The sequence below is a fragment of the Hyposmocoma kahamanoa genome, unplaced genomic scaffold (assembly GCF_003589595.1).
Source record: "Hyposmocoma kahamanoa isolate Upper Pololo Valley unplaced genomic scaffold, ASM358959v1 65, whole genome shotgun sequence".
Taxonomy (NCBI): Eukaryota; Metazoa; Arthropoda; class Insecta; order Lepidoptera; family Cosmopterigidae; genus Hyposmocoma; species Hyposmocoma kahamanoa.
The window spans coordinates 7,935,874-8,004,587 of record NW_020653853.1 but is presented as its reverse complement, the minus strand read 5'-3'; the positions used below and the strand labels follow the sequence as shown (position 1 = coordinate 8,004,587).

Here is a 68,714-nt window from a genome sequence, read left to right as displayed (position 1 = left end):
TCACAAACAGGGATAAGGTTCTCGAAAACTTCCTAAAAAGTTATCACGAGGGTTTCTTTACTACACTTAACATTTATATATATACATATATAACAACCAGTTTGCCTGCAGACAATATTTGCCTGCATTCAGGCTACCGATGGTGCTGCCGTGGTCGTATAGAGCGTCAGTGATCTTTGCGGAGACAAGTGTTGATTAGGTAAATCTACACCACCGCGCCGGGTTCGGGCCAGCACCAACATCATTCTGAGCATGATAGCGAACCGGCTCGACTGTCCGTACGTGAATCAATGTTCTATGATCCACATACATAAAAATAAGTAGTAGTGTAGTGTTTTTGTCTTCTCTGTTGTTTTTGTGTACATATACTAACGTTAATATTTAAATGTAACCGCACTGAACGGGTCCATGTTACCTTAATAAACGAAATTTTATTATTAGTACCGCGTCTAACAAATATTTGTTACGTAATACCTTTCGTACGATTTAAATTTGACGGAAGACTGTTAAAATAGTCCTTCGCTTTTTACTATATAAGTTATTTGTTTTAAAAGATGCGTAACTTTACACTTAAATTTCCTAAATTATATGTGTGAAAATGTTTAGTATCAATCAATACTTCTCCCTAACGGTGGAAGAAAATACTCATGGAAAACTAAAAGTTGTCCATGAGTGTGGAAAACTTTTAATTTTGTGAAGCCGCTAATACGCTTTCTACCTGTATGGTGGACTATAATCTACTACTTTTTTTTAACTCATCTGTTGGAAAGTGACTAAGGGTGAATGATGGAGCATGCACACTTAAATTATACCTATTCACTCTCGCATCTCGCTTGTAGAGACCCAAGTTATAACGTTCAGGGAAAATGTCAGCAGGCAAGAAATTTCACTCCATAGCCGTTCGCCTTCTTTTTAGAAGAGGCCTTTATGATGACGCTCAAAAATAATCGCTTGAACCTGTTAAGAAACTATAGTTTTTACTTATCCGAAAATCAAAGCGTACAAAACTGTTAACATTTCGAAGTAAGTTTTTATGAAAGAAGTTGTGTATTTATGCGAAGAAAAGCTATGACGATTTTCGTTAGTCAACTTCTTTGAGTTTTTTATTCAATCTTCAAATACTTTTGGTAATTAACGTATATTTATATCTACCACAATTACTCTACGAGTGTCTATGGTAACAAAACTTCTGCTTATATATGTATATAGGTACCTCTAAAGCAGAGATACATGGACCTAAATAAAAGTCAACAGCAATACACTCATTGTTCAAGAGATCTCCACCTACACCAATCATATATCATTGTGTTTAGGAAGCAATCAATAACAGCCTGCGAATCTGTCATCAGGTAGCGAAAACTACGCTTCGAATAGCCAACCACCCACCGGTAGCATCATAGTTTGGTCGCGAACAATGCACTCTACTTAAAACTATTTTCAATGAAAACAATAAAACAAAATTCCTAAGACCTCCTCCTCTCAATAGCCGTGTTTGTGGTTTTGATTCAACAGCCAACGTCATGGGGGTCGGCTACTGAACAGTAGTGGCCTTTCCTTTTGTTCTTAAATCGACATGAGGTCCAAATTGTGTGGTTACCCGTACATGAACGAGAGATTCTTCACGCTTACAAATTAAGACGTTGAATGCCACAATCGCTTTGAAAAATAAGTTTCTTGTTGACGCACTTCTTATTCTTCGAAATGCAAAATATCGTTGAAACAAATGAATAACGGCCATTGTTTGAAATTTAAATTTGGAAATGGAATTTTCAGTGTTATTTGAAGTATCAACGCTATGTTAGATTATGAAAATGTTTCGACTGTCTGCGTAAAACATAATGCTGGTTTATAAAGTACGTGTATTACCTATATTTATCGATAAGAAGACCTTTGATATTAAGGCCATGATATTCATCAGGCGTCAATACGTAAGTGTAGAGGCGATAAAATTAGTTAGTTTAAGAGAACCTCGAATGCCGGACGTCAACAAAATCTAAAGAACTTCATCAATCTAGGAAATGAGAACTACGATTTATTAGTGTTTTTACGACGCTGTAGAACAGTAAATCTTAGTATATTGACTTGAAACTTGTATCATGGCTCTTACTTACTAAGATACGACGGTGAATTAATAAATAAAATTACTTATTCAATTGGGAAACGAACACACATTCGGTAAAAAAAAATGAGAATCATAAACTCCAGTATCGTTTATAAAAATATAAATACGTAATTCGTGGTAAATATTTACTGTTTTTTGTATACAAACTGAAATTGTGTACAGGGATTTTGAACTCAAATGACCCTTTTAATAAGTATTCATAAAGTTGCAAATGCGTTGCCTACTCTATGGGATTTTACGTTTCTTTTTTATTTAAAATAGAAAGCAATTTGAGAAGCCAATAGTAATCATTTTTGTACTTCGCTCGAGTAAAAAATGTAAATACAAAACATAATCATTGATAAATATTTACTTGTTTTTTGATACAAACGAAAATTGCCAATACAGCATGACGGCGTCTTTAGATTTTTTTAACTCAAATGTAATTAAGTAGAAGTAAAAGCTCCTTGTGAAAGAATTTGTTCAGGAAAGTGTCTTACTACTACCACTATTTCTGCCGTGTTCCGATTTTAAAGAGTAAGGAAGCTGGTGAAATTGGAGGCAATTGGGACTTGTCAACTTATGTCTCAGGTTGACGGGCGCGGTGACAGTGTCCCTCAGGTCTGAGCGATTTAAAGCTCTGAGTGGCACTGCAAATGCTATGGAAAGGCATGTCACTTAACACCAGACTTGTTCATCCCGTCACTTGGTATCGTAAAAAATATATATAATTATTATTAATATTGGTTTCAATAAATATTATGATGTTTTACTTCCATAATATTCAATTGTTTTTTTTTTGTAAAATTAATCCACTAGATTGTTATAATTAATAATACAAAAATCGAACACAGAAAATTCCACCGATCTGACAAATATCATTAATGTTGCAAATGTGTTGCCAGTCATGAAATATAACATTCTTTAAACTTTAAAGTAGGGGACTAATGTACAGACAAACCACTTGCTGAGAGGTGGTCATCGTTGCCCATAGACATTTGCAACACCAGAGAAACTATTTATGTGTTGCCAACCTTTCAAAGCCCTGTTAATTTGCTTTTTGAAGAAGCCCACGTCATAGCGCAAAAGCTTGATAGTATCACTATCATCATTAAAATCCTCTATAACTCTGTCTCTGTCAAGTAAATTGACAAGAATTTTTCATATCAATTATTTTTCATTCCATTCTCTAGTCAAACGTATGTACAAGCATTTCACATTAAACATAAATATGTTGAGTCGAATTTCAGGTCTGCTAAAATCATTTCCCACAGTCTACAAGCCCAGGGCGCAGTAATTTCGCTTCTCTACTTGCATGTCGTGAACAGATGATTTACTCCCTAAAAGGACAACGGAATTAGATCGTAGGATCTGTTACTATTGTATCAAAACAATATTATGTTTCCACAATTACCACATTTTAGTTTTTACGATTTGTTCATGTGTCACAAACAGTTTTTATCAGAGATCAGAATAGTGTACGTTTATGTCAACTTCAAGAACAGAGTGTAATTAGAGTGGATAATAATAAAATGAAGTCTCCGATTTTATTGTGTCATACTTTGACTATAATATTCTTTATCTTCTTAGTCTTATCGTATCGATAGCACATACAGTAATGCGTGCCATCGTAAGGTACTCGTAAGGCTCAATTTACATTGCGGCGGAAGGGAATGGAAGCGAATTTTTGTAACGATATTGTATTTATCTATTGTAAAAAACCGCGAAAGATTTTGGCTCGTATCTAGTTTGTACGTTACACGATTGACCATAAAGTTTATTATGCTATGTACAACATCGTTACAAAAATTCGCTTCCATTCCATTCCGGCTCAATATAAATTGAGCCTAAAGCGCGAGTCTTTTTTTATAAAAACTAAGTGACGGGACGAACTGGTCGTGCATCTGATGGTAAGCGACACGCCTCATAACAGTACAGGTACTCGCCGATTGTTGCTCAGGGTACGCCAGACGTACATGAAAGGAATGGTACGTCGTGCCGCCGCACGAGGCTCCTTTCGTGCATCCTCTTGCGTGCACTATATTTTTAAAGTTTTGATTAACTAGTAATTACTTTGCTACGGTAACGTATTGAGTTTTGTTGATTATAAGTTAAAATATAATTTTTGTTTTAATCTTTTTTATTTTTAATCATTCTGATATTTCAGTAGGTCGATATATCTACTGTATGTGTGTAACTTGCAGTTGTCAAAAGATATGAGATATCAAAAATAAATCTAAGCGGAAATAGAAGCGGATGCGAAAGCAGAAGTGTAAATACTATCTCAAAACAAAATCGTTCCAAACAGTGCTTGTTTTTGGCTTCATAATTATAGTTGACACGAACTGCTAAAAACGCTCGTCTCGCCGCCAAGCAATCCGCGATCGTCCCAAATCCGTCGCGAACATTGTAAACTTCCGGTTAAAGTTCCGTTTAAAAATTGTAGAAGCCGAAAGGAAAGCAGATGTGAAAAAGCTTGCAGAAGCAAAAGTAGAGGTCTGTTGCCTTTAATATTTCTATGTTTTCATTGGTTTAATTTATTTCATTTAATTTATTACACAGACCGCAGGGAAAGTCAAATTTTGCTCATGGATATGTTTATACCAAATTTAAAAAAATATTTCACAAATTTTAATAGACGTAAAAAACAAGTTCTGAATTTTAGCGAAAGGGACATACAAATTTAAAACTGGAACTTACTGAAAAGGAAAAATCTCTCCCGTACTAAACCAACTGCTGTTGAAATGACAAACTAATACTGGACGTGGTAATTTTGCGTCACAAACAACGATATCGCAAAATTTAAGATTTTAATAAATGCAGCTAAGCAGCACAAGACTGGTCGTTGTGGCTTTCTTAGGGGGAGATCCCTGTTCAGCGGTGTGTGGAGTAGCCTTAGCGAAAGTAAAGAAAGGGCTCGATCCACAAAATTATATTTACAAGTACCAGAGATAAGGACCAAGAAGGACTGTATATGTACATCTAATGATTTAAAAACAGCAAATAAAAAAAGTAAAAAAGAGAGTGATCTATGAGCACGTCTTCTCGTTTTGATAATTTTTATGGGAGTGATGAAGGAACGAACTAACGTAAAAATACTGGAGGGAAAAAGGAATTCGAGAACGATAGAAAATTTTAAAAGTCAGTCGCCAGGAACCAGCAAAGAGGGTGATAAAAAGGTGGGATGACGATGATGCATCGTAACGAATGGTCGTCATTCGACAGAACTTATAATGATGAAATACACCGCAGTTATAGTTATAAATACTGAGTACAATATTTAGGTCATAAAAAAAGTAACTTTTTCACAATAACATCGAAAAAGATGCCTGAATATATCCATCGCATTCCGTAACAAAAAAAGAGTGTACTGTTTTTATTGCCCCATTTTATCTCACTGCTAAATGATATTTACCTCAAAGTAATAGAAAAGCGAAGTGGCCTGCGCAGCTAATACTTCCACGTAGCATCAGAAATAAAGCGGTACGTGAATATTTTCAATGTAAGCCCATCACATCTCTCTAGTAATGTAAATTCTTGCAGGTATGCAGAACGGAAGTGGTTAGGGTGATTATTGTATCAGAAATGCTGTAGATTCCTTCACGTTTGGATACCACGTTACATTTAACGTCAAGTCATCTGCCTGTTTCGTATAAAAGAAAGTGTTTTATTACGTTATTGTTTTTATTGAATGTCATTTTCTCCATGATTATAAGTGAAGGGATGAACAAGTCGTGCGCCTGGTGGTAAGCGACACGCCTATCTATAACAGTTGCAGTGCCCAGAGCTTTAAATCGCACAGGCCTGAGGGACTGTACCATTGAGCTCGTCACGCTGAGACAAAAAAATTTACAATTATTCTCATGTGCCTAAAGTTTTACCAGCACCCGTGCTGTTCAAAACCGGAATGTAGTAATACTCACATTACTGCTTGGCGGCAGAAATAGGTAATGTAACAGTACTTCCCTGGATGAACTCATTTACAAGGAGCTCTACTGCTGCTTTTTCTTTGTGTTTGAACTTTGCATTAATAATTAACCGACTTCATAAAATTATAAATTTATTTATTATAAATTTTATTTTTATTTATAAATGGAGGAGTTCTCAATTCAACTGTATGTGTTTGTTTTGTTTGTATGTTACTCGATAACTCTAAAAAAAAACACAAAAATGTTTCTTCATTAACAAAAAATACAATGCAGATTAGTGGCAAGGATACTCCTTTTAAGTATATAAATACCTGTGTCAGGAGACCCCGCTCTTCCCAAGTAGACTTTACAAGAATGTTAAAGATTTTTTGATTATTTGAAGAAAATGTATGAAATATGTAAGTGTGTATACACACATACATATTTCATATATATATATTGTGAGCGTGCGTGCGCGCGCGCGCGTGTGTGTGTGTGTGTGTGTGTGTGTGTGTGTGTGTGTGTGTGTGTGTATGTGTGTGTATGTGTGTGTGTGTGTGTGTGTGTGTGTGTGTGTGCGTGTGCGTGCGTGTGTCTATGTGCCCGTGTGCACGTACACGTATGCGTGTGACTGTGTGTGTATCTACTATAACTCATCCGTAACATATGTCAGGTGTAAGTTTCAAGTGTCACGTCATAGTTTGTAACAGACCTTCCACATCACTGTATTTTTGTGTTTTAAGCCTTGCGGTCAGGATTGTCTTTTAGCAAAACTTGTTTTCACAGCCATGGCGGAGGCAACAGCACGATTTCTTCTTTTGTTGAATATTTTATAGTCAAATGTTAAAGTTTTGTGTAAACTCAGAATGCAACATAAAACATATAGTTTTCTAACAGACAAGAGATCACCATGTTTATACAATTCCTCAGTGGAGAATCTATACGGTAGAAAATACATCACTTTAATTAGGGACCTTTGCGCTCTTTCCAACTCCAGGAACTTCGTCTTAGCAGTGCCACCCCAAACAGGAATGCAGTAACATAGAACCGACTGAGCTAGTACAATGTACGCTTTATTTAAAAGGTATTCTCCTGCTACATGTCTAAGCATTTTAAAAACCCAGTTTAGTTTTCTTAGTCTACTCATAACTTGTTCCAAGTGTTCATACCAAGATAGCCGTTGATCAACCAGAACTCCCAAGTATTAAGTATGAGTAACTCTATTGATATATAAACAGGAGCACGTTGACACCAGATCATTTACATTACACTTATGAATCCTAACCCGAAGGCCATTACTCGGGAGGGTTCTTTTATTACTAGTGTTCAATGTTAGTAAGTTGGAATCTAACCAATTAGCCACTCTAGTTAGACCTGCCTCAGTCCTCCCGTGCACGTCCATCCACGAGTCCCCAGAAAAAACGATTGCAGTCTCATCTGCGTATGAGAAGATTTTTGCATGCGGGATGTTTAGTTTGCAGAGCTCGATGATATACACAAGAGATAGAGTGGGCCCAAGCATATTACCCTTAGGAAAACCAAATGATACATTTTCTTCACAACTAATATGATTACCCACCTTTACGCACTGTTTTCGTTCATTTAAAAAGTTTCAGTGGGATGCCTCGAATCCCAATACTTTCAAGCCTGTGCACAATAATGGCAACGGATACGGTGTCAATGGCTTTTTTCAAGTCTAAAAATACTGCTAAAGACTTTTTACCATTTTCTAATTATTTTGTTATTTCAGAGGTACTCGCAGTTATTGCATCTTCAGTCGAAAGCCCATGTCTAAAGCCAAACTGAGTTGGCAATAACTTTAAATTTATTAAAATAATTTATAAGTCCAGCATTTTATATTTTTTCTAAAATTTTGAAAATTAACGTTAGAACAGAAATGGGTCGATAATTGCAAGCATCGTCTCCTTCTCCACCCGTGTACACCGGTGTAATGATTGAACGTTTTAGGGCAACAGGAAAGACGCCCTGTTGGAAACATTAGTTCGCCAACTCTGTGATAATTAGAGTTACCTCGACATGTGCCAATTTTAAAAACCTTGTAGTAATATTGTCCCATCCCAGATTACTATCAAACTTCAGATTCATAAGAACAGAGTAAACTTCTTCGGGATCAGTTTCTAGCAGAACAAACGACGTCAGCGGGACCATTCTACAATTAGTAGCATTGGAATTCGAGCCAGAATTTCCCGAGTACTCTTCATGCGCTATTTTGTCTATGTTATCAACATTAGTAGTCTTCTGAGAATTTGGTGTGCGAATTTTCTCAGCCAGTTCTTTACCTGCATTCACAAAGTAATTATTCACAAAATTAGCAGACTCAGAAGAAGATTGTTTTAATTTAAGTAATTGTACGTTTGACTTTTCCTCCGGCTTATAATTAGCTATATTATTTATACACTTCCATAACAGTCTTGGATTTTTGTTAGTTTTAGCAAGCTGCTCTCTCTCGTATTTCCATTTTAACTTCTTGATAAGATTATTGATATAATTACGGTATCGTATATATGTATATTTAAAATTTGGTCATCAGGATCAGCGCACAACCTTCTTAGCATCTTATTACTGTTCCTGATATATCGTAATATACCTGGAGTAACCCATGACTTAATAATTCGCCTGGATTTAGGATGTTTACAATAGTAGTATTTTCTTTCAACGATTCCTGTAACATGCTTATTAATTTATTTGTGAGTATATTGGGGTCATTGCATTGCAGTAATGCAGTTAATTGTTTTTTGGTTAGACTTTCAAGAGCTTTATCATAGTCAATTTTTATTTTATGTTTATTTTGGTTGCAAATTGTCGAATTATTGGAAATATTAAGAAGCACCATTAAATGATCCGTAATTGTTGTGTTCAAAACTCCGATCCAGGCTCTATTGTTGTTATTATTCAGTTTTAGAAAGCAATGATCTAGACAGTTGTGTTTTCTAGTAGGACGGGAGAGTCCAGGAATGAGTCCATGCGTTGACGTCATGTTTAAGTAACTTAATCTAGTTTTGCTTTCTTGGGTTTGTTCCTGTACTTTAGTAATAATATTAATGTTTATATCACCCACAACAACAATATTTTTGTGCGTTTAAATAGTCTCAAGATCTTTACATAAAGAATTTATAAAGGTCTCAGCATTTTTATTTGATGGAGACCTGTAAACACCAAGTATGACCAGATTATATATAGTAATTTGTAAACATGAGGCGTGTTCTAGATTAATTTCCTGCACATTAGCGTCGAAATGTTTTTTTATATAGGCAACAACTCCGTCATTTTTATTAAGATGATTTGTAGTCTCAAACATGTTGAAGTGTGTAATATTAGGCACTTGTTTATTTATGTTTAGCCAACATTCAGTAATAATGATAATATCAATATTTAATTCAAGTTGTAGCAGATTAAGTTGAAAGTCATTCATGTTACTATAAATACTTCAAATATTTTGGGTGACTAGTCTAAGATATTTGTTGTTTTCTTGTACAAATTTTGAAATATCGCATGTAACAGATTGTGCTATCTCCATATCGTCTATCTAACTCTAACGGCATTTGTGAACCGATTTTGATGATTCTTTTTTGTTGGAAAGAGTACCTTACTTAGTACCTTAGTATTGGTTCCATTTAAATTTGATAAAAATATACCATCTCTAAAGATGGCAAACTAGGGGATGAATCCGGTTACGCGCACTGTCCGTTAACCGATTTCAATAAAACTTGGCTAATAGATCCAGGTAATTCCACGAACTTTTGAGGTCACTTTTGTTTTTATAAAAATGTCAGAATTATTATTACAGTATTTATCGTTCTTATCACTGCATAAACAAATTAGAAACCCATATTGCGTCGCGATCATAGAACTTACTCAATTATGATAACCAGTAATTATCCTAGAAAGTTGATTTTTAACAAGCTAATTTGCGAAAACGCACTTATCGAAGCCAAAACTTGTTAAGTCAGGCGATAGTAATTACGTATAGTCTAAGACCAAATTCTAACGAATATCCAATTAAGAAGTGTGCTTTGCTATCGACGTATTAATTAAACAACAATTGCCTAATTCAAACCAAGGTGGCGCGAGTGTTGTGGTAAACGGAATTCTGCTTTTATTTCAATAATAGAATGCTTACGATCAGGACAAACGGTCTTGCATATAAAAAGAAATGTAAGAAATAAATGCAACGTAATATAAATCCGCAGACTTTTAATACGAGACGAAAATAATATTACTTTTTTTTAACTCACTTCAAAAAAGGAGGAGGTTCTCAATTCAACTGCATTTTTTTTATGTACGTAGCGCGCCGTAGTTATGTGCATTTGTGATTCCGATTTTGATGATTCCTTTTTTGTTGGAAAGAGGGTACCTTAGTATTGGTCCCATTTAAATTTGAAGAAAATATTCCACCTGTAAGAGTGGCAAACTAGGGCATGAATCCGGTTTCGCGCACTTTTCGGTAACCGATTGCAATAAAAATTGGCAAATAGATATCATTCCACGAACTTTTGAGGCCGGTTTTTCAGTACTCTGTACTGAAATTATTTTATGATACCAAGTTACGGGACGAACAGGCCGTGCGCCTGGTAATAAGCGTCACGCCTGTCCATAACAGTGTGAAAAGTCTCATGTGCCTGTAATTTTACCAGCAACCTTACCCTCAAATCCGGAACGCAGTATAGCTCGCATAATTGATTTGCGACAGAAATAGTTAAGATGGCAGTACTTCCCTGGACGAACTCTTTCTCAAGGAGCTCTACTACTAATTCTGGTGAATATTTGAAAAAAAGATAAAATTTTAACTCATTTCTCATTTAACAGAAGAATTTACCTCCTATTTAGTGTGACATATATCAATCAATTACTTCAAATTCAAAACCGTCATAAAAAATATAAAAACTAACGTCATGTTATGTCTGAATATATAATAATGTAATGTAATAATACCAGACAACCACACCAATTGCCCTGTCTCAAACTAGGGAATTTCCTGTACTATGAATACCAGAGCAACGGCATTTACTCCAGGGCACTACCTAGAACACTCCCACTAGAACCAATTCAGAAAAGTTCAATCTGCCTCCGTGGCCGAACGGTTACCATACCGGACTGCCACGCAGAGGTCCCCGGGTTCGATTCCCGGACCGGGAGAAATATTTGTATGGCCTACATTTATTTCTCTCGTGAGTTTGGGTGTAATTTGTGGTTGTCTATGTGTGTGTCCCTGGCACCCGCGACACAGGGTTTCCCTAATGCGGGGCTATGTTGAGTGTGTGCGTTATTATCATTATTATTATTATTTCCTAAATTGGTCCTACCGGGAATCGAACCCGGGGTCTCCTCATCCAGCGCCGACAGTATTAACAGTTGGGTCACCGAGGTCATCATAATATATAGTACATATTATTGATGAGTTCGGTGACCCAATTGCTTGTACTGTAGGCGTTGGATGTGGATTTGCGGGTTCGATTCACGGTAGAACTAATTTAATAAGTGAACTTTTCTAAATTAGTTCAAGTCGAAGTTATCTGGGTATCCGGAAGAATTAATTATATTGGTAAAATACTAATAATTACAGTGAATGTCTTAATTAGAAGCCAAGTAATCTATGTGGTTGTACCTATTATTATATTTAACACGAACAGAAAGAACGTAAATTTAAATTTTTTTACAAATTTAAAAAATGGGCCGCTTTTTGTTAAATTACGCCCTTGGTCTTATAAGGCCACATCTGCGAAATGACAAGGTTTTAAAGACCCTACGAACGAAATTAGTCGATAACATTTTTCACACATAAATACGATGGACAAAATTGCGCACATACATCATTTGTTTCATGTAGTTCGTATTATTTTTATCACTCACATTTGATAAAAGCAATTTTGACGTAAGATTACACATGACATTATTAAGGGTACGAAATAGTATCAAATGCTGAGTCATTAATAGAAATCCAACATTTCTCTTGGATTTTGAATGCCAATCGCATGCAGAAACTTTTAGGGAAATGAGCGTAATTAAGCAGTCAAATACAAGCGTTTCATTATACCCTGTCTCTGCCGTGAGACGTAATAGCACCAATTCTATTGCGCATTTGGCAAACAGTATACAAACTTTTATACAAATACTAGATATTGAAGAAAATGTTCACACAAACGCGAAGAAGCATCATTGGGAAAATTATTTGGTTTGTGACTTTTTCAGATTTGAATTTGGCCCGTTTGGATATCTCTCTTATACAAACAAGACACAAATATTAACAATCTTTATGCTATGCGTTAGTTTTATTGTTAAAATTAATGTAGATATATATTTATATATATCTCTAAATTATATATATTATATATTATACATACATATACATACATATACATAGATATTTTGTATATATATGTATAATACATAGTAGAAGTAAGAGCTAAGATATATGCTCTTACCGACAATAATTGTTTTTAATTATGTGGCAGATACCTACATTAATTATTATCTGATCTCATACTAGAATTCCCTGTATTTTCAGTACCAGAGCAGCAAAATTCACTCCAGCCGTCGAGTATATAACCAGAAATTGAGATGAAATGTCATTTCATTTATTTGATAACTATTCTGCCAAATCATTACGGTGACAACTGCGCCCCGATTGGCCAGCCCAAATTCAAAACAATTGACGGGTGTCCTCAATTGTTTCACTTCAAATCGACCAGTTTAACTTGATCTTTGTCATAATGGGCTAAAATTGAAAAATTACATATTTCATATGTAATTTTAAAAATATATCATCGGTACCTTAAAACCGATGAAATGTGATTTCTTTTGTTTTGTAATTAGATGTTTTGCTGTTTTTCCCACACCACCGAATGCAACAGCCCCACATAGTTAGAGATTTATTATCTTTATTACAATAAATACGGAATGTTTTTGGAATATGCGGAGACGTATGCACAAGTCAATCATTGGCACTGTACTATTTGAGCTTTCTAATTTGTGATTTCAGCGCAAACGAGAGTTGATATTTAAAAGTGATATTTGGCCCAATTGCGTGATGAGTTGCCAGGGATGGATGGCCCTTATTTCGTCTCTATTTCTTGTTATATACTCGATGAACCCAGCGCACTAAACACCGCCTCTACCGCGAGTTTACTGTGACAGTTGTCGCTAGCAACCGCGTAAAATGTTTATACACAAAGTGTTGTTTCTTTTAGTGACTGCTAGGGGCGCTGTATAATTTGCCATAGAAAATTGTAAAGTAAGAAAATTGTAAACTCGTGGTAGAGGCACGGCACACTCTGACCTGAACCAATTTAAAAAAGTTCATTTAAGAAATTGATCTTACCGGGAATCGAACTCGGGATCGCCTCATACAGTGCCCAAAGTGCAAACCATTAAACCACCGAGTCATATAATATGTTTTTTTTTAATTAATAGTCCTAAGTGTTAAAATTAACATTTTATATAATTAATTAGTAGCCAGTTTGTTGCATTATATCTCTCTAAATGAAAAATTATTCCTCTCTAGCCTCTATATTTTTACAATAAATCGTAGAAGCTTCACTGCTGAGCACGAACCAACCCTATCTACTACAAGCGTATATAGTGCTTGCTAAGTGATTCATATTACAACTAAATATAGATCAAAGTTAACACAATTATACGCAAATGTTAAAAGCACTCTAAGAATATACTAAAGTAAATAAATTAATTTTGCTTTCAGACACAGAACGATGAAAGGGGTCGTTATCAGAGTTGTCGTTACGTGAAAATTTGCTCATCAGACATACAAATATGAACAAACATTACAACATTTAGTAGCAGTAGAACTCCTTGTGCAAGAGTCCATCCAGGGATGTACTACTGCTAACTTACCTATTTCTGCCACCAAGCAGTAATGTGAGCATTACTGAGTTCCGATTTTGAAGGGTAAAGGTGCTGGTTAAATTACATGGGATATGGCAACTTATGTCTCAGAGTGACGAGCGCAGTGACAGCTCCCAACAGATCTTTGGGATTTAAAGCTCTTCTCACCACTTGGTATCATAACAAAAACCTTTGCCAGTCCTTGCCCACTTTCCCGCTCACACTCACCTTCTTTCATTTATCCACTCGAATTGTCCCAATATTGTAAGGCGAATATGTTACCCACTTTTTCTAAAAATTAAATCTCCTGTCACACATTGCCCTAAGGAATGTAATATAAATATTTATAACATAAATTTCAATAAGTTTTTCCATAAACCGCACACCAGAACCAAGGTAGAAAAGTTACTTTCCCAAATGTGTCCTACCAGGAATTGGACCCGAAACCTCCACATCCAACGCCTACCTACAAATTCAAATTCAAAATAATCTTTATTTCATAGGTAAGTATTATTACACTTGGAATCGTCACAATGGTTAAACTCTCCCCTGAGAAAATTGAGCAAGAAACTCTAGGGGTTCCACTTTGTAAATAACATTTGTACATATCCAACATTATATATATTTTTTTAACATCAGAGATCGAGACTGGGCATGAGCATGAACATGAGCTAAACGAATTACTACCACGGATTTTTGTCATCCAAGTACGCAGAAGTTGTATGAACCTTTAGTGTAAAGTTTTTGTTTCACTATAGTTTTAATCCTCGTGAAGGGCAAATTTTGTATATCAACCGGAATCTTTTTATAGAAACGTATAGATTGCCCTTAAAAGAATTTGTGACTTTGTGAAGACGACTATCAAGAACAGCTAGTTTATTGTTATTCCTCACATTAATGTTACGTCTATCACTATTTGTCATAAAAAAATTACTATTCCTCTTAACATAAATTACATTTTCATAAGTGTACTGTGATGCTAGTGTAAGAATGTTAATTTCCTTAAACAATACAAACCGTTGTGACACCAAAGTCCTTTTTAATGTGATTATTGAGATGAGTGATGAATCACATAAATATGGATATAATTTTTTTAGATATACATAATACTTAAGCATACGAATTATTTTATACAAAAACATGTACATTTAAACGAATTCCTTAAATCAATTCGATGGCTTTCTAGAATAGTGGCCTATTTCAAAAGTATTTAATTCATTAGGAAGATTCTTTAAGAAAACTGAGACGTGCCTGTCTCGAAAAATTGTGACATATCGTGTACCATCCCATTATTGTCATATGATTATTTTAACCAACGAATAGCTCAGTGTCCCATTCACAATAAAATTTTGTATTTTTTGAAAAAAATTATCTTTTCACACACTCACAGCCCCGCATTAGGGAAACCCTGTATCGCGGGTGCCATGAATACACACATAGAGAACCCCAAATTACAAATTCCCAAACCCCAAACTCACGAGATATATAAATGTAGGTCATACAAAATGTTTCTCCCGGCACGGGAATCGAACCCGAGACCTCTGCATGGCAGTCCGGCATGGTAACCGTTCGGTTACGGAGGCAGTTGAAAACCTCAGTAATAAATTAAAAAAAGGAACTATTTTGGATTGTGCCAATATTCTTGAAAAGCAGTTGTACCCGACCATGGTAGTGTCATATTTGTGGATAACTCTTACATATAAATAAATAAATAAAAAGGACAGAATTTTAAAAACAATCAAGAATCAAAACGGGAAGATTCATTATTCGATTACGTTTATTACACAATAGTTGGATGCCGTCACACCGGAGCACAACCGGAGCCGCAGGCGCACCGCCAGGTTTGAATGGAAAACGTGATTGAAGTCAGGTTTTTTCCTCAAAAACTTAGTGTCGAGCGCAAAAAGTTTTCGGTAAGGCACACGCGTGGGAACCGCCTGTCGCCTGCAGTCATCTCCTTGTTTTTACAAGGAATAGATAATACTGGAATGCAATATAAATTTAATTAAAAGCATTTTAATCTTGCTGGCAATTATTCACGATGTCATTGAAATTGGTGTCCTAAATTACAATCAAAGTGCCCTTTCAAATGACTTTGTTAAGAAGATATAATTTACGTGTCTACAACAGCGTCATGACTGCAATAAACTATCCATTTAGGAAATGAAACTATTTTTCCGGATTTAAATCGCGTATATTTGTTTTTTCAAACAAACCGACGTTTCGGGCCATTTACAGGTCCCATGGTCAACCGTGACCATGGTAAAAAATAGTTTCATTTCCTATGTGTAACAATCGCGAAAACCTAAGAACTCGATAAACTATCCATTGTTTTCAATAATTGTTCTAAACTTGAAAATGTTTCTATTACATTAATATTTAATGGCTCATCCAGTATCTATCACCTCCAATCCAACTTGTCGCACAGTGAGAAAAGTCGTGCCTCAAATTTAATTGGACATGACGAATCAAGTTTGTTGGAAAAACTGGGCGGGGACACGGCAAACTGTTTGTGGAGGCGGATATGGGGCCCGAGATTACACTTTTTGTCGTGCCAGCCATAACTTTAGGCCTCTAGGAGCATCTACTGGAGCATGGAAACTATTATTTTCATCTGCCTAGCTACGTTGACGTTACTAGCAAGATTTTTGTATATTTTCGTATGAAGTGTTATTATAAATCATAAAACATTTAATTTCAAAGAAGTAATCTAAGTGGGTAAATATATTAAAATTCTTGAACATCATGTAATGGTAATTACGCTACACAAAAAATTACGTACCACGGGTATATCCAGGGTATACGATAGTCCCATGACTATGCGACAAGGAAAGAAAGCACTATAAACATTATAGATATGATATTATTATTCCTGGAGACATTATTTTATTTCTAAAAGTATGTAATACTGCATTCAAATTTTTTTTAAAGTTGTTAACCTCACCTGGAAATCGAGCCGCCCAAATGTAAAAAAGAAAACCTTAAGCGCGTTTGAGCACAGCATTCTGTTTGTATTCGTGCCGAATTCGAGACTTGGAAAACTCGGACCCACTTCGGATGTCGCTTGTGCACTAAGTCCGATTCAAATACGAGAAAATATGAATATCGCTTGTACACCAAGAGATAAAATGATCCTTGTGACATTTCGGACCGTCATTTCTCGGATACAGAACGGATACGAATCAAAAGTGATTATAAGGATTAATTCTTTTTAAGTAAGTATTTATAGGTGATATGTCATTATAATTGTACGTCAATGATTCACATAGACAATATTTGTACAAATTATTTATTTGCGTAACAGATGATCGTATCTAACCGACTTTTTGCTTGTAAAAATCTCGAGTGTTTTCACACGGGAACGCGTGAGAACGAAAAACAGCTAAAATTGAATTACGGCTAACTGTCCGACAATTAAAACATTGATAGCAGCGACAGTTATAATAGTGGGTGTGTACTGGCAGGTGGATCGTGGTTCTCGGATTCAAATTTGGGGGCGTCGAAAATCGGCGGTAATCGGTCGACGACACGACTTTTTCGGTTTTCGGAAAAGTCCGCCCGCCGGTGCGTGATCGATTATCATAGCAGATAGTGCACGCACGTGTCTTGATCCGACACGATACGGATTCGACACACTGTCGCCGTGATTGAGCTGTGTTCTCTTAATAAAGCCTATGACAAATTAGCTAGAACTCCCAAGCGCAAGTTTTGATTGAATACAATTAATTTTTTGTTGACACATTCTTTTTTCTATTGATAGCACCTGGAAAAGTACGGTCCAACATTTGCCTTCTCGTCTAGGAATAATAAACCTATTGACGCACTACATGATGAAAACATTTGTTTAAATATTTAGCAAATGATTCGTTGATTCATGCGTGTAAATTCATTATTTAACCCATTTTTTCACATTCTTAAAAGTGACGAGTAGAGTAAAAGGCATTGCGAAAGAACAGTTATGAAAATAAAAATCTGACACAATTCTCAGGACCTCAGATTGACTTTCATATTCTAGACCGTTTCACAAAAATTACTACCAGAAAGTCATTTAGTGGCGTGACGAAAGCATTTGTTTAGCAAAATCTACAATCGAGCACCGAGGCGCGCAGCGACGACGGCACTTGCCACCGAGGTGTAACTTTTCTCACGAGAAATGATTCGGCGGCATTCCGATCGAATGTCCACAAAATTCTCGATGAAACGTGAAAGTCGTGCATGTCCACTGATCGCTCGACCAAAAAAGTTCAACATTTTGACATCTACTTTTTATAATTCAACGGACAATCCAGATTACTTCAATAGTAAAAACTTCAATTAGTAAAACGTTCATTTATTTTATAATAGAACAATGTTAATTTAAAATATAAATACATTTTCGCTGAATTATAATAAAAGAATTTGTATAAAAAGAACGTTTAATTTAAAAATAACGACTGCCATTATCGCTGTCAGCGAGCTTTTCAATATGCTAAGCATTCGTTCCGAGCTTTTGTTTAAAATTGTCAGTTTGCGAGGAATTGTTAATTTTTGTTTCAAAATAAAAGAAACGAGGGTGTCGACACGCTGTTTTGTTTTCTAATCAACAATGGCCGTGGATACTTTCAGTATTTGGGACCTCATACTGCGACCCTTTAAATGAAAGCAGATCGTAGCTTGTTTTGGACAAATTATTAGTCTGGTTTAGTATAGTAGAGACAACAATCGCTCGTGATTCTTGTAAGTACCGTAGTAAGCTTTGATGGGAGAATGATTTATTTATAGTGAGTCATCGGTAGCCATTAGTCGTGGGCATTGTCTCTAACGTCGTCGCCTGCGCACGCTGCGCGTCCTCGCAGCTGGAAGGCTTTACTTGTTTACAAACATTTTATTGAGGTGTTATGTTTAATGGCTTCCATAGAATGTTCGTTTTACTGTTCAATTGACAGTGATTGAGCGTATCAAAGATTCAAATACTACAACTTCATGTAAATTACGATACGTAGATAATGCCCTAAACTAAAATGACTTTGCCATTGTAGAAACTCGTTATTTTTATAAGTGCAATTTGTAGGAAATTAGCAAGTAGTATGACACACACACGTCACATGAAAATCATAAAATAATACGAACTACATGAAACAAATTATGTGTATGTGAAAGTTTACGCTTCAACATTTGTCGAAAAATCGTTAACCTCTCTTATAAAAAACTTGTAATTTTGCAATTATAGCCTTATTACACCGAGGGTGCGAAGATAAATAGTGCATCTTTTTTTATTATGAAATAAGTGCACATTTGATTTCCATCTCACCCGAAGGAAAGTGACGATGAGGTCGACCCAAATTAATGCTTATTCATTCTCGCCCTGAAAAGGCTCGATTATACCGTTAAAGGAACAAGTCTCCGTGTATGTATATGTGTACTCATGTTAACTATAGAGTATGCAAAAGAGGTACGTAAAGAGCGGGGCGGATGAAGGTTCACAATATCTGCCAGTAGGACACATGCGTTGTTGTATGTTGTTTATATTGTAAAGATACTTTAATTTCTAAGAGTGGTATACTCATACTTAACTATATATATTATCATAATTCATAACGTATACTTTTACACTTTTAAAGTAAATTATGATAATTATTTTGTAAATCTTTAGTAGCGGTGGAGCTCCTTGTGGAAGATTTCGTCCAGGGTAGTACTGCCACCTTACCTATTTCTGCCGCCAATACATATACATGCAGCATTACTGGGTTCCGGTTTTGAAGGATACGGGTGCTGGTGAAATTACAGGCATATGGGACTTGTCAACTTATGTCTCAGCGTGACGGACGCATTGATAGTGCTCCTCGGATCTTTGCGATTTAAAACTATGAGTGGCACTGCAACTGTTATGGACAGGCGTGTAGCTTACCATCAGTCGCACGACTTGTTCGTCCTGTTACTTGATGTTACAAAAAAGTACTAAGTAAAATAATAATTAAAAAAATATTACATATAAGTGGGTTAAAAATTTACGTCTTTGAGTGTTTCCGATATCTATTAACCATTAAAGTCATCTCGGCACGTTGGCTTTAGAAAACTATTACATTTCAAAGTTAAAGAGGAGTTAAGAATTTCCTCTGGACTCTATCGAAGTATAATAATATTATCTCTAACAATACCTCAATCAGAGCGAGCTATAAAATAACGTACCGACACTTCCATGCAAGGTAATTGACACCCAATATGAGGTTTGCACAAGCTGTAATGACGTATTATTACATATGAAGGACGTTTGTAGTCTGTACAAGAATATGCCTCTACATTGTCCAACGATTTCATTTGTCATAGGCAAACAAAGGCCGGCAGTAAGGCCAATGCCATCGATTGTCAGCCCTCACAAAGGGAGTAACAGTACAACAGGGTACTTTTATTGTTTTACAACCCGGCTCCCGTAGCCGCAGGAGGCAGCAACCTAAAATATTCACTTAAAACTATAGAACTGCCAATTAAATAGATTTACAACCGTTAAACTACGTTCTGGGAACAAGTGAATGAGCCGTCATTTGTATTTCGATAGTTTGAATTTTGTAAATGACATTTTGTAGTCATTATTTATTTTCGACTACGCCTTACGAAATTTTAAATAAAAATTTAAAATTTTAATCCTCTACGAATAAAACTAAAAGCAAAACTTTGTATGACATTTGTTAAGGTACTTACTAAATCTTTTTTCGTAAATACAAGAACCTGGAATGTGTATGGTATGAGCAACAGTCCGACAGCGTTGATGAGAGACATGCGGATTATCCATTGACTTACAAATAAATGGACGACGGGTCTAATACAAAAACCACGAAAAAAATGTCCCAAGTCACCCTATTTAAACGTAGTGACATGTAAAGGAATATGAAAAAGCTAAAACGTTGAATTTAAATTGTAATGTCATCGCAGTACTGTCTAATTTTGCTTGCTTCGCTGTCAGTCGAACAAACGAAGACTAAAGCGTGAATGACGCTCTGCATACGATTTTAACGCCCTATAAGTTCGGACACTTTTTAGCGCGGACCCGACGTCCATATAATTGTAAGTCTATGGGATTACCCGAAAATCCCTAGATGCTATAAATTGTACACTGGGCACCCCTATACGAAAAGAGTAAAAAGACTGTTACTATTTGTTGCATCGACTCTTCAGCAACGTCGTTCAGATGTAAGCTATAGTTTAGGTTACGATGGAACTGACATATACATTGTATAAAAATGCCTGAATAAGTAAAGATTTTAAAAAATACAGGGACTCTCGTTCCTTCAGGGCAGTGAACTATGGCCTACATTACTACAATAGGCACTAATGTATTACCTTGTGATAATGTTCGTGTATAGGCTCTAACACACTGCCCTGCCTAAATGTGTATTCAAAACACATGTGTACGGAGAGTTACCGATTTAAGGTGGTTTTCCGCGGGCGAATCGAAACGAGGATTGAAATTTGTATGACAACATTTCAATTTTCTTCTCGCCCATCTTAGTGGAAATGGTCTGGATTGACGAGGATGGGCGAAAATTGAAATATTTGTTGATGTAGTATTGAACTGTATCGCTGCTATATTGAAGATACTCTGCAATCGCGCGTGCTCGTGATGGGTATTAATATCAATCGCGAGATTGTGGGGTACGTACGATCTGAGATTTAAAAAAAGATGGGTTCATCTGATTCTTCTTCCGTCAACATATTCAATAATAGGTAATAATTTACGGGACATGTTACTTCAGCCGCGTATTTATCGCTAGATGTTCAGTTCGAACAGCACTGAATCTTCACTATCCACAATCACAGCGATCAAGATGGCGATGGCTCGCGCGAGTTATTCATGACAATTTTTGGTGAAAATAAGCCGGCGAGATTTCAATTCTCGTCTCTCCTCTTCTCGTCTCGCCGGTGGAAAACCACGTTTACCGTAATAGCAAATGATAATTTAAAATACCAATCTACGCATAAATGCAATAAGATAACAAATCGCTCGCCTTTGATAGATATCAAGACCGTTGTTGCTCTAAATGTAAATTGTAAGTTAATTTTGACTAAATATCGTTACCAAAAAATACCGAAAACATCACAACTGGGACTGCAGTTCCGTAGCTAATTTATATTATTTGGACCTTAAGATCCATTTTGCTTTAATTCCATCTTGTAATTGGGAATAGTAACTGATCACAGTCTTAGATTCTATACTCACCTTTACGCTCTAAATAGCAGATTGCGTAACTAATTTATGTCATTTGACCGTAAAGCATACGTGATGTGAGATTGAGAAAAACGGTCTAGTTTGCTCTAGTTTCAACTCCACTTAAAATTACTTACCTCCTTAGGTGGTACAGCAAAAAACGAATCTCGTCGAGTTGGACCCAGAGACTAATTCTTAAAGTGTCCTAATTTGGACCTTATCAGCATACCACAACTTGAATATACAGGTCAGCTGGAGTGTGAACGGGGCGCCGCTTCATTCTGCACACAATCCATGTATCACTTATTTATTATCATATCAGTGATTTGAATCTTGTTACTTACATATCTATTTGCGCTTTACATGTTTTCCATACAAATATAATTTGGTCCTAAAATTTATGTACCGGACTTTTGTAATGCCGCAAATGAAACCTTACGATCGGTAGCTAACATTTTAGAAAAAAAACTCTGAGGATTGGACACGAATGTGCAACAAATTTTGTACAAAAATAGAACACGTTGTAATCTTGTTGTACACGCACACACGCACACACTCAACATAGCCCTGTACTAGGGAAATCCAGTGTCGCGGGTGCCATGGACACACACATAGACAACCACAAGTTACACAAAATACACATATTTCTCCCGGCCTGGGAATCGAACCCAGGACCTCTGCATGGCAGTCCGGCATGGTAACCGTTTGACCACGGAGGCAGTTACACATTTTAATTGCTTGCTATACAATTTTAAGTCTTGCATCTTTTAGATTAGCCATTTATTCACATCCCTTACTGTCATGCTTGTAAGCTTCAATGTGAAAATTCCAAGAGTTAAAGGAAAAATTCACAATAAAAGTTGATCCGCCCAATATGCATCAACAGGTTTCTCCTATGGACTGGTTTATCTAAAGACTGTTGTTCCAAACTTGAGAATAATAAAGTTTGCGGGGTAAGTCGTCGTTTCCGAGTTCCATAACACAAGTGCTTTAGTTACTTTTTTTTTATAATACCAAGTGACGAGACGACCACGTGTCGTACGCCTGGTGGTAAACGACACGACACGCCATAACAGTTACTTTGGGATCAGAGCAACGTAAGTGATGTTGTCTAATGTTTATTTATATTTGATTATTATTACGTGAAAAGAGTTTTGCACATTTTAATTTATGTAATTGGACCGTAAGGCATACTTGATGTGAGATTGAGAGAAACTGTCTACTTTGTTCTAGTTTCATCTCTACTTAAAATATTTGGGAATATTAATTGATCACAATCTTAGATTCCATACTTACCCTTAACGCTGGACAACAAACTGCAAACTGACACATTATACATCTAAAATGCCAATGGATCGCTCAGAATAAGCGTCCATAAAGTATTGTAAACGTATGTAAATATTTTTACATTCCGCCTTGTCCATTACGATAGATACGGATACGGAAGCTGCGAGAATTCCCGCGACTACGCGAGAAGTCTTCGGAAGACGCGCGACCTTTTTTTGGCTGGTAGATAAAGTTCATTATACTGTGTATTATTTCGTTACAAAATATTCGCTTCCATGCACTGTAAATTGAGCCCTATTTTTATAAAAATGTGTGTAAATTTAACGATCTCGGTGTGACCCAACGGCTTGTACTGTGGCCACAGGATAAGGAGGTCCAACATTGGATTCTCGATAGGACCAATTTGGGAAATGAATTTTTCGGATCGGGAGTTCTGGATAGTGTTCCGAAGTGAATTCCTCTGGTGCTCTTAGTAGGTACAGGAAATTTCCAAGAGTTTGAAACCAGATAGTTGGTGTGGTTGTCTAACACATTATAATAAATAATATATACGTAATATTGACCAAATTATTAAAAAGTGACTTGTGTTTAACTTCTTGGCAGTCGCAATTAAAAACATAGAGTTCCCCTTTCGTGAAACCTTAATCTTTGTAATTAGTCAAAAGTTTGCTTTTCGTTTTCGATGTGTTTTATTTCCATTGGATAGATGTGATCATCATTTCAGTAGATGAAATCATCTGTGTGCCAAATTTTATTGAAATCAGTTCACGGAAAGGAGGTGAAATTCTACAAACCGAATTCGTCTCCTAATTTGCCACCCTTAGAGGAGGAATATTTCAAATTTGAATGAGATCACTGTTGAGGTACCCCCTCTTCGTCAAACAAGAATCATCGAAATCGGTTCTCCAATATCGGAGTAATCGCGTAACATTCACATGAAGACTTCTCCTTTTATGAAGTAGGTTAACAAGTCTAAAAATTATTTAAGAAAAACAAAAACCCGACTGCAAAAATATTTCGCAGGAAAGTTTAAAAATCCCCCCCCCCCCTTCCTATTTTGATTATTTTTATAGCCTATTACACTCCCACAATCACGACGAATCTACCGACCTCATATATCAAAATCCGTAGAGCTGTTTAGGCTGTACAGCGTGAAAAAAAAATAGCCATAGCTCCCGCAGTCATGCAAAAAATCAAATGAAATTCGTCGTTCATGGTATGGTGATATAACTAATTTAGTGCCGGAATCTCGCTGCTTTACTACTTAACGATACGAAAAACAGATGTGCGATTTCGAAAAAGAGGACAGGTTCAGTCAATAAAGACAATATGAAATATGCATTAGAATTCATTTATTTTCATACGGTTATTTTACAAAGTAGGTGCTCGCTTACACTATACAATTATTCTAAGTTATAATACCAGTATAAAATAAATACAATTTTAATTTTAAATCACAATTCTTAGAAGGCAAATTCATGGACCGACAGTTTTCTTCAGAATTATAAAAACTGTACAATCAACACCAAAAGTCACTGATCATACTTTTCTTGAATAATTAAAAGAGTTTTGTATATACTATATAAAAATGAACGCGTTCGATTATTATTCATCCCAATGCGATAAAATTCCGTGAGTCGTCGAGCTCACGCTCGCAAAAGTTTTTGACGTGTCAAATCCCACTACTGAACGCGGAATACATAAGCAGAGATTTAAGGCCAGGGCTAAAAACAAACAGCTTTTTCTTCTTTTTGTGCCATTGCCACACACGGATACAGCTAATAGTAAAAATGTTTTAAGGTAAAACTAAGAGCGGTTACACACGGCGATTTTTAGCAGCGATATAAACGCGTGATTGCAACGCGACAGTAGCGATTACAGGCGATGGCATCGATGCAAACACACGCCAGTACCGATGCCGTCGCTTATGTTATTTCATTAAAAACGTATATCGCGTTTGCATCGCGTTTGTATCACTGTAGAAGTAAAATAAGTCACCATGTGGAACCCCTCTAAGGTAAGGTAAATTGAATTTAAATTTGTAGAATTACCTTGTGATTGCGGGCGAATACAAAATCTATCATAAAAAAGAAGATGTCTGTATATGCTCTGATTTTCTTTAATTTGGGTATACGTCACGCGTGTGTGTAAAAGTAGATTAGCGACTACATCGCTACTGAAGACGCGCTGCTATATTTCTCCGTAACCGTAACCGCTCTCAGGTAAGATAAATTGAATTTAAATGCGCAGAATAAACTTGAGATTGTGCCGAATATGAATGTATCAGACGAAAGGAGATGTATCTGCTCTGATTTTCTCTAATTTGGTTATAAAAGTTATCCAGCAGCTTTTGATGTTGAAGTGTCTACGTTAAAAGTAAAGATAATAAACATGAATAAGTATACTTATATATTGAATTTTCACTCTTTAAAAATGTATTCACTAGTTCAACAACGTTTTATAAAATACACTTAAAATAAAAGCCTACATCAATCAGTTAAAAGTGCAATTTAACTTCAGGAACAATTAATTTATTATATTAAAACTGCACTCTAATAAAGCTCTATAATACATTAAAATAAGGACTAATTTAGTCTTTCGAGAACACTAGGCACTTATTTACTTAGGAATTTATTTACAACAATTTTTACGAGTTTTTCTAAAGTTACACAAAAGTTATTTTTGTAGAAATATGTATATATTCTGAATTATGAAGGCACGGCGTGATATGTTCTTCAAATATTATTAAACGATATTATAAGGCTGATTAAATTATTTTGAATTTGGTTCCTTTGATTAGAAGGTACATGAAAACACCCATATTAATTACATAATTGCAAAATAGTAAATAGTTGTAGGTACTATTTACGTACAAATGTTTATGCACTATCTTTTAAAACAAGTGATTTTATATTGCAACAGAATTAGACACAAACAATAATTTTGCATTACGTTCAATGCACTCGACCCATGTCCATGCCTCCCAGTTGGCCTAAGTAGGGATATCCCGATTTTGCTTCCGTAGGCGAATGCGATGCGTAGTGCGATGCGTTTGCGCCAAAAAATGAACTGTAACAAAGAAATATTTTACTATTGTTTGCCGAATGTTATTTATTAACATACATAAACTTGTATTTCATAGTTCATGTTAAAATAAAGCATAGTTTAATTTGTGTGTAAATCTTGTAAAGCCATGTTTACGAGTAAAGATCATACATTTTTCGATGTCGACTGTACCTGAGTTTAGTAATAGCTGTAAGAAAAATCAAAGAGAACGCTTGACTAACATTCTAGATACAAGTATCTACATAAAAAGGTAACTCGAACGAAGGTCGCATTCAATGCGAATAAAAGGTACAAAACTCAAGTGATACATAAAATATACCTAGAATGACTTAATAAACAATAACGGGCCAATGCGTAATTCAAAGTGAAACCCTTATCGGTATACACATTACAGGCTATTTTGTAGACTAACTTAAAACTTAAATATAAATCGTCCCCTCGGTATTACAAAGCCACATGTGATCATACATCAAAACGGCTATTATCACGTGAAAGTCATTAATATAATACGAACTACATGAAACAAAGTACGTATATGTGAAATATAATAACTAAACTAATTAAAAAAGTACGTATACGTAGCAGTAGAGCTACTTGTGAAAGAGTTCGTCTAGAGAAGTACTGCCACTTTACCTGTTTCTGCTGCCAAGCAGTAATGTGAGCATTACGAAGGGTAAGGGCGCGTTCCCATTATGTCGTAAAGTTTTATTTATCGTTGGACGGCTGCCGCGTGTAGCCTGTTCCCACATCACGACTATTTGTCGTAACTGTGTCGTGGTTGTTTATTTTATCGTTGAACGATAATCGTGTCTAGGTGTTCCCACTAGATCGTGACGGCAATTTATCGGTTCACGGCAGCCGCGTTGTCGTTTGCACAATAGAATCGTTTGAAGCTGAGATTATCTGTCGTCATATTTTTATCATGACGTTTTATTTATGGTCCGACGACTGTCGTTCTAACTCTTCCCATTCACACGACACACGACACGAAAAAGTCGTGAACGACAGTTAATCGTATTGTATTATATGTGAACAACGTCATTTGAATATACAAGGCACGTATCGAATAATATGGTAAACTGCACGACTATCTGTCGTCACGACATAATGGGAACGCGCCCTAATGGTGCTGTGCTGGTGAAATTACAGGCACATAGGACTTGTCAACTTATGGCTCAAGGTAACAGGCGCAGTGGCAGTGCCAGTGAGATTTTTGCGATTTAAAGCTCTGATTGGCACTGCAACTGTTATGGATAGGCGTATCGCTTATCACCAGGTGCACGAATTGTTCATCCCGTCACTTGGGAACAACAAGAATGAAGTATAGAAAAGTTATCGACTAATTTCGTTAGTAGAATATTTAAGCCGCTCTCCTGAAAAGTTGTCGTTTTGCAGATGTGAGCTTATTATATCAAGGATATGAAATTAGAAAATTATGTCAAAATGTATTCCTTTTTCAAAATCAAAAAGTTTTTGCGTTTCATTATCAGTATGTCGTAACAACACGTTGAAGTGAAATATTAGTTTACTTGTAATAAATCACCGTCATATCTCAATACCGGCACCGTGGGAGCTTAAAAAGCAACAGTAGCCTGAGAGTGAATGAATGAATTGACGTTATAAGTACACATATCGATGAATGGTGCTCGGATGAGAACCTATCGGTGGTAATAATATGATCATAATAATCACAGAGCAGGGCTTCTATACCCCATTGTAATTATGACTTATTTTTGGCCTACCAGAGTGCGTAATTTGTGAGTAAGGTCGGAATGATATGCAAGATATATCTGACTATTAAGCGGCATTTTCGGAAGCAGTTCGTGACTTGAGCAAGCAATAAAAATGTAATTCAAATTTAATTCAGTGGCTAATACGTAATTAGAGTTCATTTGCGTTCTGCACTGCATTGAAATTATGTAAGAAGGTCATGAGTAATATTTAATAGGTGAATTGGTATTTACACGCGTCCACAAAACGAATGTTCCGTGTTTTTGCAGATTATTTGATGTCAGAGATGTATTTCGTATAAAAGCATCGATATTGATATACTTTTTTTAATTGGTTTTTAATTATGCTTCATTCCAAAAATTTGTTTTGTTTCTTTAAACCTTCTATTGTTTTTTTATATGTATAAGACAGAAAAATATTGAAAACTTATTTTGTAGTAAGTATGAGTTTACAAAAAGGCGTGATAGCCTAATTGCTTAACCTAATGCCAGAGGGTTGTGGGCTCGAATCTGGCCTTGCACCTCAGAGTTTTTGGGAATTACATGCGAAATTTAATTTGAAATTTACCATGAGCTTTTCGTTGAAGGAAAACGACGTGATAACACTAGCACACATCTGCAAATCAATGTGTGTGAAGTTCCCAATCCGCAGTGGACTCGCGTGGGGACTACACAGCCCAAGCCCTCTCATTGTGAGAGAAGGCTTGTGCCCAGCAGTGGGACTATATATATAGGCTAACTAATATGTGTTCACATATCTGTGAGAACACAAAATGTTCAATAAATTGAAGAAGATTCCAACTAATATATAAGAAGAAGAAGACTCCAACTAATATATAAATATAATAATTATTGTAATAAACTACCAAAAACTCTAGTTCCTGTGTTATGAAATAACTGTCAATAAACGTTCAAGAGTTAGTTTACTTTTGCTTTTTGAAGATTGCAAAACTTGATATTCAATAATTTGCCGGAATATACTTTAAGTAAAAAGTTACAACGTAAACTATAAATTAACAAGGCTTTATATAAAATGATTACAATTTTTTTTTCATTAATAAACTGCCTGGGAAACCCAAGAGTCGGCTACTTAGCCCAACTTATTAGCATAGCTATAGATACAATGGGGGAACCCTGCCAGCATCTTGGGCACCTTGCTGCGGGGACCTAATTTTATTCATCTAATTTAATCCTAGTTTTAGTTTCTAGTATTTAAGCTTTTATTGTATTTTTCAACCTTATCTGTCCACAAAACGTTTACTAACTCAAAAAATTGTGAACAATCTGAAGTAGTCAACCTTATGAATTTCATTTGTTTTGCAGCTACTAGGGTTTTGATAACTGTCAAGGTCATAATTTCATAAGTCCTCAAAGGTGGCACAACGGCGAAAAAAATCGTTTTAACGCAATACAAGGATCCGCAACAAAGCATATAGAGAATTTTTTAAGGCTGGCTCGATCTGTAACTCAGTCGGTAGAGCGGTAGCCACTTGAAGCGACAGACGCTGGTTCGAGTTTTTTTTTTATGGTATGAAATGACGGGACGGACAAGTCGTGCGCCTGGTCGTAAACGACATGCCTGCCCATACTAGTTGCAAAGCAACTCAGAGCTTTAAATCGCAAAGATCTGGGGAGGACTGCCACAGCGCCTGTTACCCTGAGACATAGTTGATAAGTTCCGTTTGCCACAGAACGCCACTACCACAGTAGAATTGTACGTGAAGCTGTTGGAATGAAAAATATCGTAATAACAACGGAGAAGACGATTGTAAGCTTTTATCGTCGTGGAATCCAGTCATCAGCAAATATAAGTGTTATGTGTCGTTCTAGTGACAACCTTAGCGCATATATAAACAATGAAGACCAAGTGCAATAGTAAGAAAAACTCGCACGGCTAGAAGATGTTGACACCCGCCTCTGCTGGCAACGTCCATGATCTCGAAGGGACTCGAGATCATGGACGTTGCCAATATGTCCGAAACGTCGAGGTAAATAGAATATGTTTTTATACACGATTAAGTCCCGAATTCACCCTTCAAAAACGGAACTCATAAATGCGCATATTACCGCTTGGCGGCATAAATAAGTAAGATGGTACTACTTCTCTGGAGGAACTCTTTTACAAGGAGCTCTACTGCTACCTAACTTCAGGCGGATCGAAGGAATTTTTCTTTGTGTTCATTCGATCTTTGTATTAATAATAATAACAAAGTATTGGAGTATTTTCCACAAAAAAAAATAGATGATGGCAGTAAAAACATCATGATCTTCAATAAAAATTAAAAGTTTTCGGAATTTATGTGCGAAATCTAATTTGATATTTACCCTGAGCTTTCGGTGAAGGAAAATATCATGAAGTCCCCAACCCTCATTGGGCCAGCGTGAGGGACTATTGCCTAAAACCCTCGCCTGAGATGAGACCCATACCCAGCAGTATGAAGTATAAATGTGAAAGGGTTGTAACCCTAACAAGCCGTGACCAGGTTCACGGCAATAAAACAGAAAACTTCAGGTCCACAAATTTATTTAAAGTCAGTTATAGAGGTTATAGAGAAGAAAATGTAACGAAGAGGCCCAAAAGGGCAGAAATATACTGAATTACAGATACGTATTCATAGGTACATGATAAGGCTGTGGCGGTTATAAACTTATTGAAATTGGCACATGATTTAGATTACTAATGATAATAAACTTAGTGAAGGAATCAAAATTAGACGCGATTGAATTTTAACCAGCTCCATATGCTGTCGCGATCGAGCAGGGAGTGACGGTGGAACGAAACAAAATCAGAATGCGAGGCAAAAGAGCTATGGAACAATTCAAAATTTAAATTTAAATACGAGTGGCCAGGAACCGGAGAAAGGCGATAAAAAGGTGAGATGACGATGTAAAGAGGTCACACGGTCACAAATGGGTTGATGAATACATATATTGATGATAAGTAAAGAAAAAATAATAATGTATGCAAGCGTCAATAATCTTAATCTCAAGTGGCAGATACGGAATCAATGCTAAGCAATTTACCGATGTTGATCAAGTGGAGATATCATTACCAAATGCTGCCATCGTTGCCACTATTAATGTTGGACTGACACGCAATGCACACGGTGTACCGGTCAGTTTTCCAACGGTATCTGTTGCCAATTAACAATCAACTACTCGCAATCGAATCGATTTGATGACGGCATAAATGTCGATTTACTCTGCGAAATTCGTAACGCATGAAGCATGTATGTGGCAGATACTACTTTGTCTTTATATTCTGTGATTTATCTGTATAGGTAATATGATATTTAATACGCGCACACATTTTAACGAAGTAGTAGTAGAGCTCCTTGAGAAAGAGTTCCTCCAAGGAAGTATTGCACCTTACCCATTTCTGCCGCCAAGCAGTAATATGAGCATTACTGCGTTTTGGTTTTGGTGAAATTACAGACACGTGGGATTTGTTAACTTATGTCTTAGGGTGACGAGCATAGTGGTTCAAAGCTCCGAGTGACACTGCAACTGTTATGGACAAGCTTGTCGCTTACCGACTTGTTCATCCTATCACTTGGTATCATAAAAATGAAACAAAGTATCTTTTCAACATTAGAAATATTATTTGTCTGTCTCTGTATGGAGGCATCTGCCTTTTCTTTGCATAGATGGCTGGATTACTGCTAGAGATCTCGGTACATTAGAGAATTCTTATTCAAATCAGCATATTTATTCCCCGTCAGTACCGGGACAACAAGAGAAGAAAAAGTGTTGCCGCAGGGCAAATTAAAATTATTTTTTCAAGTTTAATTACATAATGTTGCGTCTTAGATGGCGTCGAATCTTTGTTAAACTTTATTATAAATAAAGAGTTTCGTGATCGATTGTATATAATTTCAATTTAATTCAATATATTGTACTAGATGAGAAAATTCACATACACAAATTGACTAACGAAAGGCGCACGGGAAGCTTGCATTTTAGGAAGTCGAATGCAAATAACTGCAGATAAGTTTAATACAGGGTTTGCGTTGGCTTTAATGCTCGGGTTCAGTGCACTAATGTCACGTTTGGCCTCTCATTAATTGCCTTTACGCTTACTTACACAGGAACGCGCGTTTATCTGTTTTGTACTATGTATTGTTCTGTCCTCGACGGCAGATGAAAGACGATAAACGGGCCTTGGATTTATGAACCGCGCTGACGTGAATCCAGAAAATGTTGCCTGTCTAATACTTTGAATTGTATCAAATCACAACAAAAGGAGACAGCAAAAAATGCACCGTGTTGAATGGAAAAACAGTTTATAATCATATTCAGGCTGATAAGACATTATCCTTAAAATATACTTTTTTGACTGTGGAAATTACACGGAAAATACGTCCTAGCAGCCGTCTATTTAATGTGGTAATCACAATCACTCTTTGCAGACAATGCCTGTTACGTTAATTGCGAGGTACAAATATGTATTCCCCCATAACTACTCGCAGGCTACTGAATTATTATGAATTCTGGACATGCAATACAAAATTACCTAATTGCTCCATTTGAAATACAGCTTTAGAATTGCGAAGAATCATTTATAAATCGATACGTCAGTTAAAATTTTAAGTGATACTCGCGGCCGACGTGTGGATGCAGAGTAATGTTGCCCATATTTTGTGGCTCACAATTTTGGCAGACATAGTAACAAATAGAGTCGACGACCAGCGTCAATCAACTCGCCAGGATAGATAAGACCGCCGCAAACGTGGCCAACCCATATGTTATTAGTTCGTCTGTCATTGTGCAACAAGAGATATTGTGTGTGGTCCAATGAGAGGTTTATAGACGTGCTTTGTCTCGATAACACAGATAAATGTCGTCGCCGTATACAGTACAAAGCAACAATGACTTTGTCACATTCTCTTTCGTGAAATTCACTGTTGTAGTTACGCTTTACGCTCTACGTACAAGTTGTCGTATACTGACCCGCCTTATTTTTTTCACATACCAAACTTCAACTAAAACCCGTAAAGGATTCTGCATGAGAAAGAAAATAAGTTACTAAAAGTTTAATTAAAAGTGATCGAAAAATCTCTATAAAATTCGCAACCCTATGCATTCACGATCGGATCGGCGTATTACGAGGCGCGGGCTGTAATAACCACCGTGCGGCGGATAATGGCCGACTTCTTACACTCTTAATTGATTAGCGGCCGCTCCGGCTAATGATAAAGGAAGGTGAAAAGAAATAAAACGAACGCACCCCGATTTGCGATCGATCCCGACGCCTTTCCGATAGCCACCGGACGTTACGCGTTGCACGCAAAGCCCTCTATCTCCGTCCGTCTTAGAAAACAGCACATCAATGACTGGGTAAAATAAAATGATGTCATTGCGAATATCCACGGATCCGAAACAATACCATTAGAGAAATAACAGGCATGTCTTACAGAATTACGCTAATAGATTGTTATTTAAATAGTCGGCGGCAAAGGTCAGTTTATTGTAATTGCATATTCATCCATACAATTGGAGTCTAAATATGAGTAGCTGAGCATCAATAATTCATAAAGCTACTTGCTCGCCGCCGGGGATTATTGAGACGTTGTACTCTTGTTTGTTTATGATTCATATAGTTGTTTTGTTACCTGTACTATTAAGTCACTTAATGGGTATTTATGCATCATAGAGTGAGGTGATATTGATTGACTCACCTATAGTTTTCCGGCCATGCTCCGACTTCAGCCAATTTGTGCTGGGGATGTCCGCTTAGTTGTCTTGAGGTCCAGTGGTTGTGCGCGGACATGGCACTTACTCCCTCTTGTTTGGGATAGTCGCCGTATGCGTATGGATGCACAGATTCACTTGGGTCGTAAGTAGGATGCTGATAAGTGATTGCACTTTGGTTTGCTCCAGGGCTTGTAGCCGTTGGACTCGTGCTTGGAGGGGTGGTATCGGCGGACGCTTGTAATGGAGTAGCAATCTCGGAAGAATGGGACAGAGGTGTTAAATTTCCTGATGAGAACGAACTTGACGTTGGGGGATGTAGAGAAGACGCCGCAAGAGCTGATTGACACACTGAAGGCGCAGTCAAAGCTGACTGGTGGAGGGAAGGACCCAAAGCAGAGTTCAGTACTGAACTAGAACCCAATGCAGATGAATAAGATTGTTGCCAAGACGCACACTGAGCGTTAAAAGTTGAAGGAGGTTCGTATTGCTGATGGACGGATGGGAAAGCAGATTGTAAAGACATTGTGTTGAAGGCACTCAATTGTTGTGAATTAAGTTGTTTGCGGAGACGTGCTCTTCGGTTAGAAAACCAAACCTAGACAGAAATACAAATACACTTATAAATTTCTTTGTTACCAAAAGGGGCAACTAAAAGATAATAGTATGCACAGATAAAACCACTTAGGTGATTGATCTGAGGGGACTATGCAAGAACGCTCATGGTAGCAATTTCTTAATAGGTTTACTTAGAATCTAAATAATTAATCTACCTCAACATCGCTCAATATCACCGCATCGGTATCTATCGCATTAGATAAACTCTCGTTGAGAATATTGTTACATGTAATTACGATGCAAGCTACACTCAATTAAATTTAATATTGAAACCTACAATTAAGCACTAGTGGTTATTAATCTAACAAAAAATGTAAAGAAACGGTAGCGAAGCGCAACATATGGTAGCTTGCTCGACGAATGTTACAATTAATTATAAAGGTAATTACTTATTTTTTTACGTCACGGTTTTTGTAAAGGGCGGAAAGCGATCGTGTTCCAACAATGAGTTTGTTTGATTGTATTCATCTATCATGTCTGTGTTTATCCTATGCGTTTGTTATAGCTATAGTATTACCTGAACTCTGGCTTCGGTCAACTTGGTCTTCTGCGCTAACTCTTCTCTTGTGTACACATCAGGATACTGAGTTCTAGTGAAAGCCCTCTCTAAAGTTTCCAGTTGATCGCCAGAGAACGTGGTTCTAGACCGCCGTTGCTTCCTTTTCAACGTAATTCCTGGCTCTGATTCGGTATCTGAGTCTTCACAAGATGATGGACCTTTTGAAACATGAAACAAACTTGTTGTATAAGGAGTTACTGCTGTGAACCTAATGTGCAATGAAATTAGAGCTATAAATCAATGTGACTTAAAGCGATTTCAGTTTGTTGTATTACCACGTTAATGATGGTGAAGCTCATTCTGATTCATTATATCACACATTTGTCGTTCTACCAAATTGTTACTTTCTAACGGTGTTTGATTTTGTTTTGTTTTATGACGACTTTAGTGTACGTGCTACCGCGCGGACCACACGCGGTCCCGATTAAATTAAATGTAACCACATTACATTGTATTACATTTGTAGAAGTCTCTAATGACTTTTGGAGCCTCTGTGTTTGGTAAGTCGATAATGAAATGAGATTTGATTACCTTTATTTTCATTTGAGTCAACATTCGACTAATTTTGAGGCACAAAGAATCAAAAGCCTCTATTTAATGATAATAATAATAGAGTACCTATGTACATTGAAAGTTGAAAAAACATATTACAAATATTAAATTAAAATGCCTGTAAGTACCTAAGTTTATTAAATTAAATATAATTTTGTTGAAAATGTTGCATGTGCATTTTTAACTTTCTACTTTGCAGGTAACTAACTTTATGCAAACGATTTCCCGAAGTAGAGTAGCTAAAACAGTTATGCAGCATCAGAGGAAAGACACAACAGAGAAATTTTCAATCCGGGCCGATTGGCAAAGGGGCCGCTTTTCCAGTGTAGATATTACTTTAGCCGCGCACAACTTAATATGCATAATCTTATCGCGACGCAGAATCTCTCCGGCAAAACCGCACCATCGCTGAACCGGGATATTAGGAGCGCCATTTTATATTGGATAGCTATACAGCACAAGACGTGCAGTACGGACAGATTGTCGTAATGCAAGCCCCGCGGCCAAACGCGATGGGATAATAACACCTTTGGATACTAATTTCATTTTTATAACCTACAATTTCGACGCCGACACAAGGGGCGCTGCTGTGGCGTGCGCGCGTCTTGTCCGCTACACTTTACGTGGATTATTAACTTTATACGCCATTTTGTGAAGTTTGCAAACGTTCCGACAGTCTCATTATTGGAATAAATTTATAATAATAGTGTGCTTTGAACTAAATTAAGTGATTATGGGCTCGAATCAGCGTTAAGGACTACGATGACACGCTGAGTTATTTACGCATCATTATGTCGAAGGTTTATTTTTAAATTGAAATTTATTTGCCAAGGCTTAGTTCATTATTGCCAAATATATTGTTAACATTTAAAAGCCAGCTTTGTAGGTAGATAATAATGCATTCAGAATAAACCACAATACTTTATCAAGATAGCACAGTAGCGAACTGGGGTAATATAAAGTTTAATGCAAACGTACTTTGCGGAATCCCTCTTCAAGCGATTTAGTGCACAACAAACTACGAGCACCCCGTCTTTTTATTTATGCAAAGGAATATTTTGCTTTTAAAGCTTTAATATAAGTACATACTTATAAAAGTAACGTTAATATCCAGGAAATCAAATCATAGATAAATCACAATCGTATAAGGCAAGTTTTTAAAGGCCAACATTTTAAATCTAAGGTAAGTACGACTTACCTAGAATACCGTCAATGCTGTGATTTCTTCTAGGATCTGATTCGTCCCTTTTGCCGCCTCTTATAAGCCTCGATATGGAACTGACTGAAGGGGCAGTGTTTTTATCACAGATGCCTTCCTTTATTAGTTTATCTCTAATTTCCCAGGAGAATATACCTGGGTTTTGTCTCTTGAGTTCTTCAATCCTGTTTTCTACTTCAGGCGTCGCCACTCTCGGCTTTGAACCCCCGATCACACCGGGGCGGATGGAACCAGTTTCCTAAGAAGACAAACAACTCGTCAGTAACGTAGTATATTACCATACGTATAAAAGATCCGCACTAATTTTGAATTACTGCTTACCTGGTACCGATTGAGGATCTTGGAGACGCAACCGTGGGAGACGCGCAGTTGCCTCGAGATGACGCAGGGCCGCACCCCCGCCGCCGCCATCTCTACGATCTTCAGTCTTATGTGGTTCGGCAGGGGCCGCCCGTTGATGAACACCCCTCCCAGTTGGTTCATACGACCCTGGCCTGTTGACAAATATACCAGTAAATATATGGTAATTCAAACGGTTCTTCAAATATTTTTTCCCATCATGACTAAGAATAGATACTATAATTAAATCAGCATTGTGCATATACTTAACCGTATATTTATCTATAATTTATTTATCATGTTTATTTATAAAACTGAGCGTAATAAAGCAACATAAAAGATATATAAAATTGTACAGTGTTTCCTACCATATCGTGCGGACTAAATTTAAAAGTCATATTCGAAATTAACGCCTAATATTATGCATTTTCGAAATACTGCAACAAAAGCTACATAATAGACAGTGTATCAATGAGCTGCTAGGCTAAATCACAGAAGAACATCTAAACTCAAGCTTCAATCACCCGTATGAACCAGACCTCGAGAGGTAGGCTTCGATCACCATTCAATTTTCCGTCCCATTGCAAGTGTTCCCAAGCAAGAGTATCCAATTTCTTTAACACGAATGTTCTCGGCCAGAAACCATAACACTTAGCTATTTTCGCCTATTGTTGTATCTGACAGACTCCGTTACTGTAGTCGCAAAAAGAAAAAGTTACTACGCATATTATTATAATTATTATATAATTATTAATATAAAGAAAAGAACGCTAAGAAAAATTCCTTTAATCCGGCCGGATTCGAACCAGCGCGCTCAAGCATACCGTGTCAGATCGGATCGAAGGAATTTTTCTTAGTGTTCGATCCTTGTGATAATGAATTTGATTGTGCTATTTTTATTGATGACTCGTCTTTTATTTCTTAAAATGTAATAGAATGTCATTAGAGATTTAATTAGTGTTTAACGATTCTTAGAAGTTCAATTAACTTTATGTTCTACTGGTTGCGAATAAAATCGAATGGGAAATGTAATATATTTTCTGGATTTATTAATGCATGTTGAGCTGAAGTGTCGCTATTATAATCACATCACGAAGCGGCGACCAGTGGTAGGACCACCTATCGTCAAAGGAAGCCGCCGGTCGTCGATTTTTGCAACGCCTTTGTGATATGCATGTTTGCTCCTATTCAGACGGAATAACGTTAACAAAAAATTATATTCGCTCTTATTATATTTTTGACATTAGAGCAAATCGTAGCTTGATGCAATTTTGTGTAATTCTAACCGAGTAGACGTAACTTTTATGTACTTTACACTCGCATCATAAAACGCACTTGTTGTTGTTTATGGTAATAAGTAATTTCAGAGGGAAAATAAAGAACATTATTTTTTTTTTTATATCTGGACGCTACTACATAAACATATGATTATTTTTCGACGTTCTTTTAATCCAAACCGCGAACTTAACCGCAATGACGATAAAAATATTTCATTTTACTACTAAGATATTGTGGTCGAACTTCTTTGCCTAAATTAGTAAAATAGTTTCGAGGTTTCTTTTGTTAATCTTTCTGTGATTGACGTCGTTCTTATTATGAAAAGAAAAAATATAACAGTGGCATCTTCCACTTGTGAAGGCATTTATAGTTTATCAATTTCAAATAATTCCTCAAAGGTGCCGCCGCATGTAGAGCCCCGGCTCCCCGCTGAGGAACACCAATCAATTAGACAACATGTCAACAAGTGTGTCCTTTGATAACACGCATGGTGCGTTCGTCCCACTCCAAAACAAACCGTAAACAAACAACATACAGCTTCTAATTGAACTCCAAGAAAACAAGAAACTGAGCCTCCAGGAATATCTAATGCGTTAATAGAATTTAAGCTTTATGTTGTGCAGCAAAAAGACTATTTAAAATAAGCAGTTTTTCTTTTGTAGTCGAACTGGACGCTCGGCGTGGTTCTGCAAGCGATCCCTACATTTTTTGTCGGAGCCCGCAGACGCTGCGGTGCCTCGAAAGCCCATGTTTTTGAGTGTTAATTTTATGTTCCCGAAATATTTATGACGCATAACGTGTCCTTAATAACCCTGCTATACAAATGTGGGTGGCTTTGTAGTAATGTATCACTTTATTATAAATGTTATAATCATATTGGCGAGTAATTACAGTTACTCTATTGTTTTCACCGCCTACTCGAGATCCTTGTTAAACTAAACCCTATATAAAAAGTTAATTGTTGGCGTTGTACTTTCGTCAATAAGAATGATATTATACGTATATATTTTTCGTAACAGGATCAATCAAATGAACAATCGATAAAAGGTTCACAACAAATGCACAAAACGCACCTCAAGTGCACAATGCGTAATAGAATTCGCAAACATTGTAACGCTATTAACGCAAAAGGAGGCGAAGTTAACAACAAATTCAAACATTCGTTGGCAACTAATCGTCCGGAAGCGCTTTTAGACCATGCACGAGTTGCCTCGGACAAAAGCTGCTACCAGGGTGGCATAGAAATATGGACCATTGATAATATTGCAGTACAAAGAATATCAGTCAGTGGGTTTTCGGCAGCCATAAGGGATAAGCTCGTTTTTCTACTCACGCGGCGTCTTGTTCATCGCAGAACTTTCCTCCTTGAAGTAAAGTCTCACACTAAAGATACAGACATTGTACCGTGGAACATATAAAATTTTCTCACAATCACATAATCGTGTTCCGATTCGTTCGACCGCCGCGTTCGTGTTAGACGAAATTGAAACAGAGTCAATCATTTAATGCTAAACGTAAGAGGCAAGCCGTGACGGAATAAATGAAGATTTTGAATTCACCATTCGCATTTCTGTGTCAACTTTAATTAACAATCACATTTTCATCAGCGCTCAAGTACCGGCGGGTTATCATTCGCATTGTCGACTGGAGATTGGATTTCCTAACATTCCATGTTTAAGTTGACGAATTTCATTTTCGGTTTGAATGACTTGGATTGCTTAATCGATTGAAAGATTTATCACTGCACTACGTTTTGTTTTAATCCATTGATCCGCTTCCGTTTGCTATTTATTTTTTTGCAAATATTTACTCAATCACGGGCCGGAGCGTTTAATGTCATACGTTATTACTTATGTACTACCGCGTACACGGGAGCGAAGGCTAATAAAAGTACAGGCGCAATAGCCGTAAAGATATCCCGGCTGCACGTAGGTTGTTGTTTGTTCTAAGGCACACTCTATTTAACATTAACATAAGCGTATCGATCACTAACATTTTTACTACAAATCCCGCTTGGAAAACTTCAAACAACTGACTTTCTTCTTCCAATTTCACCAACAAACTGTTATATGATGCAAAGTGCATACTATGAAAATCGGTATTTGTGCAAATACTTAAATAACACTAGTAGTAAGAAATTAATTTTCTACGATTCTAGAAAAACAAATGGAGAAATTGTTTTAAGATTTTTTACAGGTTCAAGTTAACAACGTTACGGGGATAGTTTATAATGTACGAAGTCGATATTGTACTGTGTAAATAAATCGTAAACCCCGTTTTCACAATCATAATATGTTTCTGCTAGCAAATCAATTTCACGTAGCGACATTAATGTGCCTATAGTAAAATTTATATGAGGCTTTACGTCATACGCAACACCGCTTTCCTTCCACATGAGTTGTATGGTACGATAACCACACCGAGAATCCACTGCGCGAAGCCCGCATATACTTTAAGGAATACCCTTCAGCTTTTACTGGAAGCTGAACATATTTAAATTAATGCGTCAATAAAGTATTTCATAAATGTATAATGTAATTGTATTTTTTTATTTTAGTCGTAAATTGTTCTACGTGATTCGGCGATAATTGAATTTGTACTGATTTGTTGACAAGAAATCAAAAGCGACTTTATAGGTTTATCAATACTAGGACAACCCTATTAAATTATTATTTACTAAACGCAATTTTCGATAAGCCTTTTACTTAACACTATTTTCAAATAGAAAAGTTGATTTACTCAAGACAGTTATTAGCTGTGGTTATCGTTGAACTCGAGATTTCTAATCGTAACCTGTTAAAAATTCATCTATACACTAATAAAACCTATTACTATCCAAAATGAAGCAACAAAGAGGTGAAATGCCATCTGAATAGGCATTCGAATTGGGCGGCGTCCACAAAGGCTGTGTCATTCCATTAAGCCTTCTTCAAGCCTTCAACTATTCTGTGTGGCCCGTGGTCGCGTGGCTTCGCCTCGCCCGAAATGTAGCGCAATCGAATATCAAATCAATTCTATTATACTTTCATACGTCGCGGCTTAGCTGTGCCGCATATTTTTTGAGTGGATCAAAGAAATTCTTCTTTGCTGTTTTCTACGACACATCACATACGACCTCTGAGCGCAAGTCACTTCTATGGAGAAACTGGTCTATGACCTGGGTATCAACTGTGGAATATTATTTTTTTATCTGTATCTTGTCGGACTATGTAACCAATGCGTTTTTAGTTTATTTATTTCTATCGGGGAGGAACTGTTTGCTTATTTACTTTATTTTAATTTTCATTGTGTTATGCTATAAGCTGCACGTGCCCTTTATAATAAGATAAATAAAATAAAATAAACTATTACTCATAGGAAATTGAACTATTTCTTGTGGATCTAAACCGCGTATATTTAGTGGCAGTAGAGCAGTAGAGCAGTTACTGCGTTTCGTTTTTGAAGGGTAAAGGTGCTTTCAACTTATGTCTGGGTGACCGACGCAGTGGCAGTGCCTCTCACATCTTTGCTATTTAAAGCTCTGAGCAGCAGTGCAACTATTATGGACAGGCGTGTCACTCATTACCAGGCGCACGACTTGTTCGTCCCGTCACTTGGTATCATAAAAGTATATTTGTGTTTTTCAAACAAATTAACGTTTGGGTCCCTTTACAACGGTCAGAACCGTGTGTCCGTCACGGGACCTGTAAAAGGAACCCGAAGCGTTATTTTGTTTGAAAAAAAAATTAGATCCGGAAAAAATATTTCATATGCGTAACAATCGCGTAAACCTAAATAAACAAATAAATATTATACAACATCATATACGTTGCTCTGATCCATCGAGTATACGTATAACCAGAAATAGAGACGAAATGTCATTTAATTTGTTTGAAAACTATTCTGCCATATCATTATTGTGACAACTGCGCTCCGATTGGCTAGCCCGAGTTCAAAATAATTGACGGGTGACGTCAATGGGTGTCGTCAACTGTTTCACTTCAAATCGACCAGTTAACTTGAGCTTTGCTATAATGGACGAAAATTGCAAAATTATATATTTAATAACCGATGACATGTGATTCCGTTTGTTTTGTAATTATATGTTTTGCAGTTTTCCCCACACCACCGAATAGAACAGCATGGCATTGTTAGAGATATTATCTTTATTACAATAAATACAGAAAATTTTTTGGAATTAGTAGTTGGCCTGTCTATATTTCAGTGCAAACGGGAGTTAATATTTATAAGAACTGTATCGCTAATGTGTTACCAGGAATATATGGTCTTTATTTCGTCTCTATTTCTAGTTATATACTCGATGCTCTGATCCCAAAGTAATGCCCTGATAAGCCGAGAAGCGCTATCTCACTCTGAATAAGGTTTGAAAAAATCGACTTTTTGTAAATTGTATTTTCGCACCTTCAAAAATAAATGTTTTTAAAGATGTTAAAACTTATTTATACGTATTTTGACTAATAGATTTATTGACATACTTAAATTATCCATAAATTGTACCACTATTACTACCTATTTTATGAGATACCGCTATTTTGATTCTAAAGAAAGGTTTCAAAAATTGAGATATAAAAATACTTCTTTGTGGTTTTTAAATGTTTTAAGTTAGGTAGCGGTATTTCTATTAGACCATTAGTTGCGAAATTATTATAGCTGTTGAATGGTATAAAAAAACGAAAAGGGCGTATCTCAGAGGTAGTGCCTTTCGGCTTAGCAGGGCAGAGTAAGTAACCAAAGCACTTGTGTTATGGAAATCGGAAACAACAACGGCACAACAAACACCTAACTTCCACAACCCAAGAATTCGATAACCATTACTTAGTTCACCCCGAAAAACTAGTGCGGGACATCTAACCAACTGTATTAATTGAAACAAATAAAACTTATTTTTGTTGTTTTATCACTTCACAACTTTATGTGTCAACATATTCAATGTATGATCTTAATATAGGTATAGCCTATCATAGATGTTAAACCACATGATTCATATTTGATTAATAATACGGTTTTCATAAATCGACTTCATAACGGTGAATCAGAATCATTGTCGTGAGACTTCATCATTATCTTTTGTAATAATCCCAACCTACGGTGGTCGTATGACATAAAAGTACTAAGCAAGAATTCCTTATTGAAAACACATGTTTGCAACAGTTTAACTAAAGAAGAAAATTGGCTCCTCTATAGGAACTCCTCTATAGCCTATTATCCAAACGTGTTATAAGTACAAGCCGCTCCAGCTAGCCAAGCAAGCGGCGACTAGAAACATTCATTGTCAAAACACGTGTAGCATGCAACTCTCCCTACAGACTAGTCCAACTGTACAAACGAAGAAACGGCTTTTGGCTTGTCAACTCAGAATATAACCCATGTACTTACCTACTAGGTAATGAATGGAACTGAATATTTTATTTCAATAATGGCCGCGTGTTTGAGAATGCCCCATTTGACCTCATTCGGTATTCATAACGCGTTATGTACTAATTTGACGAATTCTTTTCTTTCCTATACTAGTGGTCTCTTTGACCACTTGCCGCAGGTACGGAGCTATAATACGCTTTTGTTCACCGCCAAGACAAGGAGTAGGTGGTAGGATAATTTTTCATAACTTCTCTTATGGTAATCCATAGCGATAACAAACGACAATTCGTAATAACGACGATTGCATACTTAAAAATTATTGTAGGATTAGTATGAAATTTTCGACCATTTTTTATTACTGAGTAATAAATATCTGACGTCACATACCTAGTAAATAATTTTATAAAGTTTTCTAAGTTTGGTGTTTGCTTTAAATGTTTACGCTAACATGAAAGATCCAAAGAACTCTGTACAGCGACCGTTTATCACGCTGGAACTCGTACCGCAGTAATTGTGGTGAATTTACGCAATTTTAATGGAACAATGATACCTTGATCGATGGCCGGGGCCCATACGTGAGCTATTTTGCACCACCGCGATGTCTACACGTAAGGATGTAAGTGAAATTTCTCATAATTTTTCCAACCAATAAGACAAGTAAAACAAAAAATATATATTAAAAATAAATTTATGTGGTGAAAGGGGGTTCTGTCGCAAAAGGTTGCCTCGTACGTTGCCTAAAGCGATCGATTGTGATCTATTGAAACCCGATAAATCTCACAATTATTTCAACGCACGCGCCTCAGTGCTATCTGATTAATCAGCAATGGGAAGGAATTTTATTCACATTTATGAGTCAAGTGGCGTATTCAGTTATTGACCCACTAAGTTTATTATGATGTAACATTTAATTTAGGAAATGAATTAGAAAACCTTTCAAAAATTGTGAAGACGTCGTTTCATCTAATCACAACAGTTTACTTGACTATATAACTCGTGTCAAGAACTGACGTGTGGAAAAATATCCTTTTGGATTTCAATTCCACTCCGCGAGGAGATGAATAACAATGTAGAGCTTTATTCAATTATACCCTGTTTTTTTTTAATATCCTCAGTGAATCAAAGTTCTCGTTGTAAACATCCGTTATACCAATTTGTTTATTAATAGATGGGCATAAGTAATGGCAAGTAAGCGCCCTGGAGGTTGATCGGGCGAGGTATTTCGCGGGCCGCGGGCGGGGGCGGGGGGCGCGTCATATTATGCGGCTAAAAGAGCCTGTCGGTGCCTTTGATCTGCGCGGGCGCGCCGCGGAGATGTGTGCGTGCGCAGAGATGTGCACCGCTTGTCGGCCCATGATATGAATGTGACTAAACCTTGATTATGGTAGTGAACTCTTTATAGAGGTCAGCAATCCCATGTTTTGTGATGTAGGTTGTAAAATACTTTTAATTGGTCTGAGACTTAATAACTGGCTGAAATCGAAAAACTTAAATATTAAGTATCTTTAAAATGCCGTTTACTGATTTAGAGACGTTAATTATATTTCAATTCAAGCTAAATTTTACCAAATTACAATACGAAATGTTAAAACTGCATTCTCGATCGCGGGGAAAATTACAAGGTGCGCATGCGTTGCCGATCCGTATCGCGCTTCATCGCGTCCGTCACCTAGCCCCGGGCTCATCTGATCGCGACCAAACACCGTATCGTATAATCGACCATCATCGACCATATTATACGACTAAAATCGACAGCAACTTCCATTAAACGTCTGAATAGCTCTAAAATGTACCTACCGATTAGTCATTACCGCCGACAATACTAAAAGACGCTAAAAATAAATCAATCTAATTTTTCTACAACATTCTTTTTTGTTCCATTAGCGTTAAGAGTCGCTACTACCCCAGCTCGATTTCTAATTTTTCCCGTACTGAATCGGTTCTTTTCCTCGGGTCGAGCGGCTGGGATTGGACTGGCTTTATTTCAGAATTTATTTTTTACAGACGAAATTAAAGCTATTTGAAACATATATATACCACATGTGTTCTATGTAGTTCAGTTGATATAAAAAATATCATTGGTATATGTAACGTACCTATTGAATACAACGGTTTTCTTGTAAAATTATGATTGTGTTTATGTTTTTATTTCTATAGTGAAAATTTTTTGGGATCGTGTTTTCACACCGTATTTTCACATCCTCAATTTTACTATGTATTTTTTTCAAAGTTTTTCAAAGTTGATTCGACACTTTGACTTTTATGCGGAATCAACTAAAGCCATTTCAGATTGTGTAGACTCTTAAACGGCTGAATAGCTCTAACCGATTAGTCATTACTGCCTACAATATTAAAACAAGCTAAAAAATAAGTCAGTCTAATTCTGCTACAACATTCTTTTTTGTTCCATTAGCATTAAGTGTTAACATTAAACGACTTAAGTTTGATTTACATAAAGTAAATTTGTATTGGACCTAAACTTTAAACAAGAGTCAGTGATGCGTTGATATTTTGTAAGTAATCCTTTAAGCGTTTCGTATTAAACAAATGTTTTTTGATGTTCTTGAGCATATCGGAGTGGCTTATGACAGTAATCCGCACTTTAAGTACGGAAAGTCATATAATTTGGGATCGAATTAAAGTTTAAGACATTTTAAATAACTTGAGGCCGACTACATTGCTCAATAAGTGTCTAAATTGTGGGTACACATAGTGTCTAAAATACACAAACCCCGATGATTGCTTTAAAAAAAAACACAAAATGTTATTCCTGATTTTTTAAATTGCATTTTTAGTCACTTGTATTTTAATATAATAACGAGAACTGGGTAATTTTCAGGTTAGTTTTCTCTATTATTCTAGAATATTATCATAAACTATTATTTAATGTTCTAGTGTAGTATCGTGAAATATAATAATAGCCACCGAAATTAGGGACGAGGAAACTAACTTGAAAATTACCCAAAATAATAGATAAAAGAGAAGACCCGTGCCCAGCAGCGGGACGTATAAGTGGGGTAATGATAATGATGATGAATGAGAAATAACAAAAACATTGTGAAAATTTTGAATAAATTAAAAACTGCCACACGCCATACTATCTATATAACATAAAATTTATATAATGAAAAAATGATTGCACGTTCTCCAATGCCGATGTTGTCGGCATTCTTTAATGCTGTTCTTTTTCGTTTCTGCTCAATCCTTTTTCATATTCCCATCTCTTTCATTTTAATATAAGTTAGACGAAACAGTCGTAAGTCGAAGTGACATTTTTAACAATGCAGTCGAAATGTTTTCGTATGGTAATGATTTATGTGTAAAACCGTCAGTGTGAGAGCTTTTTGGAGCATAGCTTTCTGTTATTTATACACGGCAAGCCTTTGGAACGGTCCTAAAGTTCAGCCGCGGGGGAAACAATGGAATATTTAATTTAAAGCATATTAAAATAAATATACGACACAAATACTGTTAACTGCAGTCGCTAATACTAAATGCATTGGAAATTCTATCCTACCCTTATACTTTTACAACCATTATAAATTATAAACTACAGTTGATACACAGAGAATAGAGCTGCAAACAGAAGTTACATTTACGAACAGTTGTCCATAAAACCATAGCCAAAGAAGTGTCGCCGGCAATAAAACAAAGCTACAGAGAAACGACATCGGAAACAAAAGTTAGTCACTGATTTTATGATGGGCAATAATTTCCTTTAACATTAAAGTTCTATTTGTAAAGCAAGGCGAATAGTTTATGAAAATATTTTTAAATTACATAAAAAGCTCTTGTTGAAATGAACAAACTTTGATAGAGAATAGATTATGACAAAGATAGAGTCATTGTTATTAAAAGTACGAAGAATAAATCATATATGATTTACACGAAGAAGGTTTTAGTAGCAATATGGCTCCTTGCGAAGGAGTTTTTTCTTTTTTTTGTAATACCAAGTGACGGGACGAACAAGTCGTGCGCCTGGTGGTAAGCGACAAGCCTATACATAACAGTTACAGTGCCATGCAGGGCTTTAAATCGCAAAGATCTTATAGGCACTAGTACTACGCCCGTCACCCTGAGACATAAGTTGACGATCCCATGTACCTGTAATTTCTCCAGCACACTTACTAAACCGAAACACAGTAATGCTCACATTACTGCTTGGCGGCAGAAATAGGTAAGGTGGCAATCCTTCCCTGAACGAACTCCTTTACAAGGAGCTCTATTGCTACTTAAAGGAGTTCGTCCGGGGAAGTACTGCCACCTTGGTTTTGAAGGGTAAGGGTACTGGCGAACTTACACGCACATGGGACTTGTCAACTTATGTCTCAGGGTGACACGCGTAGTACTAGTGCCTATAAGATCTTTGCGATTTAAAGCCCTGCATGGCACTGCAACTGCTATGGCCAGGCGTGTCGCATGCAAAGTGATGTGATGAGTGATGAACAAGGCGCACGACTTATTCGTCGTATCACAAGTCGTGTGGCTTGTTCGTCCTATCACTTTGAATCGTAAAAGAACAGATTGATCAGGAGCATACCAAGTGGTTTTCTCGTTTATCAAAATTTGAAAGTTGCATAAAAATATGCTTTTTACGCATTGACTTACAAATAAATGGACGACGGGTCTAATACAAAAACCACGAAAAAAATGTCCCAAGTCAACCTATTTAAACGTAGTGACATGTAAAGGAATATGAAAAAGCTAAAACGTTGAATTTAAAATGTAATGTCATCGCAGTACTGTCTAATTTCGCTTGCTTCGCTGTCAGTCGAACAAACGAAGACTAAAGCGTGAATGACGCTCTGTATACGATTTTAACGCCCTATAAGTTCGGACACGTTTTAGCGCGGACCCGACGTCCATATAATTGTAAGTCAATGTTTTTACGCTAATAGTTTAAACTCTAGATTGACGTAGAAAGAAATCAAAACTAAAATACTTTTAAAATTATTCGTGCGAAATTCGTTCGAGCACAAACTTATTATTTAAATATTAAGTTCAAGATCATTTGTAGACTTCAGATGACAATAGTATCGTGAAAAAGAAATCTTTATTGAAATAGAGACCAGATCACTTTCAATAGCCTACAGTCCTTGACCATTCCGGAAAGTTGGGAACAAACGAGGTTCTGTTACTTCATAATAATGACTGTTTTTTGTTTAAGTTTAGGAGTCCCGACGCGTGAGGATGAATTATTGTTATATTGGTGGTAATAAACAGTCACTTTTAGTTATATAATTTCTTCGTGATTTTATAGTTTTATGGTCGTTTCGTGCCCTTTAGCGCAAACCGGCCGGTCAATTTTATTGTGTCGTTTGAAAAACGTCGAAATCGTATAATTGACCAATAATAAGCTCGTAAGCATTTAATCACGTGTAAATGAGAGATTTCATTTATTACCCTCATATTTAAAATGTAACTTGTTCTTCATGTTGTTATATAATATGACTTCATTAATTTTTATGTAAGATCTTCGTGATACATACACAGTACACAATGATAAAAACATTTTTTTACCTTATTATTGTTAAAGGGAACGATCAAATTATGTGCTATTTACCATGACTCGTCATCAACCCCTTTACACGTGCCACTGCTGAGCACGGGTCTCTGTGACACGTTTTAGAAAAGTTATGAACTTTCTTCGACGTACAGGCTTCATCACGATGTTTTCATGAAAAACTCATGGTAAATTTCAAATTAAGTTTCGCACATAAATTCCGAGAAACTCAGAGGTACGAGCCCAGATTCCAACGTACGGCCTCTGCTTGAGAGGCGGTTAGTCAAGCCATTAGGCTTACCATGGCTATTTGAATATATTAAATACCTCATTTAAGATCTTACAAAATATAATTAAAACAAAAATGGTCATATTTAAAATGTATTTGTTTTCATAATAAAAATTAAATTAAATAGGGACTTACTTTGCAACGTAGTCGTTAAATTATATCTTCCATATACCTTAACATATTGATTTCATAATCAATGAGCAATTTTGTCAACGGTGGATTAAAACTTAATAACTGATTCGATAAATGTAGAGTAAGTACATAACTCCATTAAAGTAAAAACAATGAAGCGTAATAAATATGATAAGAATGACACGGGTCATGATTTTTTTTCTTTATAACATAGGTACAACGCTTATAATAGCTGGGCATATATAAATCGGTGTCGCATAAACCTATTATAGATTTTTCATTACACCAATTTTGTAAGTTATCGTAATTTTATTAATAAACACGTATGTGGGGGTAAAAAGATAGTCCGCATCCTCCGATCCAACCAACAGCCGCGCGAATAATTTAAATTAGTACGAAACACAATCTTTTACTAAATAAATAAAAGATATTAATATTACTATATTAGTATCTTTTACTTCATCTTTAAGTCTTTTACTTACTAAATATCGAAACGAAAGCGGTGAAAAATTAACTTTCCTTATTTTCTTTTATTAAATTGCTGAGACTGAAACTGAAAATATAAAATGTTGTAATCTTACCTTGAAAAGAGTAACCTGTAAAGTACGGTGTCATGTTCAGTGTTGATACAGCCATTGACGCAAGTAGCAAACCAGCTCGTCGCAAGCAAACAGCGCTCGTTCAACACCAGCTCAGTCCCAACACATGCAAAAGTCCAGAAGATCACAGTTTCAGTCTTTCACTATCACAGGTTGCAGCCAAACATAATCACGTAGATAAACAGAAACTGTGTGTGTCTAATCCGTGTTACTTTGAAGACAGCTCACTGCCCACTGACGTGTGATGTAAAGATGTATTTCGACTCTCAAGTGTAATCTTTCACAATCAACGGTGCAACAAAAAATGGTCAAACCAGCCGCCTTCGCAGCCTTCCTGAGCGCGGGTGGATCGTTTGTCTCTTTCCCGCATCCGAGGGTTTTCGGCGCCGGATTCGATATCGGTCTCAAACACCTTTACCAAAACTTCTGTATCTAAATAAAATTTCTGGATTTCATATCTTTCGTTAAATTTTGGGTAGATTCAGTATATTAACCGTGAGCTGCTGGACTTCGTTCATAAATTCTGGTTGACATTTCTGTCCCCCTTGGAGGTTTATGGTGGATCGATGCGGGAGCGAGACGGCAGCAAAACTGTGATCCGGTATCTTCAAAGCGAAGAGCGCTTACATTAACAATGTGTGAGTCGCGCCTGAGTCGCTGTTCCATGACGAAAAACACGAGGCGTGTTGCCACAACGATCTATTCCGACCGCAGCCTGTGATTGGTCAAAATTTGTTTAGGGCGGGGTTTGAATGCACACCAAGAAATTTAAACTTACGCCAGTGTGAGTTAATTGCATAGACCAGCTATGTTCGTGTACAATACAATTTTTGTTTCAAATGTTGTATTTTCAGTAATACATATTCATAAATTATGTGTGCTAATGATACCTACAAGTTTTTATCTGAAAGTCTAATGAGCTAATGACATTGTTTTGTTTAGTAAAATTATTTTGACATGATTTTAAAAGGCACGTTCAATAATTATTATTTAAGTGTAACATTTTACATCCTGCCATTAGAGTGTAGTTACTTTACACTCGTAGTGCAAAATTCGATAAGAAATGTATAAAAAAATTTAATATCTTTTGTAGTCTCTACTAAACTGATTAAGAAATAGTGTAATTAAAAAAAATGTAATATAACAAAAATACTTTTAAACTAAGTCTAGTGTTTTATGAGTTTCTACTTCTTATTTTGCAATAACAATACAGTCGCAGTAAAAAGTGAGAGTAATTAAAATTGCTCATTTAATTGATTGTTCTTTTGTTTCTTATGAACTGAGCATTGCAATAGTAGAGTCAAGGCCGTAGATTTCATAAGTTGTTCAAGAAAAAGTATTTTATTGGCGAACCCCTAACCCTTAATGGAGCATTAGCTTAGCACGAACTTGCTTGAGAATTGCAAGAATCTTTTGTGTTATGTTTTTAAAATACAAGTTATGTTTTAAAGTAACAAGTTGAATTTAGTTTATTTAGCGTATTTTTAGTTTATGTCATATTTTTCACTCAATAATAATAAATTCTAATTGATAGACACTCAATTCTTAGAACGACGATCGTGACTAAGGATTATTGAAGATTATTTTCTAATTGCAATGTCAGATAATAATAATTATGTATTGATTTAAACGAGTACATCCCCGTTCTTTCCTACATAGTTTTGATTATAGTGACCCTTCCTAGCGATGCTTAGCCTGCACAGGGACCTTCTCAGTCAGGTCCTGACCTCAGATCATCCCGTTTGCACAGACTTCATACGGTTCTCAAAAGGTTAGTGCCTTGGGTTAGCTGCCCCGGGTGCACGTACAGCGCCCTCCCTATTGGTTAGATAGGTACCGGAGCTGTTGGCACGCTCATCTCCCGTTGCGCATTGCGTAACTAACGGTTGCCACCGCTAAGCCATTAACTCTAAAGTACACTACCAAATCTCGTATTTGGTGGCGGTGCTGGGCGCAGCTCCAAAACCTCGTCTTTTTAAGGTCATGTAAGTATTTTAAAAAGATGAGGTTTTGTACTGAAAAGTTATATAGCTTGTGTGAACTTCAGTCGGTAAGGAAATTGTATATTTTTATTTATTTATTTTTTTTATTTTATTTTTTTATTTATGGCACAATGTACAGACATCAGATACAGAAAGTGAGGAAAATAAAAACACTTAAAAATTAATACAACAGGCATAACTGTGCCCAATTATTACTGTGCTCAACATTCATTTTAAAACATTTAGATATATTTAAACAGACACTAAATCAATCATAAAAAAAAAATCGAGCGAAATAAAAAGTAGAGAGAATGAGAATATGCTATTCACTTTACACTAATGCTAGCAGTGACCTCTTAAATGCTGGGACACTGCAGTTAAAGATATCACAATTAGTACATATTTCATTATAATACCCACACATCCTATATAGAGGATTATTTTGTGATACATTGTTTTTTGAAATGGGTATACTGAATAGTCGTTGATTACGCACAGACCGAGTCGGCACCCTGAACAGTAGCATCCTTAGCAAGCCATCGTCAGAAAAACCATTGGCAATTTTGTGCAGTGCACGTAAATCATTCATCCACCTACGTTTTTCTAATGAAACCATATGAAAGTAGTTCAAACGATCACTGTATTCGCGCATTGCCTTACGTATACCACACTTCGCAGTCAAAGCTCGCAGGAATCTGCGCTGTATAGCCTCTAACCTGTCTATATGGATTTTGTATACCGGAGACCATACTGATGAGCAATATTCAAGGATACTTCTAACGAGGGCCCCATACAAGATGATCCACGAATTTATGTTTTTAAATGGTTTGGCGTGTCGGAGTAGAAAGAACAGCATTTTGTTTGCTTTCCCGCAGACATGATCGTAGTGTGGGCGAAATGACAGGGAAGAGTCAAAAAATACCCCTAAGTCACGAATACATTCGACACGGCTAAGAGCAGATCCATGTATGTTATAGTTAAAGCGCAAAGGGTGCCTATTTTTCGTGAAGGATATCACCTGACACTTGCCCACATTGAGTGACATATGGTTGACAATACACCAACTGACAATGATTTCCAAATTTTTTTGTAGAGCCAAGCAATCCTCCTAGATATTACTAGCACAATTTAAAATGAAACATATAAGTTTAGCATATGACCCTAATATCGCAATGAAAAGAATGCAGGATCTTTTAATACAAATTCCTAGTACCAACACTGTATTTTCAGATAGACAATATGAAAAACGTGCAGCAAATCTTTACAACATTCTGAATAAGAAACCGAAAATTCACAGCAAGATATATTATGAACGTAAGAAGAAACATATGAAGAAGTTGAGGTACTGCTAGATCGCCACTCTAAAACAAACACACACACAATAATAGATAAAAATATATTGTAAGTAGTAATAATTTATTATATTTTTTGTTTGGTTAAGTTACCTAATTAAGTTTCTTTTGAAATATGTACCTAAGGAAGAGCGGCCCCTCCTGACACAGGCTACACTTAAAAGGAGGCTCCAGCCACTAATATTTAAGAAACCATATTTGAAGATAAATAAAGATTATTATATATTATTACTCCGATTCCCAATAACTTAAGCGGCTACTAGTTGCCCCGGGCTAGTGCCGGAGAAGCCGGTCGCAGTGCCCGGACATAGCTTCCGACTTAAAGGGGAACTCACGTGACCCGCGTGTCTCCTCGCCTTAGGCTCTCGTCTATACCGCTACTAAGACGCGTTAGCTGCGCAAGGGTAGAACACCCCGGTCTCATGCTACCGGAGCAGACGAACGTATTCATCCCTACAGCTAACCCCAACCTTAAAAGAGTACAATCGTACCTACATCAAGGTCTTTTGTTCCATTATCGCCTCCAGTCCAACGGAACAAGATTCGTCAATTTGTAGTTTGATGTGCTGCCGTCTGTATAATTCTTATTCTTATTCAAATACAGATTTTATCATGTTATAATTTTGATCGCACATTTAAACAGATTAACCTCCTAACTGGTTAACTAAGTTAACATTCATATTATAGGAGTTGGTGAAATACCGCATACCTACCTATACGCACGAACTAGCTAAATCTCCAAGCAACTATTAATATATACATATTTAGATAAACAGTTCTAGTGACTACTACTACGACTAGTAACTACTGAAATACCTGTTTAAAACATAAACGTAATATTTTTTTTACATACCAAGTGACGGGACGTGCTGAGTGACACGCCTGTCCATAGTAGTTCCAATACTATTTAGATCTTTAAATCTCAAAGGTCAGACACTACCATTGCGCCCGTCACCAGAGTCATAAGTTGACAAGTCTCATGTGCCTGTAATTTTACCAGCACTCTTATCCTTCAAAACCGGAACGCAGTAACGATCACATTATGTATACAAATATCTTCAAATATGTAAGAAACTGGAAGTGCGACGTCTAATTGCAGACCTCGTATTTTTACGTAAAATTGCTTCTGGTGTCGTGGATTGCCCGGAACTCGTGTTCAAGATTTCTCTTAGAGCCCGTACAAAGACCCTTAGGTTTAACTCACTTCTCTGTGTACCTCCGGCCTCTTTGAACTTTCGGCGGAATGCATACCACTTACGTGCGAGTAAAACAGCTTCAATGCATCGTCCAAGCAGGTTGATATTGACCTGTTTAAATTTAGTGTTGCATTGGTAAAGCGTCTTATTAGTCATTTGTTTTTTAGCGAGTAGATATTTATTTTGTTAGTGTTGCAAATTTCTCACAGTATGTTAAATATTGGCAAAGAATTTTATACTGTCCACTTCCAAGCAACAAAGGATGTTATACTCAGACGTACACACATGCCTTTCACGAATAGAGTTATGCAAGCGGGCGTGAACGAGAAAACTTTCATTTCGTGGTGTAGCCAAATCTCGGCTATTCTTAGAAAAGTAAAAGGGGTAAAACAAAGTCCACTCTCACCGAGTTCACAACCCTCATGGATCGAGTACTCCGTACGCTCGAGGAAGACGAACTGTCAATATTCCTAGGCGCAGATAATTCTATTAAACAAACCATTCTAGATATTGATCAAAAATCGGAACATAATCGTAAAATAAGTACATAAACGAGACATCAAAAAATATAGACAAATGCAAATTACATACATAAAAAACTTGAATCACTTGTGTATGAAATGGTTATTGATACCAAATTACATGAAAAGTAATAAAAAAAACATAGCTTTATTATACCCTCGTTATAATAAAGCCGTATGTGATCATACGTCAAAAGTGCTTTTATCACGTGATAGTTATAAAAATAATACGAACTTGGATTAAGGATTAAGAAATTACGAATATATTAAATTTTGGAAGAAGGAGACAAGGAAGACGAAAGTCTATATGATAATCTTATGACAAAATTCTGTCAATATAACTGATATGAATGATAACAAATAATAATCTTAGGCTAAAATACAAAATATAAAAGTTACATTTAAAATGTTACCAAAATGGTCTCCTCTCAGCTTTTGTACATTAGTTTTACAGTGAAGCCGAATAACTGTAATATTATATAATTTTTCCATAGCATAAAAAGTTAATTTATTCGTATAATCTTTAAATCTCTCTTCCTGAAAAGTTGTCATTTTGCAGGTGTGGCCTCATTACACCAAGGGCGGAATTATTGGCCAGATGTCTCTGGCCTCTAGATGTCTTAGCCTGTCGGCTAATGTAAAAAATAGCGATATTTTAAAAGTGAAAACAGGAACAAAGCATTTTGTATTGCGGATGCATCTTTCGCCCAGAACCGCCATATATACTCAACGTGATCCACCAGTATCGCGAGGAAAAACCTAAAATTTGCCGATCCATTCTCGCAAGTGAAGTCTCGTCAAATCCCGATTTGCTTACCTACACAGTTTATTCTAGGCACCTATACCTGACATTCAACACTTTTGTTGTATTGAATTCGATTCGAGAAATCTACAAAACCACAGAAATTAAATACTAACTGGAGGGACGAACAAGTCGTGCGAAGGTGGTAAACTACACGCACGTCCATAGCAGTTGGAGTGCCACTCAGAACTTTAAATCGCAAAGATCTACGGGGCACTGCCACTGCGCCCGTTACCCTAAGATCTAAGTTGGCAAGTCCCAAGTGCCTGTAATTTCTCCAGCACCCTTACCCTTCAATACCGCAACGCAGGAATGCTCACATTACTGCTTGGCGGCAGAAATAGGTAAGGTGGCAGCATTTCTCTTGACAAATTCTTTCACAAAGAACTCTTCTTACAGTCATTACCTGTTCATAGATAATTATAATCGTTTTTACATATTGCATCGTCAAACCTCATTAAATTCATTATATTACGTTACAGACCTTGGCTCTCTATGTATGTTCTACCGTTTTTATAGCAGTTAGCGCTCAGAGGAACTTTTCAAACAGGTCCCACAGTCACGTGTCTATCATCGCTCCTGCTAAAGAAGTAGGCCCAACCTCACGTCCGTGATGCCTGCATTGTAAGACCACGCAGATGCCACGTTCGTTCCTTCTTCGAACCTACAAGTAGTGGTATAGTCTCCCTCCTAAAGCATTTCCTTTGCGCTGACATGGTGTTCTTCAAAACGCGAATCAACTGGTTGGCAACGCATAGACGGCTCCTCTGATTTGCAGATGTCCATGGGCGACGACGATCACCACCCATCAAGTGGCTCAACTGCTAGTTTGTTTCTTCATTATCAACCCATTCATACATCCCACTACTGAGCACGTATCTTCTCTCAGACGACGGTTTAGGCAGTAGTCCTTCACGCTGGCCCAAATCGCGTTGAGGACTTCATACTTTTTCCGAGGGTTGTGAACCTTCTTCAAGGTGCAGGATTTCTAAACGAAATAAGTACGCATTTGGCCCCCATCTCACCTGACGTAAAGTGACAATGAGGTCGACGATCTAGCATGCACATCTAAATAATGCCTATTTGTCACGATGTTTTCTACTCCGAATAGCTCATGGTAAATTTCAAATTTAAAAAGTAGTTTGCCTCTTATGTTATATAAAAAAACCTATTTATATATATCAAATAAGTATTTAAAAAATACGAACCCTCTACATCCATTAAAATGTTAGGCTACAGTTTCGTTCAAAGATTACACTAAAGTACTCGTACGCCCGCATCAAACGACTAATTGTATTGTTAGTTTTTTTTTACATTGAAAGCACTTTGAAGAAATAAATGTATTTTTGTTTTTTTAATAAAAGTCATATTTGTTGGGACACCAGGAGACAAGCAATGGCTTAAAATACCTTTATATAAATTAACAAAAACTCCTTATATAGAGGATAGACTTGCACTGTGCACTTTATTTATAAATATACTTTTTCTGAGACGCAAAATGAAATTAACAAATTGAAATTTCAAGAAAAACCGTATCAATTCGTTGGACCTGGTAACAAATCTTGTAAGAAACTGGTAATCAAAAACGAATAAGAAATAAGGATTCAATTTACATGCAAGCACGCTTGTGTAAATTTCAAAAAACAATTTTCTTTGCTCTTTAATTAAGGTACAGCCACACCATGCCACATCTAAAAACATAAATATGTTAAAATTCTTTTTTTTGAATATTGCGTTCGAATTAGCACATCCAAAAACTGGTAGTTTACAGGTTAACTATCTAGTTCATGCTAGAAAGGTAGATAGAGATTTTTTTTCAACTAATAGCTATGAGTGAAACAATGTATTTATTTACAGCAAGCTAAAAACCCATCAATTTGAACTAGAATTAAAACTCATTCAACACGATTTTATTAATGATTTCTTTATACCAAGTGATAGAACAAACAAGTTGTGAGCCTGGTGGTAAGCGACGCGCGTGTCCATAACAGTTGTAGTGGCACTCAGAGCTTTAAATCACAAATATCTGAGGGGCACTGCCACTGCTCCCGTCACCCTGAGACATAAGTTGACAAGTCCCACGTGTCAGTAATTTCACCAACACCCTTACTCTTCAAAACCGGAACACAGTATTGCTCACATTACTACTTGGCGGCAGGAATAGGTAACGTTTCAGAACTTTCTTGTACGAACTCATTCACAAGGAACTCTAGTGCTAGTAAATTTTATTATATAATTTGTATCCTACGAGGTACTCTTTCGATATTTTAGCTTAATAATTTCCTTGAATCCTCTAAAAATTACTCGTGTATATCGTGAGTTTAAAGGTAAAACTCACTCAAAAGCCAAATTGACTAATGGAGATATTTAAGATATTTCGTTTTACCTGCAAATTATAATGATATTGCATATCAAAGGCTTTCTAGAGTAGTGGCCTATTTCAAATTCATCTAATTGACCAGGAAGGTGCTTGAAAAACTTGAGAAGCGTCTGCCGCTCAAAGTCGACTTAACTAAAAAGCTTGGAACCCAATCACAATAAAATTTTACATTTTCTGAGTAAATCTCAGTACTAAATCAGAAAGGATCAATTTTGGATTGAGCCACTATTCTTGAAAAGCAGCAATGTCTATAGACTTTTTTCAAAATGCAGCTTTATAACAAAAAAAGACACTACGCATTTACAATTTTTTTTTGTCGTAAATGTTCTTCCCAATAAAAGAAAAAGAAAAAAATCCTTTTTCATGAAAATGGGACATAATGAGCTTTACCTTTCAACTGACGTTATATTTTTTTAGTGTCGAACAGCTTTTCCTACATACTGTACAGGTAAATAAGTATGCTGTATAGGAAACAATGAGTATCGAAACCACCAGAAATCAGTTTCTCATTAAAGCCAACCTTGGCGACTTGGTAACATTTTAATTAAAAAGCAGCCAACGCTTCGCTGCGGCTTACAAAACCCTTAATTCGTAAAGCCCTGTTTGTAAAACCCATTCTCTTGGCAAAATTGAACTTTAAACTCGAAACATTCGATAATCTTTGTTTGACTGTGTTTCTTAATTTTTGCTAAGCTTTTGAAATTCAACTAAGTAACTTGTGAAAGCTGTTTTGAGAGTTCATTTAGGATATCTTAACACTTTAAAGTCAAGCAAATTACACTTGGGAAAAGTGATAAAAGCCCAGTGTATGACGCATATATTCATAGCCCTCACACTACGGAAACCCTGTATCGCGTGTGCCATGGACATACACAAAGACAAACACGAATTACACCGAAACTCACGAGAAAAATAAATGTAGGTCATACAAATATTTATCCTGACCTGGGAACTGGACTTGGTAACCGTTCGGCCACGGAGTCAATTCTACATTGTATGTAAATAGTTATTTTTGATACAAGTGCGGAAAGTTAGTCATTGTTCACGAGACTCGAGACAAGTAAAAATGACAAATCCGCATGTGTATCAAACGACATTTTTTTAATACATTTGCGAAAAAACTACATAAAATTAAATAAAACAGAATATAAAAATTAAAAGAAAAAGAAATTAAAATAAAACAGTATATTTTAGTGGCGCGGCCCGCAGCGGTCTCGCGTAATACTCACCGATCATTGTTAATACTCAATCAGCCATCTTTATGGAAAATGTTTTGGTATTTTTAAATGTAACCCGTTGTTTTATAAAACACCTATGCAATTTAAACAAATAAGATGTTTTTATGTAAATTTAAGTTTTAATGACGAATGACTTGCGTCACAAAGCACATAAATATCAAATAAATATACAACCTCCTGAGTTCTGTGTTTAAGACTTTAAACAACAGTAAATTGAAAAAAAAAATGGAAAAGTAAAAAGCACTAGTGCGAAAAATCCAACTTTCGGCACGATTTGTAGTACGAAAAATACCACGTTTTGAGCAACTGTATTAAAAATGTACTTTACTAGATACCCTATGGTCACATAGAATGTATGATGCTAAATTTGAATGTGATATTTTCATATGTATAATAATTGTTATCTGGGTTTGAATCACTTCACATATATTTAAATTTTAATGTACACGGGGCCTTAGAAGGTTAAAGGACGTCTATATAATATATTGTCGAACGTATTTTATAAGATTTATTAATTTATAAAGACATATTTATATGAGTTTGTATCTTCATATCTTTGAGTATGAAACGATTTTATATGTTGGAAATGAGACTATTTTTGGATCTAAATCGCGTGTACATATTTATTTTTTTCAAACAAACCAACGTTTCGTTTACAATGTGCATATAGCATATTGTAAACCTAAGAACTCGATACAGATTTTTTTTAATTAATTTTTTTATAAGCTTCGCACTATCGCCATGGACACACACAGACAATATCAAATTACACCCAAATTCACGAGTTAAATAAATGTAGGCTATACAAATGTTTCTCCCGACCCGGGAATCGAACCTGAGACCTCTGCGTGGCAGACCAGCTTAGTAACCATATGTCCACGGAGGTAGTTTACATAAGTAGAAAATATCACATGTAAATAATTACTGTAGTTACCTTTCCGTTTTCTTTTGTTCTAGTTAACTTTTAACAGCGTGCAAATTTCCTCAAAATCTGTTTTTTTTATTATACCAAGTGACAGAACGAAAAAATTGTGCGCCTGGTGGTAAGCGAGACTCCTGCCCATAACAGTTGCAGCGGCACTCAGAACTTTAAATCGCAAAGATATGAGGGGCACTGCCACCGCGCCCGTCAGCCTGAGATATAACTTAATAAGTTCCGTATGCCTGTAATTTCATCAGCGTCAGTGACAGAAATAGGTAAGGTGGCAGTACTTCGCCGGACGAACTCTTTCATAAGCTCTATTGGTGCTTTTTTATATTAAAGTACGTCTCAAGTCTACATAATAATAACTCATTATGAGAAATTATCACCAAAGATCCACATATGCTGACTGCACCAATTAACTCCGCAGTTGACACTAAACGCACTATTAAGAAGCTTCTTACGAACGATGCGTCTCAGGCGCATCTCAGACAAAAACGAAGAGAAACGCGCTGAAATCGGCACGCTCGCTTCAGGGCTCATTGCACTGCAAAGACGCCGCTGAAACTATGCGTTGATGGGCCGCACACGACGGCAAACAACACATGTTAGCTGTTGTTGAGTTTTTGTTCTACATTTTGCGTTATTTAAAATTATTATAGTCTGCGAAAATGATTAAACATTAGTACATAAACAACGCATTAAACAATGAGCACACATAATACTATTTTATAAGATTTATGACTCCCCAAAGTAACATATTAATTCTAATAACAATGCCATTAATATTTTATACAGTAAAGTGCAATAAAACTTTATGTGCTCTATAAAACTGCATTGCTCTCAATGATATTGGTTTTTAACTGTGAACGGTAAATGCAAATTTATTCAAAACATTTACTATAACGACTTGCAAAACCTTAGTTTTACAAGCATCGAAGTACCTGATAGTTAACATAACTTCGATATATAAATATTTAAGACTTTATTAACAACAATTGCGAATAAATAGACCTGGTAACAGATAATATTTTAAATGTATAGAAATATTAGACAGGGTCCCTTTACGGGCGCACGTATCCTACTACAATACTCCGCCACGGCCAACTACAAAACAAAATACTCCGGGTTGCTTCCCGAAGTCTTCAGCAAATCTAAGAAGGTGCTAAGATTCCTGGAGGAACTCAGATTTGACCCTGAATCCACCACAAGCAAAACAGGTCCTTCAACGTCGAGTTGCGGAAACTTTTAATTACATTACATCACATTTAAGTGTTCGCGGAAGGCAAACGGAGTAGAGGGCGATCTTGTCCAGATCTTGTTCCGTTGCACTGGAGACTAAATGCGAACAACAATGTATAGCTTGATGTGTTGTTGATTGTATCTAAACAAGATTTGGCAAACCTTGTTCAAACAGTAACTCGAAAAGCAGTCCTGTGCATGGTTGGCATGTCGAAAAGCACTCGACATGCCAACAACCGCCAGGAGTGGTGAACATTTGTAAAACTTCGGCACTCGTCAAAGCAAGACGGAAGAAAACCATAAATTAAAATACTTCTCAACAATCCACCCCAAAACCTGTCAGTACAACCATTCTCACAAAAACGTACTTGGGTCATTGCCGGGTTAATGTTCTCTGCTTAATTGTCATTGCAATTTTTATCTAAGTATTGAAGTAGGTTTACTATTATGAAATATTATTTAACATTCAAGTGTAATATTCTTGAATACTTAATAAAAATTGCCAAGGAAATTAGGCAGATAACACAAACCCGTAAATGGCCGACTTAATATTTAGAAAAGATCTTACTTAAAATGGACGGTCAGTCAGAACCTAAGAAACTGATTGGACACGAGAATTAAGAGCCATAAAACGTTTAAAACAACATAGCTACGAAACTAATTCCCATAAGGATTCCTAGATTCTTTTACCTGGTTGCTTATTGTTTTAAATATGCATATAAACTGGTGGTAGTGATTCATAACCTAGAAAAGTCAATGTACAGTATACCATCTTTGGCATGCAAGTATAGCTATTGAATTTTAAACGCAAAATTCAGTTTGAAATACTTCTTTTTTAAGTAGAGTGCACTACTGCATGCATACATATCAATATCAGAAATGCAAGTCGATAGTCCATTGATTATTAGACTCAGGATGGATCTATGTAGGTCATTGCAACCATCATGTTTTTTTTCTTACAAAACTGGTTACAGAATTATCAGTATTAACTAGAAACATGCTTAAATACAATTCGAATACAATGGAACCTTATATACCGGATATTAAAAAAAACTACGACAACTTAAATAAAATTATGTTTTTTATTACATATGTAAGAATTTATTGAAGAATGAATTTATTCACTTGCACCACCAGTTTTATTGGAAGAAACCTCCGTTCGATGTGCCGTGTAGCCAGCTGTTGCAGTTTACAGAGAAATAGCCAGTACGATTCTCATATCATAGAGTCCACCCACCCATCGACAAAATTCAGGACTGAAAACAGCTGTGGCGTATAGAAACTCCTCCTGTCAGTATACAAATGTTGTAAAGATTTACATACTATTTCATCAATCAAAGCAAGTGACATAAATCTACAAACCAATGTATCTTTTAACTTTATTACATTTTAGCGGTATACGGAAAAACTTAGTTTACATTATGTTATACCGGAATATTTTCTTGTGTTTTCGAAAAGTTATAATAAATAAATTTCAAAAAAATGAAAAAATATCTAAATTTCACATTAAAAAAAAATGATCATACGCTACCTTTTCTCTATACATAATTTATAAATATGTAGTACTTTAAACTTGGTTTCGATTAGGTTGGCACGTAAAGGAAGTTGTATTACGTTTTATAATCAATACGCCATGTTTATAGTGCGATAATAAAACTATGTGAGCGACTAATGAGGGCGGTGCTCGCGAACAGGCGATAAATTACAAACACGGATGCGCCCGCGCCGCCGCCGCCGCCACGCGACTACATGTTAATTGCTGATTTGTTGATGTCTAATCTTAGTAAGGATGAGACGCTACCTGGGTGAATATTATGAATAATTCAAAAATACTGCCATACCCACTATTGGTATTGATTATACGACGCACATTTGATGTAATAAGAGCTCATCTCCAAAATGACAACTGTTCAGGAGAGAGGATTCGAGGTTTTACGAACGGAATTAGTCGATAACTTTTTAGCTTAAATAGCAGAATCAAGTATAATTTTTAATATTAACATGTAATAAAATAAAATTTGTTTCTACATGAAACAATATTAAAGTTCGTAATATTTTTATGTTTTTCATGTGATAAAAGCACTTTTGACGTACGATCACATTTGGCTTTATGACACCATCATTATAAACACATTTATATGTCTCACTGCTGGACACGAGTCTCCTCTCAGGCAAGGGTTTAGCCATAGTCCGCCACACTAACCCAATTCGGGTTGGAAACATCACACGCCTTTCGTTTCTGAAGGTTGTGGACGTTTTTCGACGTGCAGGTTTCACCTCGATGGTTTGCTTCACCGAGAAGCTCATGGTAAATTTCAAATTCTGCTGCCTCTGTGGCTGAACGGTGATGCTGGACTGCCAAGCAGAGGTTCCGGGTTCGATTCTCGGGCCGCGAGAAATATTTGTATGGCCTACATTTATTTCTCTCGTGTGTTTGGGTGTAATATGTGGTTGTCTATGTGTGTGTCAATGACACCCGCGACACAGGGTTTTCCTAGTGCGGGACTATGTTGAACGTGTGTGTTGAGTGTGTGCTCAAAAAAAAATTTTTCGCTCGTAAATTCGGAGAAATACAGAGGCGCGGGCCCGGGTTCGAACGCACGATAATTAGACAGGCTTATGAAATTCGAAATACATTTTTTTTATCTACAACTTCAACACTCGAATGATACTTAATTTTTTTAATAGTTAATTTACCGCAACAAATTAAGCACGTTACACACACTGAATTTCTAATAATTATTATTCATTTATACACTATAAAAACAAACAGTGCTCATTTCACTAAATTCTATATTATTACATTATTTTTTTACAACGCTATCTGCATATTAATTCGACGTTTGTGGTCTGTTTAGTGACCATTAAGCGTACACGTTATTGCCTATTATCATATCGTATGCCAATAACTATTACTGCTATACCTGGGACAGTATAGTAATGAGTGTTACGTGCATTTCAGTGGTGGTTTAGCGACTAAACTCTATTACTAGCTGCAAAGCGCAAGCTTAATGATACGATGAACATGCTCCTTTGTATATTGCAACCAGGGTTGTTGCGAATATTAGCATCTGCATCTGCGAATAATCTGCATAAATTAAAATATCCGCATCCGCATTCATTAATGCTGATATTCATTGTGGATGTTCGAGTAATGTCATGATCTAAAAGACAGATTGTAAGCCGAAAGTACAGCTTAGCTTGTTGTTTTTAAACACAACGATTAAGCTAGGCGATTGATTGTTTTCATGCATTCTTTTGTTAATTATAATTTATAATTAATGTCGCAAAATCATTGCAATAATATTTTTTTATTCAGTTTTTGATGTATGCTGAATTTATAATCAGCATTCGTATCAGCATCCGATGATGTTATGTGTGATGATGTGTAAAAGACCTGCATCAGCAACAATCCTGATTGCAACTTCGCGATTGTGTGTAGAGAGATCGAAGTGTCAGCCAGGGTGATGTTCTAGTACCTATATTATTTAGTTAACAAATCAAATCAATGAATAGATACTCCAACAGGAAAAGTCTAGATTGAACCCGTTCCGAATTGGTAAGTTCCGCCCAAAGGTAACTTAACTGACTTCGTTGCGTCAATAGTTTTTAAAAACTTTTTAGTATTGTATTTTTTTATGATATAAAGTGACGGGGCGAACAAGTTGCGCGCGTGTGCCTGGTGATAAGCAAAACGTATGTTTTTCGGGCACATTATTATTATCAATTAATAAGATATGTCACCATATTAGAATAGTACAGTGAACGAAAGAAATGTCGTTAGAAGACGCCAAAATTTGCCTGGCCAGCATTGAATGAGATCTTCCTTAAGCAGGAATAAGCAAATATTATTCCATGTCGCGGATATTCGAAGGATTCGCACTAAGCGTTACGCTTCCACATTTATATGGCGAGCCACTAAGGAGTGGGATTCCCTGTCTGCAGACTTATTCCCTGAACGCTATAGCATGGGCCTTTTCAAGGCTAGAGTGATTAGACATTACTTAGGTGGCATGCTCCATCATCGAACTCATCGTCACTTTCCAGCAGCGGCTTACGCGCGAGTGACGTAGAAGCGCGAGATATTACCTATTTTCTATGCAAGACTAGCAGTGTCTCGCTCTGAATGTCACTCTCAGGCAAGTCACGGCCTATTGTGCTAACTCTACAGGTAAGTGAAGGTCAAAAAAATTTGAAGATGAAAGTACCTATACTGAATTATACATATTAAATCTAAATAAAGAAGCAAGAAGTTCAGCAATTAACCGTGTCCGACTTATTAATCGCAAGTCAAACGTCGCACGGTAAGCGCATGTCGCTTCCTCCGGCAATTAGTCGCATTCGACATGCGTCGGCTAGTTCCGGGGACTAAAAAGTCAGTAATTATTATGTTTTGACAGTGTATTTTTAACTATATGTTATGTAACCTGTACTTTATTTCACGCGATTAATGTCACAAAACTGTTATTCCATATTGCTTTATTGAATTGAAAAACTCATCAGTTTGATCATATACATTATATAAATCCGAAATATAATGTATACGATGTTTACGACAGATGAAACGAATGACAATGCCAAAGAAACTTATTTTCTTTAGTATAATAAGCTGTAACAGCTCTTACGCAATAGCTTCATGTACATCAATTTTTTTAAACATTACTTACAATGAATACAGTTAAAGTTACAGCTTACATAAGAAAACCATAATCGTAAAATTTCAAAAACATCAGAAACTATTAAAGAATTCCAGGTCGTAATCGTCTAAATAGTAAATGTAGGGAAACATTTTCTGAACGGCAATTTAACGCACCGTGTGAAAAGGGGCTTCGAGCCCGCCCTATGAAAAACAAACACTCGTAAAAATCCAAATGACATGTAAAATTTTTCTATGTCACGATGAGATATTGTAATGATCCGTTACGAAAACTGTAATGTGTCTCATGCAACAGAGGCATTAGACCGCCGGCGAAGACATGTGGCGACGGATTAAAGTCCATTATTGTGAAGGAAAAACCGATTCACTCATTGTGAATTGAATAACTTAATGGGCGGGCATAGATTAGGTAACGTAACTTTTCGAAGTCAGGCTTTCGCAAAATTAAGAAAAAAGCTTTTCAATTTTCGAAAATGATTTCGATGGATGATTTCAGATATTTTAAAAACTACTTATTGTCAATCTAACCACATTAAATTGCTGTGTTTTAACAGAAATTGCTAAACAGCTTCACGTTTTACGAATCCTAATTGTGAATCTGATTACAATTTTGTCGTAACTACAGCAAGGGCTTTCCTTAATTACTTGTCTATCGAAAATAATTAACTTTCATGGAGTTAATTGCGAGTGCGAAGGTTATGAAACTGTAATTAGGTGAAACCACTTGAAGTTGTGCAAACAGTATCCATGACATTTTGGAGTTGGGGCACTTTCATGGTGAAGTTTTACTAACCTAGTTAAGGTTGAACGTCTTATCAAGTTATGCAACAGACCTCTGCTTCTGCTTCCGCAACTACGAAAGTTCCGCACACTTTTTTCACAACTGTGTCCGTATCTGCTTCTGCAACTTTTATAACAGAATTTTTATCGTGAGGTGAGTGCAGTTTTATCTTATGTTAAGTACAATTATCAAACCAAACACAAGCTCTGTTTCGAAATATTTCGTTGAGATCTTTATAGTATTTATACTTCCGTTTCCGCATCCGCTTCCGCTTCCATTTCCGTTTCTGCTAAGATTTACTTTTGACATCCTCCTCCATTTAACTGCCTCCGTGGCCGAACGGTTACCATGCCGGACTGCCACGCAGAGGTCCCAGGTTCGATTCCCGGGCCGGGAGAAATGTTTGTATGGCTTACATTTATTTCTCTCGTGAGTTTGGGTGTAATTTGTGGTTGTCTATGTGTGTGTCCATGGCACCCGCGACACAGGGTTTCCCTGGTGCGGGGCTATGTTGAGTGTGTGCGTTATTTATTTATTTATTTATTTATCTGTTACACACTGTCACTATGTCACATACACACACTAATCTTAACCAAACAAGGTTTTCCTTTGAACAACTAGCAATATTACTCATAACAAATTTCAAATATCTTTAAAAGTAATTGAACTAGAATAACAATTCTTATAAAAGTACGAAACTTGACTTAAATGCTTTAGTGTGTCAAATTCTTTACACTTAAATTTAAAACAATTCTACCGTTACGTCACAAAATTACTTATTTGAAAAAAGTCAACGATGTTTTTACCGTCCTTACCTTAAGTTTAACCTTCTAATTCGTGTATATTTGTTTTTTTCAAACAAACTTTTACATTATTTCAACTTTTCAATGGGTAGTAAATTAAAAATTATAATAATTAACCAACAAACTGTTTGTGTTGATTTTTAGCTTCTTTTCCGTTACTGATCTAAATTGTTTTAAATGAAAGTAATGCTATTTTCTTAGCAGGTATGTATACTTTGATAAGTAACATTATATTAAATCGGATATTATTTAGATAAATAAATGTGAAAGTATTATTTTTATTTTAGTGTCTCTTCTAGGAGTACCATTGCGGCTACATTATCTTTGAAACGGTGTTCCTGAATATTTAACACATTTGACGTGTTTCCACAAACACGTACGACCGCAGGCGGGGGCGTGCGGCCGGCGGCGCGATCACACATCTTTTTCTTCTTTTTTTTTCTCGATTTTTTTCTGTCGGCATCTTCTCAACTCGACTCTTGGCTAATGACTTAAATTAACATTCTCATATTTTATTAATTTTCCGTGGAGACGACATTTAGGCGAGTTGAGATAGGTCGCGGTTAA

At 36.3% G+C, this 68,714-nt stretch overlaps 1 protein-coding gene across 2 annotated transcripts; it reads right to left on the bottom strand.

Moving 5' to 3' along the window:
* Positions 1 to 24,683: 24,683 nt before the first annotated feature.
* On the bottom strand, positions 24,684 to 50,335 carry LOC113231340 (protein gooseberry). Of its 2 annotated transcripts, none has more exons than XM_026465622.1 (6): positions 50,254 to 50,335; positions 37,095 to 37,267; positions 36,753 to 37,011; positions 34,961 to 35,160; positions 33,813 to 34,423; positions 24,684 to 26,407 (listed from the first exon to the last, which is right to left on the bottom strand). In XM_026465622.1, exons 1-6 carry the CDS (start codon positions 50,306 to 50,308, stop codon positions 26,293 to 26,295), a joined length of 1,413 nt encoding a protein of 470 aa, XP_026321407.1. In that variant the 5' UTR covers positions 50,309 to 50,335; the 3' UTR covers positions 24,684 to 26,292. The 2 variants fall into 2 exon arrangements, with proteins under 2 accessions (XP_026321407.1, XP_026321408.1); XM_026465623.1 differs by having other exon boundaries at positions 24,685 to 26,407; positions 36,909 to 37,011.
* Between the last annotated feature and the right edge of the window lie 18,379 nt (positions 50,336 to 68,714).

Excerpts from the sequence above, each read along its gene's own strand:
- LOC113231340 (XM_026465622.1), bottom strand. The coding sequence starts at position 50,308 with ATGGCTGTATCAACACTGAACATGACACCGTACTTTACAGGTTACTCT. Across the intron at positions 34,424-34,960 it reads TGACCGAAGCCAGAGTTCAG|GTTTGGTTTTCTAACCGAAG; the intron begins GTAATACTATAG and ends ATTTCTGTCTAG. Across the intron at positions 26,408-33,812 it reads GCATGGCCGGAAAACTATAG|TTCATTTTTTGGCGCAAACG; the intron begins GTGAGTCAATCA and ends TCTTTGTTACAG.